General features: G+C 39.5%; 1 pseudogene; it reads left to right on the top strand.

Annotated features, from left to right (window-relative positions):
• The first annotated feature begins 18,070 nt into the window (after window positions 1–18,070).
• LOC149239823 (uncharacterized) lies at window positions 18,071–45,042 on the top strand (annotated as a pseudogene).
• Window positions 45,043–72,089: the final 27,047 nt, after the last annotated feature.

Here is a 72,089-nt window from a genome sequence, read left to right as displayed (position 1 = left end):
TATGCAATGAAAGCTGTCGTATCGACACTCTTTCGCGTGATGTCTTTCCCTCACAATGGACATATTGTGACTGTAGACCAGCTTTCGTTCCCTAGTCTTGTCTCAACTGCCAATAATATGACAGCCCCAAATGTTCATGATTCTCAAGTGGTATCTACCCCGCCACGGGTAAATTATGTGGCAACCGGTCCCATGTTTTCAGTTACCGAAGTAAGTGAGCCTCTCACTGTTTGCTCATCTTCCTTTGATTTAGATCCGGTAATTGACATGGAAAACTCTATGGGATTACTTGAACACGATGTTCTTATCCCTTTTGAGTCCCTTGACATGTGTTCCTTCCCAAGAAGTATTCTTCCTTCGGATGAAGACCTCTTGGAAGCCATGATCAAGGTGTGTCCATTGACATGTCTTTCCTCCAGTTGGAAGCCATGATCAATGTTACGAGGATAGTTTTTTCTTGTATCAACCTCGTTAAAAAATGAAACAGGCTGTCATGAGGACAGTTCCTGTTACTGAGTCAACCTCATTAAAACATGAATCAGGTAGATTTTAGGATATGTAGATAGTTAGAAAGTAGGATTGTGAGGAAAGTTCCTTTTACTGTGTCAACCTCATTAAAAAATGAATCAGTGTGTGCGAGGAAAGTTCCTTTTACTGTGTCAACCTCGTTAAAAAATGAATCAGTGTATGAGGATAGTTCTTTTACTGAGTCAACCTCATTAAAACATGAATCAGGTAGATTTTAGGATATGTAGATAGTTAGAAAGTAGGATTGTGAGGAAAGTTCCTTTTACTGTGTCAACCTCATTAAAAAATGAATCAGTGTGTGCGAGGAAAGTTCCTTTTACTGTGTCAACCTCGTTAAAAAATGAATCAGTGTATGAGGATAGTTCTTTTACTGAGTCAACCTCATTAAAACATGAATCAGGTAGATTTTAGGATATGTAGGTAGACTGTAGAAAGTAGGATTGTGAGGAAAGTTCCTTTTACTGTGTCAACCTCATTAAAAAATGAATCAGTGTGTGTGAGGAAAGCTCCTTTTACTGAGTCAACCTCATTAAAAAATGAATCAGTGTGTGTGAGGAAAGTTCCTTTTACTGTGTCAACCTCGTTAAAAAATGAATCAGTGTATGAGGATAGTTCTTTTCTTGTGTCAACCTCCTTAAAAATGAAACAACTCCCTTTTCCAGTTAAATATTGAAAGTAAACCTTCATTTCATCCAGCCGGTTGAATGCAATGAAGCCTGGGGGGCATGTACCTCTCTTTGCGTCATTATGCTGGGGGCATGCGAACTTTTTGAGCATAGTTCCTTGTCTTGTGTCAAGCTCGTTAAAAAATGAAACAAGGGTAGGTTTTTGTTAGGTAGATTGTAGAGAGTAGTTATGAGCATAGTTCCTTGTCTTGTGTCAAGCTCACTAAAAAATGAAACAACTCCCACAATTCTTTCCAAGATCTTGAAAGTAAAGCTTCATTCCATCCACCTCATTGAATGCAATGAAGCTTGGGGGGCATGTACCTTGGTTTGCATCTTTATGCTGGGGGCATGTGAACTTATAACAAGCATAGTTTTTCGTTTCAAGCTTGCATAAACATGAAACTGAATCCGAGCATAGTTCTTTTCCTGTGTCAAGCTCGTTAAAAAATGAAACAAATCCTCCTCTAATTGAGTCGAGAGTTTGACTAGACCTCATAGATGTTAGGTTGTACGTTTAGGTTAGTTATTTCAGTTTTTGCATAATTTTCTTACAGTTTTAGGTCGAGTCTTTCAAATGATCTCGTTCATGAACCTTCATTTCATCCAACTGGTTGAATGAAATGAAGCTGGGGGGCATGCGCTCTAACAATCATGCTTAGGGGGCATCAAGCACAGTTTTCTCTCTGTTTCGAGCTTGTGAAAAAATGAAACTACTCTGAAGCATAGTTTTTCTTTGTTTCAAGCTTTTGTAAAAATGAAACCTATCTCGAGTCAATTTCAGTTATTTTCAAGACTCGTTAAACTCATGAAAATACCGAGATTATTTTTCTATCTTTCATTCTCGTAAAACAAATGAAAAATGTCGAGTTCTTTCCGTCTTTTCCTGCTCGTAAATTAAATTGAAAGTCGGCCATATGAGTACATTTTTATCCCTTTTTCGAACTCATTAAAACCTACGAAAAAGTGAAAACCATGAGTACATTTTTATCCCTTTTTCGAACTCGTTAAAACTTACGAAAAAGTGAAACCTTAGAGTCATCTTTTAAGCCCTTTTCTGACTCCTAAAACATGAAAAGATCGCCGAGCGTTTCTTTTACACTCGTTAAAACGGAATTAAAAGACGGTCCCCTTTTAGCTCTTTTCTGACCGCAAAATCAGGAAAAGATTGCCGGGTTTTTGTCGTTTCAAACTCGATAAGGAAATAAAACGATGTGTCCTTGATCGCTTTTTACTTTTCAGGTCAACGACACTATTATGAAAGTACTCCTTGGTCGCAAGATCAAGCGGTTCCCCCAGGTATTATTTTATACTTTTTCGGGCCTGAGGGACACAAATGTTCGAAAAAGTTCAACGTGGAGTCTCCTTTAGTTTTTTCAGACTCTCTAAAATTGAAAAACGCCGAGTTTCTCCTATACTGGGCTCGTTAAACTTTTACAGTAGAGGACCTGTTCAATTACAAACAGGAACGAACCACTCCTTCCTAGGGTTCGAATTTAAACTAGGTTGGACTCGTCCGAAGGATGAGCTTATAATCAAGCATATGTTATCCTCCTCAAGCTTGTTAAAAATAAAGAGGTACTTGCCAGAAATGGTGGGGGAAAAGAGAGAAGAATGAACCTGTTTGTCACCTTTTGTCTCAGAAGAAACTTTATTACCACTCTTGAACACGACACTTTTCATTCACCTGGGTTGGGAAATCTTTTACCTCACAGTTGACCAAATCACTTTGAAAGTCTTTAATCGGGTTCCAGGGGTTAACTTTGAGTTATACGTCACCAAGCCATCTGTTGTGTCGTTATGTGTTCAAGAGGTCTGCAAGCAAAAACTTTCATCTGCAAAATACTTGTCATCCATTTGACCATCCTTGAGTCAGTCCTTACAGCAACATTTCTTCAACTTGAACAATGATTTCGTGTTGCGGGCTTGCCTGCAACGGGTCACTTTCTATCGACATCGACACATTATCTAGAAAAATGACTTAGGAATCGACAGTACCTTGAAGTCTGCATGCATCAATGGCAGGTTTCTCGCCTTTGACGTCAGTTTACATCATTGACTTTCGATCAAAGGATTCCGTGAAGTGTTCGACATCAAAACATCTATTCACATTTCACGGGTTGTGCTTGGTACTTTGAGAACCATTGACATTACTGGTGGTTTCTCTCACGCTTGTTAACAGTTTACATCATTGACTGGTAATCAAGTGGTTTCTACCATGTTCGACATCGAATCATTTAATCACATGGCTAGAATCGTACCAATTCGGGAAGTAGAAGTGAAGACCCTGGATCTAGTTTCTACCATCCAGGCTGCGAGGAGTTTTGTATTCATTATCTATGTAGACTAATCATAAACAGATGGCTGCGTCCATACTGTGTCTACAAAAGTCTATTAAAATGATGTACTGCAAGATCATTCCTGTATCAGAATAGTTAGTCCATTAGTTAAAGTTTTGAATCTGAGTATGGGAATGCCTACCTCAGTGATGATATAATCTTATCCATGTATTTTGTGTTGAAAATTGCAGGTTCCAACCAGGCCATCCACAAGGCAATCCTTGAAATGATAAAGCGCTTCACCCTTCCTAGAATTACAAAACCCTATTCTATTCCAGGCTTCGCACTTTAGGGGGCAATCTGTTACACTAAAAAATGTCACCTTGACTACTTACAGTTAGTATGGCTCAAATCAACAGTCATGCTACCCTCTTAGGCAAGTCTTATGCCTCTGTTATCCATCTCAAACTCAAAGAAGAGAGAAAGCCTTGTAAAAACTATGTTTATCTCTGGGGTCGCAGGTTCTCTCTAGCCTTACCTGCGGGGACGCTGCCCATGTTCACAAAATCTGCGTCCATGGACGCTCTGTATGTTAAGGGACAGGTGCGTCCCTCTATAAAAGGAAAAATGCGCGAGTTTTATCTTGAAAAAGTTACTTGTGGTTACTTCTAGAACATTCTAGAGGTCGGTTTGATGAAATGGATGCGCCTCCAGTTGGTTCATGTATCTCTATTAAGGGGGAACTTATCCCATCAATAAGGGAGCTATCCCACCCATAGAGGGGGATGATCCCATTGATAGTGGACCTGAATAACCTCTTTACAGCACTATAAATAAAGGCATTGAGCCAGAAGGAGAAGAGGTTGGAGCTATACATTTTCTTTGGGTAAATGCTGCAGGATTTAGGTCTTCCATTAGAGCCTTTGTGAGGAGAGATTGTCTTCACTTGATTCTACTTGGGAGAGGGTGAGCTTTGTCAAAGTAAAGGAAAACCCTTGATGGACCCTGGGAGGAACTTGAACAACACCAAGGCCAGGTTGTAAGAGTTTCTTTGTTTCGTTATTAATACAAACTGGTTTATTTTTCTCAATAGCTTGTGTTAATGAGTTATTTCATGTGTTCCTTGGTCTGCATGTTGAATATATGTTTTATTATATGAAATGCAAGTGCTTGGTAATTGTTTGATTGTTTGTGGTTGCAGGAATTGACTTGAAGGAGGAGCTCATCCGGATCGTCAAGAACGGACTTCAACAACAGCGTTTTGGAATAAGGTAAGCCTAAACACTTGTAGTTTTCATGTTGTAAAAGGTGTATTTAGAGAAAGATCACTCCATTTTGTCTTGTTTGTCATTAGAACGTCTTAGACTTCTAGGAAGGTCAGTCGTGTCCGCACCCTTGACCAATTCCGTGTGACAGGCTAACTGCACAACAAATCCTAGGTCTGATAGAGTCTCGCATGCTAGCAAATGGTTCCATTGTCAGGACCTAGAATCATTGTATGATGGGATTTCCCGTCGACAGACGTGGAACTTGCATAGAAAATTTTAGGGGCGAATGTTCGCCCTTTGGCGAAATTAAGGGGTTTTAAATTTTTAGTGGGCAAATATTTTGTATCATAGTACATTTTTACAAATCACCTCAAATAGCTCACCTTATTTTAAGGGAGAGGGTAAAAAAGGTAAATTTAGCCCTTGAAATTAGGAGTTACAACCTTTCATTCGCCCATTTTCAAGAATAGATTTTATTTAAGTGAATCCATTCGCCCATTTTCAAGAATAGGTTTTATTTAAGTGAATCCTATGGGCCAAATACCATATTTATAAAAGAGGTATGGTAAATTAATAAAAATATAAATAAATGAGAGGTATGGTAAATAAATAAAACATTTTTTATATTTACTCCATAAGTCACCTTATATACATGCAAGGGTGTAAACAAATAAAAATATAAGTAAAGTCGAGGTATGGTAAATAAATAAAACGTCTTTTTATACTTACTCAAAAGGTATGGTAAATAAATAAAAATATAAATAAACTAGATGTATGGTAAATAAATAAAACATCTTTTTATATTTAGTCCATAACCCTCATTCTATTTATGAAGGCTCAAGAAAGAGGTTTTATTTAAGTGAATCCTATGGGCCAAATACCATATTTGTAAAAGAGGTATGGTAAATTAATAAAAATATAAATAAACTAAAGGTATGGTAAACAAATAAAACATTTTTTTTATTTACTTCACCTGGAATGTAGCCTATTTAAATGGGGGAATTAAACCAGCATAGATCCATCTTTACTCTGGATCTACTAACCCCTGAGAGGTATCAAATATCGTGATATGCAAACTAGCATAGAGTGAAAAAATATTTGATCCCTCTCGGGGGTGGATCAAGAGTAAAAATGGATGTTGTAATTTAATGTATGTTAAACATTTTAGCTTGGTTAAAATAAAAAATAAAATAAAAATCAACTATTAATTTTATTAATTTTTATAAATTACTAATAGTAACTTTTAAGCTCCAGGTTTATAATAACCCATGGTATTGACCCATGGTAATACCAAGATCTTACAAGATTTTATAATTGAGTAAAATATTCGCCATGCCTGGTGAGAGATTCGCCAAAAAATTATATATACATATTATATTATTGATAAAATCGCCTTCCATTTTTCCTATATACCATGGAGATTCACCCATTTATTATATATATAAATTTAGGGGGGGTTCTTAAAATTTTCCCTATGTGGAAGCCATGGAATTGCACCAAGGAAGAGATTACTTAGTGTCTTAAGAAAAAAGAGCACAAGTTTACAACAAAATAAATTAGGAATAAAAGACAGAGCACGGAGAAATGGTTATAGAAGTACATGTTTACTGAAGTGCATGAAACCTTATGTGGAGAATTTTTTAATATCCTAACAGAGTGGGTTCATTAGTTTAACGAAAATAATATTATGTGCCATCATGAGTGACCAAGGACATGGTCTCCTTATGAGGTACAATAGTTGAAGGAAATAAGTAAAAAGGTTTCATGTGTTGTAGATTTTTGGTTTAAAAGTGCGTTGGAAGGGTACATTGTTGAATTTATGGTAGAAGTGACAATGTATTATAGTGCAGTGCAAAGGAAATTTTTGAAGGGACCACGAGGCAGGTTTATACAACCATCACCATGGAATTCTTCCCCTATAATCAAACAACATGAGACACTAAACCAGTTGTGTGCTAGGTGAAACAGGGAAGAATTAGAAGGTATTCTAAAGGAGAGGACAAAAAAAAGGTGGGAAGACTATAGTGAAGTCTAACAAAGAGTCCATGACTGTGTAGGTGAAGATGAAGATGCAGTATGGAGATAGAGAATTTCGAGGATGGAACCTTGAGGAGTGGATGGAGGTTTGGATAGGTTGATGTGAAAGGAGGTTGATCAACGTCGATGCATGCTGAAAGGAGAAGCCTTAGGGAGAGAGGAGAGAAAACACTAGCAAATGATTAGGAGTAGTGTGAGTGACCAAAGTTATGAGGGAATGCATCCCGGTATAGAATGCACCAGCATAAAGGGAGAAGAGAAGCTAATTCCACACAACATGGAGTTTCTACATCTTGGACAACATAATAAGACTATGCCAAGTGTAAAAACCATGACTCCTTGTGCTTCTACAAATATACAAGTAAGTAATCAACATATTGTCACAAATAATGTAGAAGGTAATTACAATCAAGGGGTGGACATACTAGTATAAGTGGAAATTATCAAGTAGTAGGAGGAGAATTGCAAGGTTCTCAAGTTTAGTTTAGTGCAAAAACAACTGCACGATTTTATAGTTTTTCAATCAGAACCTCAGGTATTACTTCATCAGGAACTCCTACAAACAGTTCAATGGTGGTTGTAGAGGTAAGGATACCAATGTTCCATGGTGTTGGGAATGAGGACTCAAAACAACATTTAATTGTTTGTGAGGCCATCTGGACGACCAGGCAAGTCCAAGATGAGGCAACGGAGAATGCATAGTTGGAAGCTACTTTTAGAGATTGCATATTGACATGGTACATGAAATTTAAGGGCATGGCCCCAACTGCTAAAAAAAGAACACTAAATGATATTAAGTAGGCTTTGATTAGGGAATTTCATAAGCCAATGTATGAATATCAGTGTATTACTGAGCTAAAGGAGATCAACCAAGGGTCAAGTGAATTTATGTGGCATTTTGACCAATGATTTAATATTTTGAAGGATAGGTTGATGTTTGAAATCTTAAACACACAACACAAGGAGTGTTTCATTGTTAAAATACTACCCCATATCAGGATACCATTAATGCAACAACAAATCAGTTCATAGTCAGAGGCATTGGAGCTTACTCTAAATCTGGAAGCCTTGCCAATAGGAAATGGGGAGAGCTACGGTATGGCTTAAGTACAGTCACAATTAACTGTGCTAACATTGTAGCTACAAGATTTGACCAAGGGAAAAGGGAAGCAAGACGACGTGTGGTGCACCCTCTATCGAATAGAGGGTCACCACCAAAATGAATGCAAGTTGCTAACAGTTTACATGGAAATTGGTGTAGCGAATCCACTTATGTAGAGAATATGGTTATGGTGTGAAGTTTTCTGAGTGTGGGGCCACACCCCACAAAACTGCTTGATGATGCAGAAGTATGAAGTGACTGCTCAAACCCTATTTTGTGATTTTTGTAAATCAGTATGACATGCTATTTACTACTGTCACATGGGTGAACACATGGAGCTGAGCTATACTTTTTTCAAAGAGGGTGCATTTTGGTGAAAAATTAATGTTGGATAGAACAATTTTAAGAATTCAATTTATCAATTTTTATGCGCTCTAATGTGCAACTTAAGCACTTAAACATAGCTCGATCAAGAATTTAAACAAAACATTGGTTGATATCCTTTCTTACGTGACTTAGAAGTTCAATCGAGAGTTAAGGATTGATCAAGCTATATGGCTTGATAAAGCTATATGGTTTGATCAAGGTCTATGGCCCAATCAAGTGTTATGGGTTGATCAAGCACTCTTTCTTATTAAAAAACCTAGGTTTCAACCTACGCAAGCCATTTTGCGTAGACTATGAGGAAAAAGGATTTAAATGGAATATTTCTAGGCTCAACCGAGATGGAGGAACTCAATCCAATTTCCCATCAACCCCACCAATGACCCATAGGCTCAAGACAAGATAGGTTTCCTATATTTTTTGCCTCTTTTATTTATTTTTTATTGTAAAATAAAATAAATTAATTCAAAAAAAACTACCATACGAAAACCACATAAAACAACCAAGAAAGTGACCATGAAAACCACAAATGACCACCAAGAAAACCCTTCAAAACAACCATGAATATTTTCTATGGTAAAAAACATATTTTTTAATTATTTTAGGTTTTAAAGTTTTTTATTAGGAATTTTGTGAAACAAATTTTCAAAAAAATATGTTTTTCCATTTTAAATTTCGAACAAATTTGACTAGAAATATGCCCACCAAAATTCCCAGAAAGAAAAAAACTAAATTATAACCAATAAATAAATAAATTAGGAACTTTAGATTGACATGATGAATATGGTTGTTCATGATGAACCTCTGTTAAATCAAATAAGAAATTATTTCATTTTTTATTTTTTATTTTTGTAAGCTTGGCAATACTTTTCTATTAATCATATCTAAAAAAGGTTATAGAATATATGTCTGGTGGCCTCAACCTACTTGAAGGAAACCAGGTACGCTGGCCACTGATCAGCATAAGTCATCCAAAACATAAACATTATGAGTATGTCCATCCAAGCTTTATAAGCTACCATATCTATCACCCATCTATATTTACTACTGATAATGTAAATGCCATCTAACCAGATCAAAACAAAAAAAAAACATCAGACAGTACTACCAGGGCAGAGTCCTTTATGCTCAACCCTGGTATTTCATTTTGTTGCAAACTTGTAGCTATTTTCGATGTGGCCAAGGTAGACATTCTGATGCTACAGATGGACCTGTACTGACTATGTTTCCTGTGGAATGTCCTTGGGACTCGGCTCAGCTTGCTGGATTTGTTGGGGGCCTTCCAAGTTCTGGGTTTCCAACATGGCTCTCTTCAGTAAGCTCTTCATTACCCAATATAGTTGGACTAATTGTTTGAATAGAGTCAGCCTTCTACGAGTGTGTCCAGGGTCCATTACCAAAGGTGCCTAGTCCTCTATTGGAATTGATTCTACTGTCACCTTGGCATTCAATTCTGCCTCCCATTTCAAAATTTCAGACTTCACTTGTGCCGGGGATCCAACACTGTAAGCATGAAAGATATTTTGCATGTTCTCCTCCCCTATTTTCCTACCTCTTCTATGCTAGGGCTTACTGGATGAAGCCAACAATGCTTTCCCTTTTCTATTGTTTTGATTTTTGTCCCAGTAGCGCCCACGCTTCCCTGCGCCAAGTTATGCCTTCACCATGCTACTGTAGACTAGGTCTCCCAACAAATGTAGTAACTCTCATGCCCTCACCGTAGAGAGAACCAATAGTGCAGGAGCCGGAGGAGTTTGCAGTTTAGGCAGACCTGAAAGGGTGGTGCACACAGATGGTTGATTAAAATATTTTAGCCAAATGCAGACTTTACCGTCCATCTCTTTCCTGTGGGTGAAAATTTTGGTTCCACATTTCTTGTTCTGAGGAATGAAAACACAGAGAACCCTGACACCCTCGGCCTTTGCCTTTGGGTTGGCAGAAGACCTGACTTTCACCATATCATTGAAATGGCTCGAATACATTACACCACCCAGACATTTCATTTTTTATTTTAAATTAATTTATTCAATATTTTTTTAATAATAAATATAGTAATTTGTTTAAAATAAATTAGTTTTACTTAAATAAAATATGAACTAAATTAAAATTCCAAAACAATTGTTGGGCACGGGATCCCCCAAGGCAAGTTTTGGGGTTTAAATCACAAGTTTTGACTAAGTCTGATGTAAAGAATCTGCAATTTGTGGGCATGGAGCGTGAAGTTGTAATTGAGTCATAGGGTTGTTTGCCTTACTTTTGTAATGTAATGTCAGCTTGAAAGATCTACCCATGGTTCGTGGACCATGGGATTGTATAAATAGAGCGAGGATCTAAGTGTAAAGAGAGAATCTAAGATGGAACAATATAAGAGAATATGAATTGAGTCTTAGTTGAAGCTTCGAGTCATTTCTGTGGGTAGTAGAGTAGGAGAAGGCTCTGCAGCTGAGTGCACAGAGGCCTAGTAGTCTGCAGCTGAGTGCGCGGACCCCTGCAGTTGAGTGCACAGGGCAGGTTGAGTCTGTAACCGATTGAAGAATTAATAAAGAGAATTTTTACATTATTTCTATGTATATTTTCCTGTTTTATGCATTGAAGAATATTGGGTATGAATTGCAAGTTTACTGTTTATTTGCTGCACGAACTTATATGAATTTGTTGAATAAGTAAATATAAGATAAAGTATTTGTTTACACGAAGATAACTAATAGTTATAACAAGATAAGTAATATCTACGATGTAACTTGGGGAAATAGCGTAGATCGTTGCTTTAGCAGCGCGAAAGCTCCTCAGCCTATGGTTAGGGTTGTGTGAAGGTGAGTATAACAGAGTGCAAAGGCCTCGCAGGTCAGGAAAGTGCACGAAGTGACCTGCAAGAAGGTATTCACAGTTGGACTAAATCGACCGCTCAAAGATCTCAAGGGTGTGGAAAATTCGTTCCAGCATCCCCCATACTACTTCATGTGAGACCTCAGTTAGCGCCCCGTGGGATGTTGTTGAAAGGGCCAGTAGTATAGGGATTTATTTAGCTAAATAACTTCGAACCTGGGTCAGGCCCCCTCCAGCCAACAAATGGTTCCGTTGCCGGGACTGGAATTTGCATAGAGATGTTTGATTTCATATCCTTGGAATCTAACTAAGAAAGAAATTGAAGGTTGGTTGGACAAGGAAATCACGATTTTGTGGCACAGGAGAACAAAAGTCCGTGACTATCAAAGGAAGAGTGGTTAGACTACTACCTGTACACAAAGATCCACAAAATTTTCTTCACATCTTTCCCTACTGAGTTGTATGAGTGGATCGCAAAGCTAGCAGATAGCCAAGGAAGGTGGAAGCTCGACAATCCTATTGTGTGGACCCCAGAGTTGGTGCATAGATTGGAAGCATCAGAGGATAAGATTGCTCGCGCTATCGATCACTGGCTCGGTTGGATTATAGGAGGATTCATTACTGAGTTCGTGGTAGATACTTTAGTTAGCTATAGCGAGGTAGAGCGACGCTTTCTCAAAGGACCACGAGGTAAGTACGTAAAGTCTCTGAATACTTGGATTAAAATGTTATTGTGTGAAAATAGGGTTATGCAATTACCTTGATGTCCGGAGCTACGTGAAGTGGAAAAACCTACAGAAACGAAGGAAGTAAGGGACCAAAGAATAGTCCTTTGATTTCACCTCCATGAGGGGACGAGGAAGAGCTCGTGAAGGTCTCACCACGAAGTGCGATCAATTTGATAAGGAAGAGGATTCCACGCATACTACCCCCACCACACCACCACTAGCTTCACCGCCTTCACCTCCATCTTCACCTGTACCACCTCTGCCACCACCGTGAGTCAATATGGCAAGCGCGATAAAGTTGCCTTTGTTCAAGGGAGTAGGAAATGAAAATCCAGACTAGTTTTGGTTCGTGATAAGAGTCATATGGGAAGTGCAAGGTGATGAGCCCCAAAAGTGGACAATTATTTGGGCTCATTCACCCTCCTAATTTGACTTAATCCACCATTCTCATTAGTTTATTGCATGTTTTTTATTACATTTATGTTAATAGAGTGAATTTGGTTAGTCATTATGCCAACAAGTCTAATGGGTGCTTTGTGTAGCCTTTTTGGCCAATTTGGAGACAAAATTGAAGGTCTTAATGAGCACTTGGCAGCCAAATTCGTGGGAAGACAAGGGAGAGGATTTGTAGGAAGGTGTCCCCTTCATTTATGGGCCCTTACCTCGAATTCTCCACCATCAGCTCGGAGTTCAAGGGCCACCGAATCAATCAGCACAAGGGCAGCCAAGCAAGTCAAGTAGGACTGCTGTTAACTCCAAGTTTTGGGCAGCCGAGTCCCTAAATTTTAGGAGGACTGTTGGGTCCTCAAATTGTATAAATAAGAAGGCTTAGGGCCTCATTTGGGTTAGCCAGTGTAGCCAGTGGATGTTAGCTAGTTAGCCAGTAGACAGTAGCTAGTAGTTAGTCATTTCATAGCCTTGTTGTAGTCATTTTGTAATTCGATTTGTAGGCAATAGATTAGCTTTGCTTTCAGCTCATTCTCAAGCTCTCCTTGTGGACAGTTTTGATGTAACTCTTCATTTCTTGGTCAATAAAGATGAATCCAGCTTTGCACCAGCTCTAAATCTCTCTTCGGAGGCTGTAGCTCTTGGGGTTGGGCCCATCTCAAGCGCCCAGGACCTCCTTTGTTTACTATCATGTGTCTTTGCTGCGTTCATAAAATAAAATCTGCTCTTTAAATTTAGATATTTCTTTGTTACTTAGATTTCTTTTGATGGTTAAAGTAGCCTTTTATGTTTAGAATAGAGTGTTTGGATTTAGTCATGCGTTTATATCTCTTTGATAATGTTCTGTTCACATGCTGTACGTGATTCTTGTCATGAATAAAGTTGTTGTTCACTGATTTCATTAAACTGTTAGATAGATCATCTGATATTTTGCTTGTATGCAAGACGTAGTTGGTTTTATCAGGTAAACACTATGCAGGGCACCTTCATCACCTCCTCGTTCATCTGAGCCTCGTCCAGATCAGCTCCTCCATTACCAAGTCTGTTTCCTCATCTCCCATCTGCTCTTTTGCCAAGTAACCCTACCTTCTTGCCTTTCCATTGCCTAAACCTTCTTTGATGCAAGCTAGACTTCCACACCCTCTCATCACCTCATCCCTCAGTCATTGGGTCATTCCAGGCCCCTACCCTACCTCCCTACCCATTCATGCATTCTCTCCCACTCACCTATCAGTCAAAAACCCAATCATGAAACATCCTGTAGAAGAATTACAGAACTTCCTGTAGAAACCCCTGCAGACTTCCTGTAGAAGTTCATAAACACGGTTGCATGGCATCCTGACTTTGTGAAACTCTCTGAAAGGATGATAGGGATCCCTTAGACCCTCTCCGAGTCTTCCCAACCTTTTCCAAGCATTTCTCCTCCTTGATCCACCCCTGCACAGTGAAAAGCCAGTTAAAAGCACATGCATGATAATTCTAATAACTTAAACAAAAATACAAAAAGATGTTTTCTTCAGATAGTGATAACTTAGACACATGCATTTTACCTTCTTAGAAGTAATGGCATCTCTTTCAGTAGTTTGCATGCTCTCCTTTGCGTCAGTAGGACTAGCTGGCAGAATTAGGGTTTGCTAGGGTTTGCGTTTCTTTTTGGCTTTCAGTTTCTTTTCGCAATTAGATTAGCTTCCTTTGAGTTAGCTTTCATCCATCAATTAAAAAGCTTCTTCTAAGAGCTCATAGAAGTTGGCTTAAGCTCCTAGTGGACTTGTGCCAGCTGACCAAGTGACAGCTGCGGCAAGAGTTAGTACTTGTGCATACAGCACCGTATCTTCCAAGTTTGTTACGAACTACCGGGTTGATAAAATTAAAGAAGGGAGTTCCAGGAGTTGTAGCATTATTGCTACAATACTAGGGCCCACCATCTTTTTGGCGCCGTTGCCGGGGAAGCGTCAGAGTATTAGTAATTGTTGCTTTTCTTCTATTTTCTTACTCTTGCCTTCTGCTAAGTAGTTTATTTCATTTCCATTCTACAAAAGTAGCATAGACATTTCATGCTTTCATAGATTAGCATTTCCTGATTTCATAGATTAGCATTTCCTACTTTCATAGATTAGCATTTCCTGCTTTCATAGATTAGCATTTCAATTTTGCCATTTCATTTCTGCAAGCGTAGATTAGTGTTTCAATTCTGCAAGCGTAGACTAGCATTTCCATTCCTGCAATTTCATTTGAGCAAAGTAGATTAGTTCTTTCCTACTTTCAATTTAATTCTGCATCTTTATTTCAGTAAGATAGTTAGTTGTAGATCAATCTGTTTCAGTTTTGCAGGTACCAAAGAAAAAACAAAAGCAATCAAAAGTCTTTCCATTTCATGCCTTGTAGGAGTAGAGATAAGTTAGAAAAATGATTGCACAACACCCCCACTGCTTCACACAGCCAACCTTCTCTCTCTTCTTCGATGGCTGTGACTAAGAAGAACCCCTGGGTGGACATCAAGGCATATTTAAAGAACCTCTAGGGGAGAAGAAGAAGAAAACATTCCTCTAAGCGAATGGCTACAAGCAGAAATGTTGGGAGCAACATCTTGTCCAAAGATGAATTTGAAAATCAGATCAAAGATTTCAAGAGTGATATGAGGCAGTTTCTTGCCATGCAACTGGATACCTTGCGGATCCAACAGAAGCAAGAGGAAGCCAAGAGGGCTTTGGTCATTTTTTGTCCTAGGTGCACTAGAAAGCATCCTGGGAATGAATGTCCATTGTACTCCATAGAAGTGTGTTTTGTCTGTGAAGAATACCATCCTACAGATCAGTGCCCTTCCTTACCCAGATTCAAAGCTGCATATTAGAGAGCCAAAGGAGCCACTGAATCACTCTATTACATGAACCAAAGTTGGCCGCATGGACCTAGATCTTACCAGCAGGAACTGCAAGGGACACCCGAGACCTATTATGACCCCTATCAAGCCACTTTCATGCCTTCTTGGGGTCCCCCTGCTCATCCTTCCTGGTTCACACCTCCTCCTTGTTCCTTCACAGATCCATATTATGCCCAACCAGTTGCTCATTCATTTCACTCTTATGCTCAGCCACAGCCTCAGTGGAATGCACCTTATCAGGAGTGGAGGCCCCAGTACAACTCTCATCCCGCTCATTTTCCTCCACCACCTGCTCATCCACAACCATCGCCTCCTCCACCAAGGCAACCCCAAATGCCTACCCAACCACAATGCCATCCATCTCCATCTCAATTTCACACCTCCACTCAACTACTCGTACCATTTCCAAAGCCATACCATGGAGTAGCTCAACCCAATTGCAAAGCTGAGGCACAACATGTGCAAATGACTCCTTTTGAGCTCAATGATGTTCACCAAAGCTCAGGAAGAGTGTTGCAAAACAGAGATTATATTAACACCATTGAAGGACCAAAGGAAAATGAAGATTCCAAAGAGGAGATCAAAGAACCATGGGCTGCACTTGATGAAGAGAAGAGATCAGAATCAGAGATCGAGAGAGTTCCTTCATGGTTACCATCAAATCCTCCATGTACTCAAGAGAAAGATCAGCAAAAAGAGGAAGATGAGAAGGTCATGATAGAAGGTGACATGAAGAATGATCCAGATCAGCAAAAGGACCAAGGATATCAAAGCTATATTGAGACATGGTTCCAGACAGTCACTAAGTTGCAGCAGTACTCTCTTCCTCAGCTATGTTTGATCCCTTCAAAGTCAAATCATTTTGTCTCTAAAATATGGATACCTGTCAAAGCATGCATTTCGAGCCTTCACATCATCTTGTCTCTAATCTCGATGTGCACATGGCTCCATTGGAAGTATTCGTATACTTGAAAATGATTTTGTTTTTCAAGTAGGGTAGGGTAGAGAAAAAAAAAAAAGAGACAAAAAATGAAAAAAGAGGAAAATAGAAATCTAAGGTGAAAACCTCCTCGGAGGCGCCTTAGATTGGCTCATTGATTGAAAACCTCCATGAGGCGGTCAATGGGTTGGAAAAAAGAGAAAATAAAAATGGAATAAGATCCCTGGGTGAAAACCTTCCTTGGAGGCGCCCAGGGCAGGCAATTAGGGTGAAAACCTCCATGAGGCGCCCTAGTTGTTTTTCAAAAAAAAAAAAGAGAAAAAGAAAAGAAAAATAAAGCTAATCTCCATTGAATAATTTCATGTTGCAGAAATGACATTGCAGGTTGCAAGAAGGACGTTTCATGACAGGAGGAGCACTCAAATCAAGGTTAAAGGAATCTTTTTTGTGCCTTCTACAGGAAGCTCTGTATTTCTACAGGAAACATCCTGTAGAACCTTTGGACGAGCCAAATCCAATTTCAAAAGTGAATCTAATGGTGGGAATCTGTTGATTAGACCTGCAAGCACTTGTGTGGCCATCCCTTGCCTTTCTCCATCATTTTTTCCACCTCATTGCGCTTCTCATTGTGCTTCTACAGGAACTTCCTGTAGAAATTCTGGGAAACTAGACATGGATTTCAAAAAGTGGTTTGGCAAACATGGTAGCTTCCTCAAGGGTTCAAAAGTCCTCATGCAATCTTCCAACTCCTCCTCCATCATCTCCATACCTGCATCACAGCCCAAGCTCAGTTTTCCCTTCCATGCAAACACATGCAAAGTGCCTTGAAGCAAAAACACATAGAACAGAATTTGTTTTTGCCATAACTTGAAAACCATGCATCCATTTGACAAACCATTTTATGGGGAATTGTACAAGGGAGATGGCAACATCCCTGAGCAGTTTCAGCCAATTCCGGTTCACGGTTTCCAAGAAATCAGCCTCCATCACCATCAGCCATTTTTGCATTTTCTCCATATCTGTGCATCCATTTCAAAACATGTTTCATGGGGATATGCATATGGGTGATAGTAGCGTACCCAAGCAGTTTCAGCCGATTCCGATGCACGGTTTCTGAGAAATCGAGCTCTGAAATCTTCAGCCATTTTCCATTTTTCTTGAAATCTGTGCATCCATTGATCACGATTTTGCTATGGGAGATGCATAATGATGATAGGAACATGCTCATCGAGTTTCAGATCAATCCGGTTTACCGTTTGAGAGAAATGGCGAAAACAAGTTCTGGTTTTGTGACCATGCAGCAGCAGCAGCTTGAAGGTGCAGATCTGAACGTGGGAACAATTGCATGCAGCTCAGATCCAGCCAGAGGGCACCTGCACAAGGGAAAGCAATCAAAAATCATCAGCCAAGCCCTCATGCAATCAAAGGATCCAAGCATGCCGCAGCAGAATCAGAGCATGCAACAGCAAAAAGCTTCACAAGCAGTCGTTTGACTTCAGGTACGTGACTAAACCTTGTTCATCTATTACATGAATCTAGTCTAAGCATTGCATGAACGAATGGAATGGTGAAATTAAGCCATGAATGTAGCAAGACACCCAGTTCTCTAGCACTCACGAGAAAGTCACGCAGCATGCACGGGTCAGTCATGCACGTGAAATTTAAAAAAAACAGACAGTGTGGGCAGTCTAACTCCAGTGCAATTGATGGATGAGATTACGGGCAGAGCACAAATAGTTAACCACTGCAGTTCATGATAGCACCACAGTTGCATGGGCCAGCACACGTCGTTGCCACCTCACTCCACCAACAATCACGCAGACATCAATGAGCGCTCAGCTGTTAGTCAACTTGCACACAACTGGAAGTGTGGATTTTGTTGGTAATTTTTATTAGCACAAGAGCAGCCGCCATCAAGATTGCTATAGAAAGCTCTGATGCCATTGCAGAACTATAGTTTGCAAAAACACACAAATGAGGGGGCTATGGAGCATATACAGTGGAAGATTGCCAGACCAGTAAATGCAGATCCATCTGCAAAGTTTTGTTCAATAGCAATGGAAAGTTCATCTGGAACAGAAGCAAGAGAAGCTAGAGCCGTTGATTTTGCAAACAAAAATGTGATGGCTATGACTGGTGCAAAGGTTGAGGAAGAACTTTCTGTGAAACAAGGGCCGGTACTTATTTGACTGTTGAAGAAAAGAAGAAATTGAGATCCGGTGTTAAAGTGAATTTTGACTTTCTTTCTAACCACAAAAAGCTGCAGTTTACACTGACTTAGGCATTCAACCTTCTTCCTCATCACTTGAAAGCAGTAAAAGTCAGATGGATTTGATTAAAGCAGAGAGCCTCCCTGATTTGAGTACTTTATCTATTATTCAGGCAGATTATAATGTCATATCAAGTATCTGGTGGTTCTATTCTTTCATTTCTTCATAAAAGTCTCTTTGAAGTATCAACACAAAAGGATGAACCCGCTAGAAAAGACAGTACAAGCATAAAGAAGCATCCAAAATAACTGTGAAGGATTTCCACAGAGATGGTGCAAAACATGCCATGAAAGATCAGGCTGATGACAGATGTTAAGAAAGAAGTCAACAAGGATGCTGCAAGGATACCTTGAAACAAGCCAAGTTTGAGCGCTTTGACAGAGAGCATTCAAAGGAAATGAAAGGGAAATGAACAGAAAGCTTGTCAAAATCTAATTTTAAGAAAAGAAAAAATGCCTCTGAGCAAAGACTGCGTTTCAAATATTGTTGATACACAGCTTTTTCAAGACCAAACTGCAGGAGTATTATGTCGGTTTACAGTATCCACAGACCCCGATTTACAAATCAAAGCTGCTGGAGCTGATGTTATATCAATTCTTGTAAGGGTTCTTCAATCTGATACTCCTTTAGCAAAGTGCAGGGCAGCCATTTCACTTGAGCAATTTTCACAGAATTCAGGAAATTTGAGCCCACCAGTCAAGAAAAAGCAAGGTTTTTTATGTTTCTCACCTTCTTCTGTTAGGCGGTGTAGAGTTCATAGAGGTGTCTGTTTAGATTAGAACTTCTTTCTGTCTTGTTGAGGCAGAGAAACCAGTTAAAGGCCTGGAAACACTTTTTCCCATCCAGCTTTGGCATGCAATATCTATTCTCAGGCAGTTCATTGTACTTGTGTGCTTTTATAATACATTAGACTTGCCATTTGTGTTGGATTCGTCAGCTTTCAGGCAGCACAGTTCAAGGAGAAAGCACCCTCAGCCAAGCAGGCTAAGACAGTGTCGACTGTTTCTACAGGAAGACAGAGAACTGTTAGCAGACTGTTTCTACAGGAAGTTAGCAGACTGTTTCTATAGGAAGCTAGAAGACTGTATCTACAGGAAGTTTGAAAAGAGGGAAGCCAAAGGAGAAATTGGCCGAGATGTTAGCCAAAGAAGTCACCAGGGCCATCAAAGATGAGGAGAGAGATTGGTTGCTCAGAGGATGAGCAACACTTTCAGTAGGCGGGTGATGATGAGCCCCAAAAATGGACAATTATTTGGGCTCATTCAACCTCCTAATTTGACTTAATCCACCATTCTCATTAGTTTATTGCATGTTTTTTATTACATTTATGTTAATAGAGTGAATTTGGTTAGTCATTATGCGAACAAGTCTAATGGGTGCTTTGTGTAGCCTTTTTGGTCAATTTGGAGACAAAATTGAAGGTCTTAATGAGCACTTGGCAGCCAAATTTGTGGGAAGACAAGGGAGAGGATTTGTAGGAAGGTGTCCCCTTCATTTATGGGTCCTTACCTCAAATTCTCCACCATCAGCTCGGAGTTCAAGGGCCACCGAATCAATCAGCACAAGGGCAGCCAAGCAAGTCAAGTAGGACTGCTGTTAACTCCAAGTTTTGGGCAGCCGAGTCCCTAAATTTTAGGAGGACTGTTGGGTCCTCAAATTGTATAAATAAGAAGGCTTAGGGCCTCATTTGGGTTAGCCAGTGTAGCCAGTGGATGTTAGCTAGTTAGCCAGTAGATAGTAGCTAGTAGTTAGTCATTTCATAGCCTTGTTGTAGTCATTTTGTAATTCGATTTGTAGGCAATAGATTAGCTTTGCCTTCAGCTCATTCTCAAGCTCTCCTTGTGGACAGTTTTGATGTAACTCTTCATTTCTTGGTCAATAAAGATGAATCCAGCTTTGCACCAGCTCTAAATCTCTCTTAGGAGGCTGTAGCTCTTGGGGTTGGGCCCATCTCAAGCGCCCAGGACCTCCTTTGTTTACTATCATGTGTCTTTGCTGCGTTCTTAAAATAAAATCTGCTCTTTAAATTTAGATATTTCTTTGTTACTTAGATTTCTTTTGATGGTTAAAGTAGCCTTTTATGTTTAGAATAGAGTGTTTGGATTTAGTCATGTGTTTATATCTCTTTGATAATGTTCTGTTCACATGCTGTACGTGATTCTTGTCATGAATAAAGTTGTTGTTCATTGATTTCATTAAACTGTTAGATAGATCATCTGATATTTTGCTTGTATGCAAGACGTAGTTGGTTTGATCAGGTAAACACTATGCAGGGCACCTTCATCACCTCCTTGTTCATCTGAGCCTCGCCCAGATCAGCTCCTCCATCACCAAGTCTGTTTCCTCATCTCCCATCTGCTCTTTTGCCAAGTAACCCTACCTTCTTGCCTTTCCATTGCCTAAACCTTCTTTGATGCAAGCTAGACTTCCACACCCTCTCATCACCTCATCCCTCAGTCATTGGGTCATTCCAGGCCCCTACCCTACCTCCCTACCCATTCATGCATTCTCTCCCACTCACCTATCAGTCAAAAACCCAATCACGAAACATCCTGTAGAAGAATTACAGAACTTCCTGTAGAAACCCCTGCAGACTTCCTGTAGAAGTTCATAAACACGGTTGCATGGCATCCTGACTTTGTGAAACTCTCTGAAAGGATGACAGGGATCCCTTAGACCCTCTCCGAGTCTTCCCAACCTTTTCCAAGCATTTCTCCTCCTTGATCAACCCCTGCACAGTGAAAAGCCAGTTAAAAGCACATGCATGATAATTCTAATAACTTAAACAAAAATACAAAAAAATGTTTTCTTCAGATAGTGATAACTTAGACACATGCATTTTACCTTCTTAGAAGTAATGGAATCTCTTTCAGTAGTTTGCATGCTCTCCTTTGCGTCAGTAGGACTAGCTGGCAGAATTAGGGTTTGCTAGGGTTTGCGTTTCTTTTTGGCTTTCAGTTTCTTTTCGCAATTAGATTAGCTTCCTTCGAGTTAGCTTTCATCCATCAATTAAAAAGCTTCTTCTAAGAGCTCATAGAAGTTGGCTTAAGCTCCTAGTGGACTTGTGCCAGCTGACCAAGTGACAGCTGCAGCAAGAGCTAGTACTTGTGCATACAGCACCGTCGCTTCCAAGTTTGTTACGAACTACCGGGTTGATAAAATTAAAGAAGGGAGTTCCAGGAGTTGTAGCATTATTGCTACAATACTGGGGCCCACCACAAGGAGTTACAAATGATAATATAAAGAAAGTGACATTGGTCAGTGCTCTGCAAGATCGCATGCTGACCTAGTATATTAAGCATTTTATTGACAATATGAAAGCAAGGATCATAGATATCCAGATTGCTTTGAATAGAGAATTTAGCAGGCCAAAGTCAGAGGCGCAGTCGATCATTGGATTCAAATAGATCACAATGATACCAGGTGAGACTCATTGGGAGTTGGATTAGATACTGAAGTGCACAATTCACGAAGCTAATATGACTTTGACGGATGGAAAACACCGTGAATGTTTTGTAGCATCGCTAACGCTGCATTTGAGGAACGCGTTGTCACAACAGAGATTAACAACTCAGGCAGAGGCCTTGGAGATCGCAATGAGGCTGCATGAGACCCCGATACAGGATCCTAACCTAGGAGTTTAGTAGATCCACGTGTAGTTGAAAAACTTATGCCTTGAGATGCAGAGTCTAAAACAGGACAAGACAACCCGACTAGAAGTGCGCGAAGAGGTATCCTGTGTTAAATGTAAGGGTTGGGGTCATGAAAAGGACCATTGTTCGGTGTTCACGAATTACCTCGCGAGAGGAGGACCGATTCCATTAAGACCGGAGGCACAAGCAGGACCTAGCATGGCGCTTGTTTTGTGGTGCTCGATTTATCCAATAGGAGGAAAGCATGCTATGGACAGCTGCCATTTGTTACAGAAGTACACACAAAAATTCACAACAGTTGTTCTGTAATTTTTGTAGATCGCTTGGACACGATGAGCGCACTTGTAGAAGTTATGAGCTGATGATGAATAGAATGCCCACCTACAAGGTTCAGGTCGAAACACGGCCCCTCGACTAGAATGCAGGAGTGGCACAAACCATATTTCAGGGGCGCGGGCGAGGCCAAGCTAGAGGAGGACCTGGAAGAGGTTGTGGACAGTTGATATGTTAAAATTGCAGAGGGCTAGGACATTATGCATGTGATTGTATGAATCCAATGCATCAATCATGTCTATATTGTACCTTGTTTGATAATGAGACTTAGGATTGTCCTACACTGATAGCTAAGATGCGCAACAATGGAGTGCTACAACCTCCCCCGACTCACAACCTGTAGATGATGAGGTCTGAGCCACACGAGGAAGATCCAAATGTGAACATTGTGCTCCGTAGTGGAATTACGATGGGAGATGATAAAGGCAAACAACCCGAAGATAGTACTTGGGTTCGCAAGGCCCCGACAAAAGAACCATATTTTGATTTGGAGCATGCTAAGGAAACCTTCATGGAAGCTAAGAAGAGCTTCACTGATGCCTCCACTTTAGGAAGCAAGGATAGATTGGAGCCAGAAATGGACCCATCTATGCTTATGACATTCCTGGAAACATGCATGAAGCTACTACGCGACATTAAGGCTATAAAAGGATTGAAGAAATTCATTAACAGATGCGTTGGGATCGCACCAAGAGAGTCGCACATAGTTTGGAAGATTAGAAAGCATGTGACGAGGACAGGAAGAGAAATGAGGTTGACCACGCAGATTGGAGAACATGAGATGGACCAAGTAATTCTAGACCTAGGATCAGACATGAACATTCTATCAAAGCAAACATGGGAGTGCATGGGAAGACCTATGCTGCAATGGTCTCTTATCCAGCTGTGAATGGCAAACCAACAAAATATAATACCTATGGGTAGATTGCAGGGAATCATCGTGGATATTAAAGGAGTGAGCGTAGCAGACTTTGAAGTGATAGATATTATTGATGGTAGCAATCCCTACCCCGCACTCTTAGGAATTGATTGGGCCAGTCACATGAATGGGGTGATTAATTTGAAGAAGCATCATATGATTTTTGAGAAGAAGTCTATGCGTTTAGTTATACCTTTGGACCCTGCAGAAGGATCACGCTGCACAGAACTAGTGTGTGACTATGAAAGCGACGATGATTTGGACTGCCTCTACAAGATAACTACACGAGAGCAAGACTAGGTAAATCCCATCGTGGATGGACGAATCTCATGCGAGCGCGAAAGCTCCTGTACATTGGATTTAGATGAAGACATAGAGCGATGGAAGAACCGGTTACACGAGGTAACCATGGTGAACTGTAACATGATGACAAGATCACTACGCTAGCTATCAATAGAAGTGATATATTTGGTTACTTATGATGGATTAGGTGAGGCAGATTCTTTCTTCGACAGATTTGAAAAAGAGGTGCTAGAAAAGAAACATTTCTAGGCTTTGCAGTGGGTGTTGTGTGCTACACCCGTGAGGTGGTGGGGTACGCACCAGGGAAGCCTTGAGGACTAGCATGAATGCAAGAGAATGATGTGCATGCATTTTTGGAAGCCTAAGATGTGACTAACAGATAAATACAATGTATGGGATGGTCTGCACGCGCATCTGTCTAGGTGGGTATAGGCATATGGTAAAAAACCTGCGCAGACGTACATGGACTTCGCATTAGGGAACACGGTCAATAAGCATGTGTTGGGGGGGAATTGCATGAACAATCCCTCAAGTTGGAATGACAAAGTGTGGAAAGAATGAGTTTGTAGAAGGTTACCTACGCACAAGCATTTAATGAAGTGTGCGAAGCATTGAACAGGGTATATAATGTGTAGAAAAGTGATTGGGACCTGCGTGTACCAGCAGTTTTTTGGGCTTATAGGAAAATGTGCAAGAAACTGATGGGACAGGCGCCTTCTAGGTTGGCCTATGGAGCAAATGATGTAATACCGATGCAGTATGTTATGCCTAGTCTGCGCATAGCAGTGCCCGTGGATATGACAATTCACGGAGCCTTGGAAGAAGGGATCATGCAGTTGAACGAAGAAGAATGCCTGGTACCTGAGGAAGAGATCCAACAAGGTAATCTTAGGGTCTAAGAACTCATGAATGAAAGAGCTCAGTCAAGGGAGAAAAGCACTCTGGTGGAAGCAGAAGTCAAGAAGCTTGAGGAAGGAATAAAGAAGGATTTTCTCGATAAGAAAACTGTGGTAATAAAACAGGATGCGTGCAATTACAATGATAAATTTGGGGAATACCACTAAGATTTGATCATCTTGATGCCTTGGATTGGACTGTATATTACTAAAGGGATCACCAACGGTGGCACGATGGAGATGGTGAAGTGCATGACGTAGACAGTAAAATTAAAAGGTGGATTTTTCCCAGGAAAAGAGATTGATGGTCAGTTGAAGCCGTATACAGGTGGCCCGGCCACCTGACTATCCATGGGAAGCATAGTATTAGCGCTCCAGGTAGTTGAAAGGAGGCATGGGAATATAAACTACTCTGCTCGAGAGCTCTGCAATGTCACGACTGCATGTAGGAGCAAAGTGTCCCGAGGTCTGCGACAACACAACAGTAGTTGTGCTACTGCACGGGTTGGCTAGAAAGTGACCGTTATAGTCACTATTCACAATGTGATGCTTGGTTTGAGACCAAATGGAGAGGGCAGCAGGCAATTAAGGCGAAATTTATGGGAAAGATTTGGGAAAATCTATCGCCAAGGGAGCATTAATGGACTGGATTTGGGGGGAACAGTCGAATTTGAATTCAAAAGGTGCTATAAATTTCAAAGGACTTCCCGGAAAACAACACTTGGTCATTCGAGAATTGAGCTGTCATGCGCCCAAAGTATTCTGAACCGAGACCTATTTAACCTGTTAAGAGCATTGTTTGAGCACCCGGTTGAGCAGTTGAGAGATTTCTAGACAAACAAAATGGCAGCGTCTAAAGAAGCCAGAGAAATCGAAGAAATGACTGCCAAAGATGTTGCGCAGGCCATTACAGTCGAAGATGCCCCTGAGAGCATCGGGATAGTTGAGGAAATCCCTAAATCATCGTGCACGCCGAGGCCCAAGAAAGATAAGCAGCCCATGATTTGTGTGTCCCATCAAAACCCATTGTGAACTAAATTAACCATCGAAGAAAAGGGGAAAGTAGTTAATTTGGAAACCGATGAGGAGGAGGAAGACCTTGAGGAAATCTTGGTGGAAGAGGAGGAGGATGAAGAAATGGAGGAAGAAACCGAGGGTGCAGACCCTCCGACCAGACTGCCCGCTTATGTTCCACTGTGAAAGGGCAAGGCAAAGGTGCCTAAGGACCTATGTTGGATTTTATGAGCCTGACCTAGGTTCAGAGGTGATTTAGCCAAGAAAATCCCGGTACTACTGGCCCTTTCGGCAACAGTCCGCAGAGCGCGGACTGAGGTCTCACCCGAAGTAGTATGGGAGGGTGCTAGAACTAGGTTTCCACACCCTGGGGATGTTTGATGGGCTTTTGGAGGTTCGCAGTTTGACCCTTTGTGCACGTTGCTATGCGCACTTGTTATTCTTTCGCAACCTGTGTTGTTGTTTCTGCACAACCCTACTCGGGGTGCAACCTGTATAAAACCCAAGTTCCTTTGCTAATTACCCGATTACTTAACTTGTGTGTGTAAGATTAATGGTTATTACAGCACATTCAGCAATCATATCAGTGTGCGCAATACATAAACCAATATAAACATAAAGAAGGAAATGTACAACAAATAAACAGAAATAAGAATCAACTTCTCTTTATTAATCTTCAATCCCGATTACAGACTCAACACCGCCATGTGCACTCAGCTGCAAGGGTCTGTGCACTTAGCTGCGGACTCTACTAGGCTTCTGCGCACTCAGCTACAGAGCATCTTCCTACTACTACGACCCAATACACTTAGAATCCTACTCTAAGCTCGAACCATTCGTACTCTTCTCTCTTATTCCTTAGCTATCAACTATATCTTCCTACTACTATGACCCAATACACTAGAATCCTATTCTAAGCTCGAACCATTCATACTCTTCTCTCTTATTCCTTAGCTATCAACTATCTTTACAACTTAGAGCCTCACTCTACTTATACAATCCCATGATCCATGGACCATGGGTAGGCCAACATGACTTTACATTACATTACATTACTTTAGGGTGGACAACCCTATGACTAGACCTCTACTTCGTGCTCCGTGCCCACAATTCGTGGAGTCTTACAAAACCTTTGACCAAAACATGGGCTTTGAGCCCCAAAACATGCTATGGGGGGATTCCATGCCCAATAGGCCAAACAATCATTGTGACTCATCCCGATTCACTCCGCTGGTGAAGAGATCTTGGCACAGAGCCCCTCCAACTGTTCTCGTACTGCCCGGAGGTCTGCGATGCACTTTCTATAGTTTTCTGGACTTGCTGCATGCATTCCTTCGATGCTTCTTTGTGAGGATCTGCTACCTACCTTAGCACATATATCTAATGCATCTGTGTGAGCTTTCCCTCAATCTCGGTCATAGTGGTGAAGGCCTCATCAATCCAAGGCTGGACACGTGCTTTGAGAAGTGCCTCTTTCTATCTTGCAGCATCCATCTGTTCCTTTAGTGCCCTCACTTGTTGCATCTTTACTAGTCATTGGTTGAGGACAACTGTCTGCGTAATTCCCCTTACACTTTCATACTGCTTCTGCAATTTGTGCACCTCTGTTTCTAGGTGCTGTATGTTGGTGTCCTCCTGCAAGGATGCGAGGACGTCAAAAGCTTGATCTAACATACTGTTACAGTCCTGCACTACCCACCCAATTTCTTCCAACCCTGTTGGAATTACGCTAATGCATTGCTATCTAACTTCTGAGGGAGTGGAAAGTTGTGCCTTCATCCGCAACTTAGCAATCTGGAGGTTCAATTCCAGCTGTACTCGCATTGTTTCCTCACGCATGCTTCGGACTCCACTTGATAGACAGTGGATCCGCATCTCTGTGGATAGGTCTGTGGCGATGGACAATTCTGGAACGCGCCGACATGCTTCATCAACTGTTTGTGCGATCTGCTGATTCTATGATACTAGCTCATCACGCTGTAGGCTGAGCTGTTCGATGTTAGTCTTCTTCTCACTCAATATCTGGATCATGCGGCCCTCCCTGGCATAGAGCTCTACTGTGATGCCATCCTACAGTTGATACAATGTATCTCATGGAAGGGCAGCCAAATTTAGGCCAAGTCCCTTGATTTTTCCTACTGCGGCTCTGTCATCCTCGTTCTCCATTGTTAGCGCTCCTTCCAGTAGCACTATGGCATTGGCCATCTTTGCGCGTAGCAGCTACTCCGCAACTGATGTACCTGTGGCATCGTAGGCGACTACTGCTCCTTCCTGTGGGGGCCACACCTAAAGTTCCTACAACTGTGCCCTTAGGGCCCCAAACACAATTTGTTGCTTTGTCATGGCTTCCTGGAGCGCTTCCCTAGTGACCTCACAAACCATGTCGCCGATGTCGTAGAGGTTGCCTTCTGTTAGTGTAATTGGTTCAATGTCTAGTTTGGATGCCTTGAACTTTTTTAGTGGACCTGATCTCTCCGTGATGCGCGGTTGTTTCAGCTGGGTGGATGTTATGCTCGGGTCCATGCCTTCTGCTATGCCTACTACTCCCTGTCCTATGGACAAGTTCTGGCCCCCTTCCTCCTGCGTGGTGGTGGTGCCTGTTGCCTGCACTATTACTAATTTTTTGGTGGCCTTTTCCTACTCTGCAGCTGCTTTCACTACCTCACGGAAAACCCTTACCTCCACGGCCACTTGTTCATTGCACTTTTGCTGGGCCAATTGGGTGATACGCAACTTGGTTATAGCCTTCTACCTTTTTGCTGTTGTTCTATCCTTCTCCACCAGATTCGGGGCGCACCATTCGGGAGGCCATGATTCTAGCACTGAGAAGATCTCATCATCAATGGCGATGAAGGGGAGCTTGGTCTAATTCTGCGCTGGATCTTTACGCGCCTTGATATACACATTATGCATATCTGCCTTAAAGTCTGCAAAGCTCCGTAGACTATTGTACACTGTGGGGGACAGACACGGCATCCTGTTGATCCACATCCGGATGCTTGCCTCCATGAGCACCCAGAAGAGCATCCTTAGTAGCCCAGAGTGACGCACACTTTGCAGCCTCTGGTAAGTGCTATTCAATATTAGGGAACTGACTATCCTTAGGTAGTTCCCCTGTTACCAGTAAAATCGACAAGAGCAACCACGCGTAGTGGAAGGTCTTGCCCTACTCCTTGGCTTCTTTGCAGCTAGTTCGGAACTCCTCACAACGGAACTTGGCCCAGTTGAATTGGACCCCCTCCACGCATTGGTTAGTGCAACTACCAGTGTTGGTACCTCATCTCCACAACATTTTCACATTACCTTCCCGCCCAGGAGTTGGGTGGCTACACACACCCCTTTATCTTTAATGCTGCTGATTGTGTAACCCCTCTTCTTCTTTTCCAATTTGTATTTCTTCTTCATGGCCTCTACGAGCACCAAATCTTTTCTTTTTCCGGCTATCTCTGAGGGTTCCTTTCCCTTACAAGGGAGCCCAGAAATCCTGTGGATAAGATCCGCCATGATGGGAATAGGCTCCTCCAGCTACAAGTACCCATCATGCACTACGCAAAACAGCTACCTGATGATGAAATTTGTGATAGGCATGTGGTGAAAGTGTGGAATCCATAGTAGCTGAATTAGTTTGGCCTTCTCTACACTTTGCATCCATTTCTGTGGCTCTAGTGTCATAACTGACCACTCTGTGCTCTGCTTCATGAGGTTCTCAATCTCTAAATGTGGGAACTTCTCTCTGTCCGCGAGGTCCCAATCTTCAAACTTCATTCTAGGCATGTGGCCCAGGGCTGAGCCCTCAAACACAATTCCATTGGGGAGGAGCGGGGTTTGGAGTGTGCTCTTAGTGGCATCCAAATCTTTGGGTATGTCAGCTTTCCCTTTCCTTGGAGGGACGTACTTGGGCAATTTCACTATAGCACGCACTATCTGGATGTCTTCCTCCATGTCTTCGGCTGCCTCTATCTCATCGACAAGAGCCTGTACGTCCTCCTCCTCATCATCTGTCTCAATGGTGAAAACCTTGCCCTTTTCTTCCATGGAGAGTTTACAGAACCACGGATTCCATGGGGACATGCAAACTGGTCCCGCTGCCTACTTATCTTTCTTGGGCCTTGGCATCCAAGGCGATTTCAGAATTTCCGGCACATCCCCAGCATCTTTGGGGACATCCTACACTGTGGGGCTCTACGCGGCTTCGTTGGTGGTACTTTCTACAAAACCCATCCCTCTCTTGGTAGCCGTCATCCTGTTTGAGCTGTCTGTGGTCGTTCGCGAACTTCAGGTCTCAAATATCACTTAACGCTCAACACTCCGTGCTCGATGTAATTTCTCAAATCTCAAATGAACAAGTGTTGTCTCAAGGTTAGACCTTGGAGTTTTATAGCACCTTTTGAATTCAAATCCAACCATTCCCCCCAATTCTGAGCCATCAATGCTTTCTTGGCGATAAATTTCCCTACATCTAGCTCTTAATTCGTGTCTTAAATGCCCGTCGCCCACTCCCTTTTGCCTTAAATTGGACATCTCATCATGAACAGTGACACCAATGGTTACTTCCCAGCCTACCCGCATGGCAGCACAGCCCCCTGTGCACGGGCGCGAACCTTGTGTCCTGCTGATTCTACGCACACCTCCTTCATCGTGCACCTCCCAAACAAACTCTTTTAGAGTCCCGCACTCTCTTTCAACTGTTTAGAGTGCTGAGACTGTGCTCCCTATGGCTAGTTAGGTGGTCGCACCACCTATGCGAGACTTCAACTCGCCTTCCATCATAGTCCGTGAAAACTCCTCAATTGCCTGCGCGACCGCCGGTGCCGCGTGTTCTACTGTATGTAGTGCACTCCCCTGGTTATTGCATTTGGTGAGGTGCAGTCATAGCCATGGCAGCGAAGTCATAATCTCTCGGCGACAATATTCTACTACAATGGTACGATCATCTGTATCTTTCCTAGTTATCCTTGGTTTATCGATGAGACATGCCTGCGTGATCTCGTTTTCCAGCCTCTTGATCTCAGCATCCATCAAAATGGTTTTCTTCCTCAATCGTACCCGATCCTTTTCAAGTTCATGAAGTCTAAGGTTCCCTCACTAGATGGCTTCCTGAATCCTTATATGTTCGACCTCGCGTAGATGTGTGATTTCTTCCTCTTGGTCATCATGCACTGTCACTACTACAGGGTCCAGTACATGAGGATTCCTTTTGTGTTCAGGGTTTCACACATGGTCTGGTAGGCCCATCAAACTACTAGCACACACAGGTCCCAGTCATTTTGTCTTACCTGGTGAACCTTTTCCAATACTCCGCACACCCTATCGAAGGCTTCGATGTGGAGAATTGGTAGTGCGCGTCACCTTTCCTACTGTTGTGGTTTGTTCTAATTCTCTATTTTGGGGGTCGTGTGTACTTGTGTAGGCTTTACAGCATATGTTTGTACCCATCGAGAAAGGTGGGTGCGGAAGTTATTCTATCCCTATTGACTGACTTGCATTCGAACCTGGGGATTTCCAAAACGTAGGTGCATCATCCTTCTGCATCTGTGCCAATCCTCAAAATTTCCTTGATGCGTACACCACCATCATGCGGGTGTTGCATGTAGTGCCCACTTCAGTGCATTGAACCGCTGTGGTTTTGGTACTGCGCTTTCAGACTTGCTCAGAAATTCATCCATTGCTGACAATCCATCATATGTCAGCAGTCCCATTGCCTCCGTTGTCACACAATGTAGTGATCTAACCATCAAGTTGCAATTAAGTGTTGTTACTTCGTACAACCGATTTTGCCATCACTCTATCTCTTCGTCTGAATCCAAAGCGCAGGAGCTTTCGCACTCCCATGAAATCCTTCCATCTGAAGTTGGATTCACCCAATCTTCTTCTCGCACAGTTATCTTGTAAATACAATCGAGATTGTCATCACTATCGTCATTGTGCACCGTTCAGTGTATCGCGCTCCTTCGCCTGGATCTAGCGGTACTACCACACGTAGTGACTTTTTCTCAAAGATCATTTTGCGCTTCTTCAGATTTATGACTCCATTCATATCGGTAGCCCAGTCTATTCCTAGTAGTGCGGGATAGGGATTATTGTCATCGACAATCTCTATCACTTCAAAATCCACCTGCACGCTCACACCTTCAATATCAACTGTTACCCCTTGCAATATTCCCAAGGGAAAAATCTTCTGTTGGCTCGCCATTTGCAACTGAATAGGGGACCATTGTAGTGTGGGTCTGCCCATGCGTTCCAATGTTTGCTTTGGTAGTACATTCGTGTCTGAACCCAGATCTAGGATTACCTAATCCATTTCATACTCACCAATCTACGCAGTCAACCTCATTTCCCTTTTGGTGCTCAATGCATGCTTCCCCAGTTTCCGGACCACGCTCGGTTCTCCTGACTCCGCGCATCTAGTGATAAGTTCTATAGTCCTTTGACTGCCTTTCTGTTACGCCGCATTTTCATGCATGTCTCCAGAAAGGTAGTGAGCATTGAAGGATCCATCCCTGGTTCTAGTTGATCCTTACTACCTAAAGTGGAGGCCTCATGAAACTCTTCTTAGCTTCCATGAATGTCTCCTTCGCACATTCTAAATCAAATTCAGGTTCCTTTGTAGGAGCCTTATGAGCCCATGCACTTTCTTCTATATGCTTCCCTTTATCATCTCCTATGGTTATACCACTCCTGAGCATCATGTTTACATTTGGGTCTTCTTTGCACGGCTCAAACCTCATCATTTGTAAATTCTGGGTTGGAGCGAGCTAGAGTACACCCTTTTCGTGCATTCTCACTATCAGAGAAGGGCAATCTTCTACCTTATGATCAAACTGATTACAATACCAACATGATATTCTTGTCAAGTTTGTGCAATCACGGGCATAATGCCCTGGCCCTCCATAACTGTAACAAATTACTTGTCTGCAACCCCTTCCTGGCCCCATTCTGCCTAGACCCATACCATGCCCCTAAAAACCAGCTCACGCCATCCTTCCATTTGGGTCGAGGGCTCGCTTTTCGATGTGCACCCTGTAGGCAAGATTCTGGTCCATCATTAGTTCGTAGCTTCAGCAGGTGCATTCGTCATGGCCTACTGGCCTACAGAAATTACAAAACAATTGCTGAGACGTCTACGCATGCTTCTGCAACAGATGACAATTATTTGTGGTGTGTATTCTTCCTATCTGGCACATCGCGCACCATAATGTAGACGCTGCGATTAGCCCTACCTATGCCTCAGGTCTTACTGGCATCAGCCCTCCTCCTACCAAGAACTTCACGAACACTGGACAGTGGTCCTTGTCGTGCCCTTGGCCTTTGCATTTTAAACACCATACTTCCTCGTGCACCTCAGGCCAAGGTGTCATGTCCTGTTTCAAACTTTGCATTTCCAAACATAGATTCTACAGTTGCACATGGATTTTTTGGACTCCCAACCCAGGGTCTTGTACAGGGATCTCATGCAATCTCATTTCCATCTCCAATGCTTTGGCCTGGGTGGAAATTTTTTGATGTGACAGTGCCATCCTTAAGTGTGGCGTAAGTGAGGCCACAAACCATGTGCAATGTTGTGCATATGTTAACATCATATTGGCATCATGGATCGTACTCTTCAACCTTTGGTCCAGATCCCAGGGGGTCTCTCCTAGGAGCATCGTGATCTCCTTAAACCTGACGATTGATTGTGTTTCTGATTTTGGCCTGCTAAATTCGCTGTTCAGTGTGGCTTGGATCTCTACAATTCCTGCATTTGGGTGGTCATTAGAATGCTTAATATACCATGTTAATGCGCAATCCTGCAGTGTGCTCACCAGGGTAGCCTTTTTAATATTATCATACACAACGCCCTGTGCTTCCCATACTACTCTTACCATGAACCAGAATTGGTCCGGATCTTCATTCCCTACTCCTCTCAACACCGGTAGTTTGATCGCACTTGCCATACTGAACCATGGTGGTGGCAGAGGTGGGGTGGCTGGAGATGGAGGTGAGGAGGGTGAAATGGGTGGCGGTGTGGGTGGAGGTGGTAAATGCAGAATACACTGCCTTATTAGACTAACCACACTTCTTGGGGAAACTTTCGCGAGCTCTTCCTCACTTTCCCACGAGGGTGAAATTAAGGGATTGTTTTCCAACTCTTCACTACTTCCACTTCTATAGATCTTCCCGCTTCGCATAGTTCCAAACATTAATTTATTCACAGAACCCACTTTTCACACAATAACATCTTAATCCAAGTGTTCAAAGACTTAACATACTTACCTCACGGTCCACCTCACTGTAGCTCACGATTGTGTCGATTGTGAACTCAGTGATAAATCCTCCTATTATTCGGTCGAGCCAATGGTCCACAACTTGCGTTATCTTATCTTCTGATGCTTCTAGTTTGTGCACTAATTTCAGAGTCCACACTATTGGTTTGTCGAGCCTACACCTTCCCTGGTTGTCTACTAACTTCGCAATCCACTTATACAGCTCAGAAGGAAAGGATGCAAAGAAAATTTTGTGGATTCCCATATACAAGTAGCACTCCAACAATTGTTCAATTTCTTTCTTTGTTAGATTCCAATGGCATGAAATCATACATCCTTTATGCAGATCCCGGTCTTGGCAATGGAACCATTTGTTGGCTTGTATGGGCCTAACCCAGGTTCAGAGGTGATTTAGCCAAGCAAATCCCGGTACTACTGACCCTTTCAGCAATAGTTTGTGGAGTGTGGACTGAGGTCTCACCCGAAGTAGTATGGGAGGGTACTAGAACCAGGTTTCCGCACCCTAGGATGTCTGATGGGCTTCTGGACATTCACGGTTTTACCCTGTGCGCATGTCGCTACACGCACTTGTTATTCCTTCGCAACATGTATTGTTGTTTCCATGTACCCCTACTCGAGGCATGACCCATATAATACCCAAGTTCCTTTGCTAATTACCCGATTGCTTAACTTGTGTGTGTAATATTAATGGTTATTATAGCATATTCAGCAATCATATCAGTGCGCATGATACATAAACGAATATAAACATAAAGAAGGCAATGTACAACAAATACACAGAAATAAGAATAAACTTCTCCTTATTAATCATCAATCCCAATTACACACTCAACATCGCCCTACACACTCAGCTGCAGGGGTTCGTGCACTCAACTGCAGACTCTACTAGGCCTCTACGCACTCAGCTACAGAGCCTCTTCATACTACTATGACCCAATACACTTAGAATCATACTCTAAGCTTGAACCATTTGTACTCTTCTCTCTTATTCCTTAACTATCAACTATCTTTACAACTTAGAGCCTCGCTTTATTTATACAATCCCATGGTCCACGGACCATGGGTAGGCCAACATGACTTTACATTACATTACATTACTTTAGGGCAGACAACGCTATGACTTGACCTCTACCTCGCGCTTCGCGCCCGCATTTCACAGAGTCTTACAAAACCTTTGACCAAAACTTGGGTTTTGAGCCCCAAAACATGCTATAGGGGGATTCCATGCCCAACAACCTAGATGAGAGCAAGAGCTCTCTGTAGACTCCGCTGCTACCTGACGATATCATTTTTGAAGGAGCGCACTTGGGATGGGTGCTGAGTCTAAAGCTTGAAGATAGGCATCTCATGAACCATGAAAATTTCCCACACTTGGAAACCACACAGCTCATGAGGGCAAAGAAAAACACTGCAGTGGGAGTTGTAGAGTTAGAGCTGCATAAGTGATTGTGAGGAGTAGAGAAAGTGAGGTTGTTGAACCTGCTCTGTGTTCTGCATTACCATCATGCCCCAATAACTGTCTTTGTCATCATGCAACTACTTTTCCTGGTGCATGATAGGTGTTTGTGGCTAGAGGAGCCCATCCCCATCATGGACCACATAATTCATAGAAATTATTGCAGGGGAGGACCCCGCGGATATTTTGGAGGGGAAGAGCACCGATTTGAAAATCGCGAAGGCCATGAAGGAAAAATTCAAGATAGAAAAGAAGAAGAGGGGGTACGCGATCTCCAGTATCAACAATAAGGCAGTCAAAGTTGTGATCCAGATATTGGCCGGCAAGGTGATGCGGAAGTGTCGTGCAGATGAGGTGCCTGTGCCAGTGATAGCACTTGCCACGCAGTGTGTAGAGGGAATCCAATTTAACTAGTCAGAGTACTTGTGCAAGGAATTCCTGGAGAATTACCACGAGGCACAGGAACAGGGGAAGACCTTCCACTATGCATGGCTTTTGCTGTCCATAGTGCTGGTGGCTGGGGAATTGCCTAAGGACAGCCAGTTCCCCCCAATTGAGAGGGATCTCCCGGAGGCTGTGAAGTACGCTTCATTGTGGGCCACTAAAGACATCTGTAGGATTTAAGATAGTAAAATATTCTATGTGTTCATGGAGATGAACATCAGAATGGGGATTAATCGCAAGCCGCGATTATCACCCACTGTCTATTATAGCTTACAAAGCTTCACGAAGTTTAAGGCAGACTTCCATCACGTCTACATCAGGGCGTGCAAGGACCCCATGAAGAAATGGAATGAACTACCATACCTAGCCATGGATGATGTTATCTTTGATGTACTTAAGGCGTGGCTGCTAGAGTGGCATGCTCTAGCCATCGCCGCGACAGAAACGGAAAAGCCTGTTGTGCAGAAAAAGGAGGAGACCAAACTGTGGATGGCGTAGTTGGAAGAGAAGAGAAGAAAAGAGGCCATGACAAAAGTAGAGAAGGAGTGCGAGGGTCGGAAGTCGCCTTTGCTTGACTGGGAACAAGAGATAGAGACAGAGACAGAGGAGGGTGGCGCAGACCTACAAATAGTGATGACACAAATATAGTACCAGTGCCCAAGAGAGTAGGTGGGGCCGCGAAAGAAGTCGAAAGTGTCTAAGACTTCTTTCGACCCGATCACCCTCAAGGAGGTCTGCATGATATAGGGGAGATGGTGCACAAAGTCACCGTGGAGGCCCTCCAGTAGTTGGCAGAGGAGAATAAGATTGTGTTGTGGGCCCTCCGGGCATAGATTCAAGAGTTGCAGGTGCGCACTCCCCAGGCTGGCACTCTCTCAACTAGCCTCGCAGTAGGAACAACCGCAGATGACGAAATGCTGTGCACCCGCATGACCAACAAAATAGTACTACCAGAGGAGCCACTAGTTATAGAAAATGAGGTTGATAGGCTTATAGTCAGTGCATTGAAAGGAGTAGGAATCAACATGGTTGCGCTCCCTCGGGAGACACTCTATGTGCTGCAGCATGGAGTGACTACAGAACTGCAGGCCAGGGAAGGCCACGCACTACAGATGTTAAGTGAACAAAGAATCAACATAGAGCAACTGAGCCTACAACATGATGAGGTGGTTGCATAAAACCGACAGATGGTGCAGGTGGTTGAGGAAGTTTGCTAGATGGTCCTTGAGTTGGCCATCCTCGCAGAGACCCGCATCGAGAGGAGAGCAGTAGGAGTACACGAGGCGTGAGAAGAGATGGCCAAGGTTTAGCTAGAGCTGAACCTTCAGATAGTAGAGTTGTGGTTGAAGGTGCAGCCTTCAACTCCTCTAGAGGTAAGGGAACAATGCTCCAGTGCCATTACATCGAGGATGGAGGAGATCAGAAGTGCATTGAAGGACAACATCAAAATGTTGAAAGAGTCATTCGAGGTCCTCACCACTCTACAAGACGACCTGAACATACAACGCTTAGAAACAAAGGCATGTGAGCTACAACAATAGTATGATGACGTTAAAGGGACTGCGCAGACGGTGGCCATCACACATAGGCTCGCGCAAATGTAATAGGAAAAAGTGCTTAAGGATCAAGCAGACACAGCGCGACACAAAGAAGCATTTTGAAGGCACATGTCCAACCATGGATCAACAAGGCCTTCATAATCACAGCAATAATTGAGGGCAAGCTTGCGCAGATGTAGGGGATGTAGGAGAAGATACAGGGAAGCAGTTCAGATATCGTGGTCTCTAAATAGCGCATCTAGGAGATACAACAAGCAGTTGCTCAGTGAGCTGCCGACCTTACAGTAGTCCGAGCAGAGTTGGGAGGTCTCCGTACAAAGATCTCCACACTGACAGAGTGACTCAAGCGTAAGTCATGATGTTTGTCTTGGGGGCCTGTTGGGCACGAGATCCCCCAAGGGAAGTTTTGGGGTTTAAAGCCTAAGTTTTGACTAAGTCCGATGTAAAGACTCCATGATTTGTGGGCACAGAGTGCAAAGTTGTAATTGAGTCATAGGGTTGTCCACCCTTACTTTTGTAATGTAATGTTGGCTTGAAAGATCTACCCATGGTTTACAGACCATGGGATTTTATAAATAGAGTGAGGCTCTAAGTGTAAATAGAGAATCTAAGATCGAACAATCTAAGAGAAGATGAATTGAGTCTTATTTGAAGCGTCGAGTCATGTATATGGGTAGTAAAGTAGGAGAAGGCTCTGCAGTTGAGTGTGCACAGGCCTAGTAGTTTGCAGCTAAGTGAGCGGACCCCTGCAGCTAAATGTGCAAGGCAGGTTGAGTCTGTAACTGATTGAAGCATTAATAAAGAGAAGTTTTACATTATTTTTGTGTATCTTTTCCTATTTTATTCATTGAAGTATATTGGGTATGAATTGCAAGTTTACTATTTATTTGTTGCGCGAACTTATATGAATGTTTTGAATAAGTGAATATAAGATAAATTATCTATTTATGCGAAGATAACTAACTGTTATGAGAAGATAAGTAAGATCCACAGTGTAACTTGGGGAAATAGCAGAAATCGCTACTTTAGCAGCGCAAAATCTCCTCAGCCCCTGGTTAGGGATGTACGAAGGTGAGTATAACAGAGCGCGAAGACCTCATATGTCAGGAAAGTGCGTGAAGTGACCTACACGAATGCCTCGCGGGTCAAGAAAGTACGCGAAGTGACCTGCACAAAGGTATTCACAGTTGGACTAAATTGACCCCTTTGACATCTCAAGGGTGCAGAAACTTGGTTCCAGCATCCCCCCATACTGCTTCAGGTGAGACCTCAGTCTGCGCTCCATGGGTTGTTTCCGAAAGGGCCAGTAGTACAGGGATTTGTTTGGCTAAATAATTCTGAACCTGGGTGAGGCCCCCTCAAGCCAACAACGATGTTGTTTTTGATATATATATATATATATATATATATATATATATCACATAGTTGTATAACTATTTAACACAATGTTCTCTTCATAATAACAGAGGATGGTTGATGCTCAACAACTTTTTAAGACTCTGGTTTATCTATAAATGGAATTTCTCCTTAAAATTTCCACTACTCATATTTGTAAAAAAATAATCATTTAATGATATGACAACTATACATCTCTTAGTTCCCACACTTATTAAATTGATTAGTTGAGTAATGTTTTTGTAACTCACGCTTCCTTTATTTTTATTTAATTATATAACATAACATAGCATAACTATATATGTGTGTGTGTGTGTGTTCAATTTTCAACAATGCATAATTAATACATATATTAAATCTATGATGAAAAGCGAATTTAAAGTGAATATAATCATTTTGAGCCTTTTCTAATTTGTACCAGATTGTTTCATTATGTAGTTCGTTGTACCAAAAACATTGTCTTCATGTGCTTGCACCTAGTACATGTGATGTGTCAAAGTCAAATATTATAAAAAAATGTCTTATGGAGTATTTGGTTTTCATGAATTTTTATTAGTTTTTCAAATAGATTTATTTCAATTTTTTTACATAAATTTACATATTTATGCTCTATGAATAAAATGCATTATTTAGAAATTGAAAAATGTGTAAGTTATATTTGATCACTTCTTTCGATTGTGTTTACATGGAACTTAATACTTTGGCTGATAATTTATCAAAAAAGAGACTCTAAAGTTTAGGACTTCAACCTAGATTATTCTACTTGAGTTTATAAATGGTTTTCTTGTAAACATTATTTCTATGTCAACATTTTTTCTTGGATTAGTTTATATGTATTATATGTAATTTGCAAAGCCATCTCCCATACACCATCCAATTGCAGTGCATTAGAGCGTTGGGGGATCTACTATACATGGTCAAGCTCATGGTAGATCATCTAGCCCAACTAAAATGTGCGTTCCACTCATAGATCCTCCCTCTGACACTAGTTGGAGTTCCAGAGGAGGTGTTTCTATCTCTATTGATGATCTTTCTATCAATTGTTGACTTTCTTCTCCTATTGCAGGTATACTTGTTGTAGGTACACCTCTTGAATTTTAAATCCTCTTTAAACTTTATGTATTTATGTCTTGAAATTGTCTTAAATTTTTAAATCTTCTTCATTTGATGTGTTTGAAGCTAATGTATATGTTATTATGCTTCTAGTTTATTATATATGTTAAATTATGTTTATGATTTGCAAACTAGGGAGAAAATGAGGATCATAGTGCAAGTTCAATCCCTCAATGGGACAACGTTATAGCTAGTATCATAGTTAAGGATGTTAGTGCCCAACATACGTGTATCACACAATAGCTGCATAAATATAATTGCTAGTTTACCTACTTGGTGTAGTTTGTCTTTGATGTTGAATAACATCAATCGGTTGACTGAGACATACTAGAAGGTGAGCCCATAGATCCACCTCCTATATTTCATACATAAGATTAAGAGGTTGGAGGTTAGAGGCCCACATACTTGGAAGGCAGTGAAAGATGCTTCCAAGAACACTGATGTTCGTGGGGAGTTGTTTGACATCACTCCAAACTATTGTGCCAGAAATGCTAGTCTTATTCCACTAAAATATTTTAAGAATGTTGATACAAGCCCTTTTGTTTATGATAGATTCATTATATCTTGGGGCCAATTCCCCCACCATGACCATGTCCCCATTTACTTTGCAAAGAATATATAAGTGAATTTTGTGCTACATATGAGGTTAGATTACACCAGCACCAAATATAAGTTTTATGGACCTGACGTGGGATGTAGTTATCATGGTGTCACAAATCGTATGGGACCCTACACATGTAGCACCAGTTCTGATAATTTTCCACGACCATCTTGGAGCATGGTATTTCTGATGGAGCTAGAGCAGTCCTTGTAGCTCAATGCTTAGACTAGACATACCATTATAGATAAACCCAAAGGACATTGACCATTGCACATGTCACATTGTGTGAAGAGATGAGCATACCACCTTCATTGCCTTGTGATCCACCAAATCCATTACATTATGATTCATATATCGAGAGTCTAAGGGATGAATATTTTTTTTTCATGTGCATGTATGAGTTGTGATACCATCCATGACACTTGGAACATGCATAGACCACATGACACAGACTAAGTACATATATACATAAATTTTGACTATCACCGTCAAATTATACATTATTGATATTAACAATTTCGTATCAGATTGCATTTATATTAATAAGTTCATGATAACATGCATACACATCCCAACTACATAGATGCACTTCTCAAGTCATCTAATGGGGCAGTTGACTAGCCAAACTAGCCTCCTCTAGTGCATGCTTCCATGGCTCAATATCCTACAACTCCACCTCATAACACTTATGTGGAGGAGATTCACTATGTATAGCAACATGGACCAGCAGTTGAAGTAAAAAAACTTATTCCTAAGATTTGAACTTTTTTTTTTTAAGTTACATGTATGCATGCTAATTAATTCATAAACTAATTATAATTTGTCTTTTCCATTGTTTACACATGCCTAGATGCAGATTGGTATCGATGTCATAACTATGTGGGCCCATAAGTGGGATGTTGGTTATGGGTGCATTTGAGGCATAGAAAGGGGAGCAACAAATCTAGATTGATCAGAACCCTATCCCACTTGACTTCCATTTGCACTCGATGGAGCCTTAGGTAGGGGACTAATTAGATGAATACTTAAAAATCATTTATTTCCAAATTGTTTATTTTGTACAAATAATGTTCTAATAATTTGAATTTGAATGTGTTATATTGGATTATTGGATTATGGACACTTATTCTATTCAACATAACACATATAATAGTTCTAGAAGTGACACTTTATAGAGTGGGTCATAGATAGTTTGTATATTTTCAACCCAATTTTATAGGGCACATTCACATGTGATGTACATACATTATATGTTTTCATAAATGGACAATTTATGGATGCAAGAACATTATTTCAGTCTATGTATTCTTATTATCTAAGTTTATGGATGTTCATGTACAATTTAATTTGTCAAACCCATGCATGGCAGCAACAAAATATGAAATATAAGCATGAGAGTGTATCTATTATTAACAAATGATATACATTTATAGTACACCCACATGAACTTTTGTTTTGTATTCCAAGGTCTCTTGGACTTCCTTAGACTATTCGGCTTCCACACCAACCCTTAGAGGAATAGGTGTCCAACATTCCCCCCCTTAATCTGAAGGGGTATGTATGAGTCTAAGAAGAGAGTTGTAATACAAAATGTGCAAAAATGCATGGCACCACTAGGTTGAATGTCCTCTTTTAAATGTTGGTATAAGGGGGGTGGTTTAAGGATGACCACCAACACTGAAATGCTTAGTGCAGTTCCCAGAACTCTTCCAAGGCTAGCATGAAGCTCACGTCTTCTACTAGAGGAAGTGATCCTAATGTTTTGAAGAGGGAAACCTTCAACCAATAAAGGGATGTCTCATCCTATGATGGTTTAAGGATGACCAACAACTCTGGAATGCTTGACGTAATTCCTAGAACTCTTCTAAAACTGGCAAGAAGTTGAAGTCTTCTTCTAGAGGAAGTGTCCCCAATTCTTTGAAGAGGCATCACCGACTAAAGGCATGTTCAAGGGAATCTTTGTCTCTAGCTACAACTCTGAATCTGGTATGGCGGGTTGTGGCTCAGGCTCACTTGATGTGGCTTTGAAGCTTGTATATGACCATCATTTCCCCACTTGTTAGATACAAGGTGAGATGATGGAGAAAAATCAACTACAAGATTGTTCAATACTCTAGAACAAGTTCTAACATATGACTCGAATATCTTCTTGGTTGTTGATGCCCATTGCAAAGAAGCGACATCCAAGATGAATCTTTGTTCTTGCAGGAGGTTTGTTTCTTAAGCATCTGTTTGAAGAATGATTGGTTTTCTGATAGTGCTTACATGGATGAATATCAAAAAAGTGATCTTTCATATGGCCAACTCGGTCACAGTGTTGGCATTTCACAGTTTGTTGTTGTTGCTGTGGAAGAGGAGCGGAATCTGGAATAGCTGAACGTGAATTGTCATGAAGTAATCCATCACTCTAAAACTAAATGGGCTTTGAGCAATCTGGAATATGAAAGGACACATCCTTGTCATATCCTAGACTAGTTTTGTTCTTGTTGTGGACAAGCTTTTCCCAAGGTCTGATGATGGGTGGGAAGTGCAAACTGAACTTCTGCTTGTGCATGCAAATATGTTACCTCATTGGGAAATGGATCTGAATCAACCCCAAAATTATTGATTTACTGCATAAGGGTGTCTGTTTCAACATTCTGAATGGAGACAAGTTGAGAATGATGACTCCACCATTGTAATTCTACTTGCTGAAGCTAATATTCAAGCTCCAAAAAGTCTATTTTTTCTGGTATATTCTGCAGACATGTTTAATATCACAAAGAGTGTTCTTTCTGATTTTAACTGTGTCTTCGATAGTAGATTGTATCAAAGTTTTGAGAAACTCTAATACACCACCAATTAGAGCCATAACAAGTGCACCACTATTAAAATCAAAGTGTAATAGTTCTAATGGCAAGAAATGACTGAACTCTCCTCCAGAAAATATTGCTTTTAATTTTCAACTTTCTACCTTCATGATTAGATAAAAAACTGATTAAAAAAAACTTCAATACCAACTTCAATATACTATGTCGATACTTCAATCTGAGCATATAAGCCAATGGCAGTGAAATTTAAGGGACTGCAAAGGTTTCTCAAAATAATTAGTGAAAATTTTAAATTGCTTTAAAGAATGACCTCAACAGCAAGATTTCAATGACCTTGCTTCTAACAATCCAACTGCAACCAGAATTGCAAGAAATCTTCAGAAGTACTCATCAAAATAGAGATCCCTAAAAATCACGGATTTGAGCTCGAAATTTAAAGGAAAAGCTTAAATGTTGAGAATTATCGGCTTTCAATAGCTCAAAAGCTTTGCAAACACAAATTTCACTCAAAATAAACAACTAAGACTCAATTTCTCGTAAAGAAGCCACTCAGTAGACGAGATTTTCACCAAATCTCTTTCTTCCACCACGATGAACTGCAATATATCTCGTCAAGAAAAGTAATTGTATGCTTTCTTCTTCCTCTTGTGCTGGAAATCCTGAGAAGCAAAGTACACCATAATAACCCTACAGCATGCAATGTTGTTGACAAATGTAAACCTCAGGAATTTGGTTTTTGCAAATTCTAGCGCATTTAGCAAGTTCACATCTTTAGTCCCGATTTTATGTAAATGGCAAGGACGCAACCTCTATCCATAAATCAGAGATGGGCAGTCTCAAACTTTCAGGTGAATCAAACATCAGTCTATCCTGATGACAACCACCCTTCCTGCAAAAGAAAATATACACGGGCAGTAATAATACACGCAGGTTACTAGAGAAACCTATGTAAGGTTATCCTCCTCAACCTCAACTTTCAAAGTGTTCTCAAAAGGCAATGCGGTTCTGTGAAGATCTGAATCAAGGTCACAGACTCTAGAAAATTGTCCTCAGTAAAACAATTATGTCACCGAATTTGAACCACAAAGCACTTTAACTCAAACAAATAAATTGAAATATGTCTTTTGCAGTTTTTACGTTATACTCTCAACTAAAGCCCTTTCACTAAGCTCCTTGATCCTACCAATACCTTGTTGCCCGATTCTCTTGACCTTGAGCTGGAAGGATTTCAAGCCTCAACAAAGTATCAATTCTGCCTGTTCAACTTCCTGGCCCGCTTAAGGCTCCCACTACTTTTCAGTCATCGAATATCCTAACATTCCATAGTAATAAGAACAAACTGGACATGCCTTATACTAGCGCAAGCCCTAAACCTGTTGTCGTCCAACAACAGAAGTCCGGAGGCAGCCCCTCCAGTTCTCCTTCCACATCTTCGAGCAACAATAATTTGCAAAAGAATGTTGTTGATGAAGGTGGAGAGTGTACTACTGAACAAGAGAAGCAGCGATCAAGCAGGGCTTTCCAACGCGGCTTTCAAGAAACCTAGAATAGAAGCTTCTGCAGGCACTCCAATGAAGGTGTGCAAAGAGAAGCTAGGTGAACGCATTAAGGCATTGCAACATCTCGTCTCGCCGTTTGGAAATACCGATACGACATCCGTTCTTCTTGAAGCTATTGAGCTCACATTAAATTGCTACAATATCAGGTTCATGTATTGAGCTCACCTTACCTCAAAGGTATTCCCTCCAAACAAAAGAATAGGTGAGGAGATCAGGCGAAATACGACCTTCGGAGCAGAGGATTATGCCTAGTTCTTATATTGTGTACTCTCCATGTAGTCAACAACAATGGGGTAGATTTCTGGACAAAGATTAAAACAGGTATCACTCTCAATCCACATCAATGCACTTCAATTCCACAGACTTGACTTCAATAGACAGGATGTTGCTCCTTCAACACATAAGACATATAGACTCACTCCATTTTATGTACAAAGAATACATAGCTGCCTCAATGCAGAGCTCTGTCCATAAGCTTCACCATACAATTCAAATTCCAACCAACGCTCACGACATTCAATGAATTTTAAGGCAGATCTTTAATCATATTTTAGCACAAACAACCAATATATGCCATCCATAGCCAACGCACAGACTATGACATTCAATGTGCATAGTAGGTCACAACCTTCAGAAAGGTGACAGAGAGACGTTATGTCAGATTTGACTGGCTAGTCAGAAAAAACATTCTTGAATTTACCAAATTCCTCCAACATATTTTTGGCAAAGGGGCGCCTAGGTTTTCAGGCAGATGGATAATAAACTATCCATATTTTCATATGGGTAGTTTATTATCATGTATTTGTTATTGCAATTTATGGAAGTTTTTTAATATTGTTCATGTATTTTCATTAAACTTTTGTTTATTTGTTTGTTAATTATTTCTCTAGTTTAAAGAATTTTCTATAATATAACTTTTATTAAAAAAGATAACAATTTTGACTTCTCAGGAAATAAGCTAAGAAAATAAGTACAATCTTATACTATGATGCAAGTCACTTTGATACTTAAAATGAACTAAAATATATCCTATTTCAATTCAAAAATACAAATAGGATTGAAATAAGTTTTAAATTCAATTTTAAAATATATCTTCAACCAGTAAACAATCAATAAGTTTTATTAAATTTTATTTCTTTTGAGGCCATCTACAAGAGCATAGTCATAATATGATATAAGTCATATGTGTTTGGATTTAATATACCAAGAAATAATTAATGATATGTTTTTAGATAATTTTATATTGTTTTATGAAATTTCCTAAATTTACTTGTCTATCTAAACATTTCAATCAATTCCTTATCTTAAGACCTTCAATTAAGAACATTCAAGAAGTAAAATTTTACAAAATAACAACTTTGATTTCTAGTTTCATAGACTAAGGAAATAAGTACTTGATCTTACTATGATGCCAGTTTCTTTGATACTTGAAATGAACTAAAATATGATCATGTACATCATTTTAATATTGAACTTGTAAAATGTGTCTTTTAGTGCAATCAATTCATGTTAATTTAAACAATTAATGATATCTTTCTATAATTTTATGCACTTTCCTAAATTTACATGCCTATTCAATTACTTCAATAAATTCCTTATCTTAAGACCTTCAATTTATAGCATATCATCAATATGTGCATGCTAATTTATTTATTTGTCATTTATTATTTATTAATCACATGATACTTTCATGGAGCATTATAGTGATATGCATTACTACATTTCTTTTTGTGGAAACACAAATCTACACTACACTTTTTATGTCCTTAAAAAACTTGTTCTCTTTAAAAAATCCTCATAAACTTCATGTGAAAGTTGAAAGAAGAAACTTATGAGGTCTTCAAAGGTAGGCATCCTAATTTAGGATTCAATAAATCATTAAATGTTATATATGATGATGTATGTCACGAAAATTTATTGTTGTTATGTATGTCTAGCAAAGAATGTCTTCTTAACATGCACATTGGGAGGAGGGATATTCTTGCTCCAAGATCTTAACACATTTTCTCTCTTTTAACTCCTACAAAGATATCAAGCATGAATCAAGCTAATGTTTATAGGTTTGGGAGCACCTATGTGACAACCATTTTTGCTAATTCCCCTTATAAATAAATTGTCATGAATTGTAATTCATGGAAATAATATGGAAATTATGTTACAATGGTTTTCTTTGGTTAATTCACATCTTCAATTTTTCTAGGTTATCTGAAAGCATTATAAGTCAAAGGTGGTTCATAATATGCATGAATTCAAGTGGTTCAAAAAATTCTAATAAACCATGGTTTCAAGTGGTTTTCAATAATTTGCATCGTTTCAAGTGGTTTTATTTAGTTGTTGTTGCATCTCAATTTTTAACTACATGGTGTTACTTTTAATGCTTATTTTATCTTAGTTTTATCATTTCATTATCCATTTGTTTCTTGTTTTCAATCATATTTCCTAATGCATACAATATGGAGCAAGTAATATGAAAATTGAGACAACCTGAATTACCTATATTTGCATGAATTTCTTGAATTGCATAATCTTCTTGTTCTCCGAATGTCGGTCATATTTTTCTCATTCTTTCTCTAGATTTTTCTCACATTTACAAAAGACATGGGAAATTTATTCCCTTTTCTAGATCCAAATATCCAATTTCCCATGTTTTTTGTAAATTCTTATGTAATTTTCACATAAGAATCCACAAGAATTCTGGTGTGAATTCTTATTGTGATATTTCTATATGAATGAATCTTTGTTGTTATTTTTTCTACATTCAAATTTAGAATTTCTTTTTTGGGTTGTCAGCAGTTTCTCTATTGGGTTATAAGCTTGATCAAGCTTATAATCCATAGCATTTAACATAAATGGCATTAATAAAGGTTGGCGAACAATTGGTGTGCGATTAGCTTTTTAATGGATTGATCGAGCCACTGGTTAACCACCTTCATGGCTTGATTAAGGATTTCTTTAACACTCGATCGAGCTATCGAAATTTTTAAATCAAGCACTCGATCAAATTTTTTAAGTACTCAATCAAGCACACAAGGTCCTAAAAATCACAGTTTAAGCACCTCTTCTCCAGATTTCTTTGCAACCCAATTTTGTACCCTAGCCAATTTGGGGCAGAATTTGTCCTCAAGTGATGGAGTTGATCATGTTGGATCGTGAAAGAATCCTTTATTGATCAAATTCATATGATATTTTTCATCTATTGTTTTTTAAACATAATGCTTAAATTCTTTTTGGACAATTTCAAAGGGGATGAATAAAAAATCAATGACAAAAAATATACACAACAAAAATATTTCAAAAAATACCACTAGCTTCATTTATGAGTAGTCTTCAGAAGGGTACTCTTGGTTTTCCAATTTATTAAAGAGTTGAAAAATCTTATGCGAGCACATGTGTCTACAAAATGCAATTGAAATATTACTTTGCCAACTTCGAAAAATAATAAAAAAATATAATTTTGCATAAAAAAAATTAAATTTTACTATGAAAAACTTATTTCGCTTTGTGTAGATCATGATTATATATATATATATATATATATATATATATATATATATATATTAGAAATTACACAGTTTAGACTAAGTTATGCTATGTCAACACACAGATACCTCTTAAGATGTGTGAAAATTTGCAAGGACAAGTATTTCATTTAATGGAAAATTGAGAGATTATACGACACTAATTTTTTTTGAAAAAAATATCATTAGGAAAAAATACATTTATCCACATATATTTTTTTTTATTATGAATCAAAATTCACAATGCTTATTGTTACAGGGAAAAGTGTCTATTTAGAACTGCTCTATCCCACTAAGGTGTGACAGCTGCCTTAGAAACAAACAGAGAAAAACTACTTTTGTTTTTCCTTTATGAATTATAGATAGAGAGGAACAGAAAGACCAACCTCTGTCTTGCGCTTATCCTTCGATTTGATCCCTCTCTTCTTTGATAGTCCTCAACTACCTGCTCCCTTGTACGCCCAGCTTCACAAAGTGCCTATAAGATCACAGAAGCATAGCACTATACAAAGACATGGATCTATAATCATAAACAATCTAGGATCATATGTAAATTGGCCATACAAATGTAACAAGCATCAATGATACAAAAGCATGGAGGAAAACTCAAATAGCTTTTATTGATAAACAAGAAAAGAGCCAGGAGGAGTTACAACTAGTTGTTCCGACCTAGCATCAACCTCCCAGCAAAGAAGCCCCTCTTCACCTCAAACAAAACTTAGATCACCCAACAATCTGATGTTTGTCTCAGAAAACCAACAACAATTCCTTACAATATGCAAAATTCCAGCCTCTGGATCTCTGGGATGAGGGATCCATATATAGATATCTGTAAGGGGAATGAGTCAGCTTGTGATTTGATTAGTGTCTTCTCTCTGATAGTTCTTGCTTCCACTTGGAGACTGATGGCCTCTTACTCATCCTTGGTCGAATTCAGTGAGGCAAGTGTCACAGGAGAAGATTCTGGAAGCTTCCATTGCCTCTCACCTCGCGGAATGACACTGCCATTTGTCATTTCTCACCCATCGCACCCCACAGAAGGGACTTTTGAAATGCAACGCACCCTCACAGTGTATTTAGGTGAGATGCAGTGCACTTAGCTAGTGGAGCAGCTGCAATGATCCCGTTTTGACCAATTTTGAGTAGTTTCTCATGGAGAACTTCTGGGAGAAGCTGTAATCTGTTGACCTTGTTCCTTTAGGGGTTAGAACAACACTTTTAGGGACTTAGGAGCCCTTGATTTATGGACATTTAATGCTTGGGGTTGCAGGGCCCAAAAATGTCTATAACAGTTGCCCCCTAAAGTATGAGGCCGTTAATCTTTTGGTGTCGGGTGAAATGCTTTATTATGAGGATCCGAAGTTCTTTCAATGCTGGGAGGAGACCTGTAATAAGATACAATACAATACATTATCTTCATACTATTTTCATGATCTAGCTAAGGCGGGCATTCCCATGCTCAACTTTATAAATTCATTGTCATGTACATAGGACAGATAATCGTCTGAGTGTAGACTGATGATTCTGATAGAGCCATCATCCTTTTAAGTGGATGATTATCTGTGCAGCAATGATGTACATTTAATGTCTTTATTTCCCTGAATATGTATATCGCAGCCCGGATGGATGAAACTAGATCCGGGGTCTTCAATCTCGTCCGATCTTCACTCGAAGTACAAGTCAATCCATGTGAGAAATGTTCTGAAGTTGAACATGGAAAGACATTGCTTGATTACCAGTCAATGATGTAAACTGTTAACAAGCGCGAGAGGAATCACCGATAATGATAATGACCCTCAAGGTACTGCAGTACAATTCAAGTGGTGTGAATAAAGGACTTGGCGTCGAACACCACGCAAAATCTTTCGGTCGAAGGCCATTGATGTGAACCTATCGCCGGAAGTGAGAAACTTCCCATTGAGGCATGCAAGCTTCAAAGTACTGAATGGGGTGTTCCTAGATCAACTTCTTGGATAATGAGTTGATGTCGACAAGAAGTGATCTGTCACAGGAGGGCCTTAATGAATCCCACATCAATGACACGGAATGGAGCAAATGATTTTAATGGAGGTGAAAATGATCTGGTGATATAAGGTTCAGGGTGGTGGTCATGAAAGAATGGAGTATAATGTATGGTAGTGGGTGAGACACAGGTGAATTCTCTGAATGACTTCTCTTGAACATATCGGCGACACTGATGTGATGGATTGGTAGCATTAACCCCAAATGTGGATGGTATGGCGTGACCATGGTGATGTGACCGGTGAATGAAACAACCCAACCCGACTCGGACATGGAGCAGAAGTGTCATGTTCAAGAGCGACTTGCTACCAACAAAGTTTCTTTAAGTTTTCTTCCCAATTTTTCCCCAGTCATTCTTGACCAGTACCTCTTTATTTTTTTCAAGCTTGAGGAGGATAACATATGCTTTTTCTATAATTTTCCCTTCGGGCAAACCCATCTCTATGTTTTAACAAGCCTAGCGATAGTGAAACTCGTTCTCGTCTATAGACAAGTTTGTCGCTATTAATTTTTTTTAACGAGTTTAACAACAAAGATAACTCAGTCCTTTTCAATTTTAGAGAGTATGAAAAGGAACATAAAGGTAACTCCAAAATTCCTTTTTCGTCATCTAATCCCTTAAGTCCGAAAAAGTATAAAACAATACAGAAGGGATGAATTTTCGATACTTTTAACGAGCCGAACAAAACAAGCGCTCGATCTTTTTGTGTAATAATCCCTCAGGTCCAAAAAGATTAAAATCTAGAGGAGGGATAGCACTTCCTGTCCCTTTAACGAGCTGGAGAGGCCAATGGCTCGGCAATCTTTTCATATTTTACGAGTCAGTTGAAAAGAGCTTAAAGGAGACTCATCTTTTGAGGAACGAGTGATAAAACGGGTAATAGCTGATTCCAGGTAAGGTTTGGAATTTTCCAATCACGGCAGTGTCACAAGGATGGCTAGTGAAATCACTCTTCGCAACTATTCCTCAAAATGGGTAAACAATCAAATGGAGGTGAATGATCGGCCAATGAAAAATTGGAGGTGACGGTGCAAACACGAACAAGGCTTTAATGGCTGAAGTACTACATTCACGATGGTTATTTATCGGGGAATAGTTCATTTTTTAATGAGCTTAAACGCGGGTGGAAACATTTGCTCATGTCTTATGTTTATTTTTTAATGAGCTTGAACTATGTGCTAAAACTGCTCGATTAATCCAGTCGTGTGATAAGAATGTCTCATATAAAACGGAAACTTTTAGAGTTTTGCCCCACATCCTTTCTTTATGCAAGTTAGGAGACGACCAATTCTACGAGTTTAAAGGGTTAGAGGTCCTAAAAATTTAAAAAAATAAATAGTCGTTCTTCGCTTGCACGCCAAAAGGTTGGCATGCCCCCAGGTATAAAACAGAGTTTCAAGGTTACCCCTTCTTTAGTCCGTTAAAACATTTGTTTTACTGAGAGAGGCCTACCTCTTACAGGTTACCAAAGATTGCTCCATTTACAGCGCAAACAAAACACTTCTTCAGCGATGTCTACTGAAATAGACAAAGGTGAGTGAAGGAGGCTACTCCACTCACATAACTTTGACAAGAGAATCTTGTTCTAGAATAACCCCCTCTTCCAATCACGGACGGGGGTACAGACTAGTCATCTTCTTTCGCGGAAACCTACTCTATACCCGAAGTTTTCCTGCTGAAGCAGACCAGGGTGCATGCCCCCTGGGTTTCAGTCATTTCCCCTCGAATCACTCGTGCTCATTGGGAGGACGGACTGGAGATTGAGACATTTCTTGCATGAAAAGACCATTCAGGGATGGTATATGACTATTTGCTCTGTATGATCTGGGAAATGAAAGCTGGTCTACGAGCTTGACCACTATTCCTTCGTGTGGAAAACACATTACTCTAAAGAGTGAGGAGACAATTGCTCCCATGCAATAAATATAGTCTCATCCAAGGAGTAGATTGTAATCCAGGGGTCCTTGGACTACCATTACGTTCATGTGAACGGTTTTCCCTCTCAATGTTATGGGCACATTGGGAAGGATCCCTAACGGTCGGCTGGTTCCTTTATCAAAGCCTGTTAGATTTCTCATCTCAGGCAAAAGCGATGGCGAACCAAGCGCTTTCCAAGCAGTTGAGGAAAGGATACTCACAGAATCCCCTTCATCTATGATGGTACCAACCATAACCATTCTATATATTTGAACGATGATTTGGAATGGTACACTAGCCAGTAAGCGGGGTCTGCCTAGTTGATTCCAGTCGAAGGAGACAACTAGGTTTCTTGGAGGTGGGACTGAATAGACGGCCGGGTACGACTCTGACGAACTTCCTTCCTACGGTAAAGGAATGGGTAAATTGCCCCCATGTTCGTTGGAGTCTGTGCTTATGAAAAGAATTTGGACGGTGTCATCCTTGTTCTCTTCAGTGATTGTATCATCTGAAGATGGAACCTCTGAAGGCAAGACCGGGTCAACTGCCGCCTCGACCTTTTGACTCTCGTCTGGTATGGATTCAGATGGTTTATCTTCAATGATAGATGCTTTAGCCGACCACCTGAGCAGGCCAGCCAGGTTTTCAACTAGTGACGGACTCGACAAGAGTTTTTTATATCCAGGAGGAAGTCGTAACGGTGAAACCGGACGATCATCCAAAACTCTTTTAGCTTCGTCTAAGAAGGGACAACAGTGGATGGCATGATCGCCTTCACACAGTTTACAAGGAAATCTATATTTTCCTTTTTGTCCTGGGGCTTCACTTTCACTAGTTGACGGTGTGTTTTCAACATGATCATCAGAGGTTGACGACACTGGGTTGTGCAAACGAGGAGACCAGTCCCTTAAGATCTGAGGGATGTAAGGACAATATCTGTGATAGTGGTCTCCTTTTCAAATGACACATGGCGATTTAGGCCTGGTCGGTGCAGTGTGTGTATTTTCGTTAGACGACACTCGTTTGCCCCCATTCGCTTTTGGCTCCTTCTTCTTCTTTTCCTTCTTCTCCTTAGGTACTTGATTTTTGGCTTTACCAGCCCCATCAAGCGAAAAGGAAGGAGGGGAGGAAGAATTAGAGGAAGTAGAAGGTTGGTGGGTAACTCTGGACTCGTCTAATTGCTGATTCGATTGTTCAGGAATTGTGGTGTTCTGAACGACGGAGGTTGAGAAGAGCCATACAGGCAAACCAATTGTCAGTCCTGGAAGCAAAAATGTGGCCATATCGGGTGCACCAACATCTCCCCAAGAGGAGAAGGGACTAGGATTTCCTCCAAGGGGAATTCCTTGGTCGGTGGATTCCATTTTCTCAACTCAAGATCAACGTAGGAAAGGGCAATGAATATTCCGTTTAAAATAAATTTTAGACGCTTTGACACAACTTGTTTTTTCAATTTTTAAGAGTTGAGAAAAAACAAAAGATGACTCTAGTCTCCTTCGATTTTTAATGAGCCTGAAGTGACAAGCGCTCAGATGGACCTTTTTTGTTAAGGAGTCTGAAAAGGAACGAAAGGGACTGCTCTGTAAATCTAGGTAGAGGGAGTACCAAACCAATCGCAAAACTGCAGAATACTTTTTACGGTACGGCAGTCAATCTTCTCGAATGATGTGTTCAGTGCATTGCGATCGATAGGGCGGTAGACATGGCTTCCTATGGATAAAGGATTAATCCTATTGGGGTCTCTCAAAATATACTCGACGGTACGTGGGAGCACAAGTCCATACTGACACTTATCGTCTCAAAGTGGAGGAATCACCCAACCATCAGTGAGAACAACAGTTACCAGGATTTACGACGCCGGAATACGTCTCTAGCCTAGACTTCTAAATGTTGTGCGTTAAGTTCCAAAGCGTTGTTAGATTCATTGAATTTATTTTAAGTTGATCTTGTTTATGAAGTTTTCCTTTTGGGTTCACCACGAGATGTAGATGTAATTCCTAAAATGCAATCTAAGATGATAAACAAACTTTTTATCTTCTTTATGCAATGAAAATCCTAGCTACTAGGGAAAAGAAAGACAGAATATTTTCACAAAGAGCAAAGAGCACACTCTAAATGCACTTTCCTAAATCAAGCCAATCAGACTGTCTATATGTAAATGCACATGCATGTATTTGTTTTCGACTTTCTTAATATATGAATGCTAAAAATAAAGTTGATGTACAACTCTGAATTTCTTCTCAAGCGACAAATATCAACAAGCTTCTTTCAAAATAAAAAAATGGAGACGATTACAACACCTTATGATTTTGAAACGAATACTTGTTCTCGACACTAGAAAATTACAAATTCAAACCAAAAGCAATAGTAACAGGATAATCGACCATCAACAGCAATCAAACTCTTTCCTACGATTGAAGTCGACACTTGCGACAGATTCAAATCAAAGGACGACAGTACAATTATGCTACTTTTGCAAAGGAAAACTGTAAACGACTCAACAAACACACAAAAACATCTATAGTTATTTTGTACAAAGGAGGTGGAATAACAGTAAGGAAAAGGGGTTTCAAACAGACATATATTGATCACATGCAACAAAATTCAGGAATAGAACTGGAAAGAATGAACCACAGAAGCCACAGCTGCACGGAGCTAGTCTGATCAGCGCACCTGTAACACAGAGAATCTGAAATGCAGCGCAGGTTGCCCACTCGGGAAGTGCGCTGAAATTCAGAATCTCTGAATAGTACCTGCGCTGGGCCAGAAACGAGACTCTGTTCGGGTTCTGGGTCACAGTTTACAGTTCAGTTCTTGGGTTTTGGCCGAGCAAAAAGCAATTAGTAATGCAACAATCAGGGGTAGATCTAAGGAGGATCTAAGAGCTATCACAAGGGCAATCAGATAGTTTGTGAATCAGTTGTTTAAATCATAAACAGATCCAGTAGATGGATTGAAGTAGCAGCTATCTACTTTTCATTTGTTATGGCAAATGCAGTTTGAATGCTACTTGTAAGTTTATGAAATAGACAACAAAGAATGATAAACAAACAAACTAATTAGCTCCCCAGCGGAGTCGCCATTTTGTTACAGGGAAAAGTGTCTATTTAGAACTACTCTATCCCACTAAGGTGTGACAGATGCCTTAGAAACAAACAGAGAAAAACTACTTTTGTTTTTCCTTTATGAATTATAGATAGAGAGGAACAGAAAGACCAACCTCTGTCTTGCGCTTATCCTTCGATTCGATCCCTCTCTTCTTTGATAGTCCTCAACTACCTGCTCCCTTGCACGCCCAACTTCACAAAGTACCTGTAAGATCACAGAAGCATAGCACTATACAAAGACATGGATCTATAATCATAAACAATCTAGGATCAGATATAAATTGACCATACAAATGTAACAAGCATCAATGATACAAAAGCATGGTGGAAAATTCAAATAGCTTTTATTGATAAACAAGAAAAGAGCCAGGAGGAGTTACAACCAGTTGTTCCGACCCAGCATCAACCTCCCAGCAAAGAAGCCCCTCTTCACCTCAAACAAAACTTAGATCACCCAACAATCTGATGTTTGTCTCAGAAAACCAACAGCAATTCCTTACAATATGAAAAATTCCAGCCTCTGGATCTCTGGGATGAGGGATCCATATATAGATATCTGTAAGGGGAATGAGTCAGCTTGTGATTTGATTAGTGTCTTCTCTCTGATAGTTCTTGCTTCCACTTGGAGACTAATGGCCTCTTACTCATCCTTGGTCGAATTCAGTGAGGCAAGTGTCACAGGAGAAGATTCTGGAAGCTTCCATTGCCTCTCCACCTCGCGGAATGACACTGCCATTTGTCATTTCTCACCCATCGCACCCCACAGAAGGGATTTTTGAAATGCAACGCACCCTCACAGTGTATTTAGGTGAGATGCAACGCACTTAGCCAGTGGAGCAGCTGCAATGATCCTGTTTTGACCAATTCTGAGTAGTTTCTCATGGAGAACTTCTGGGAGAAGCTGTAATCTGTTGACCTTGTTCCTTTAGGGGTTAGAACAACACTTTTAGGGACTTAGGAGCCCTTGATTTATGGACATTTCATGCTTGGGGTTGTAGGGCCCAAAAATGTCTATAACACTCATATGAATTTTGAGGGCTTCAATTCAATAAAAGAGGAAAATTATGAAATTTCATTACCAAATTTGGCCCAAAAGTGTAACCCATCTTCATGCATTCAGACACATGCTAGAACTAATGCATGAGTTTACCTTTAGTTCATTTTGGATGTAGAGACCCAAAGGAAGTGAAGCAATGCTAGCTGGTTTCAATCAATCGAGATATAATCAGACTTAACAATACAACCAACCTAGTCAAGGAAAAGTAATGGTGGCTAGAGGTTAGGGGGACTAGCCAAAGGAAGAGGAGGATTTGGAAGAGGTCAGGGAACATCTTTTTTCTACAGTTTTGGTTAGCACAAACATATTGTGCGAGATTTTCCTAACCCCTATTGTACATGTACATATTGTTTGGAATTGGATCATTCAACTAAGAATTTCCTACAATTTATTCCTAAATGTCAAGAGAAGAAGGGGCCAAATGCGTAGATGATATCTATCGAGCCCCATAGAGACCAAAAACAGGTTGGCATGAAAACTTTGGGAGGTTTCAGAACTAGATTGGATGTTGCTAAGCCTATAACTCAATAGTCGCAATGGGTTAGAAGGACGCTTGAAACCCCTCCAAAGTTTTATCCTATTCGAGGAAAATCAACGTACAAGGAATTGAGAAGGGAGATAGTTGCCAGAGAATGGGACAAAATAGATATTGTTTGAGAAGTTGAAATGCCAAATATCTATTAGCACTATTTTTTGCATTTCCAAAATCTAAAAATTTCTTTGAAAAATTCAGCTCTATCTTGGCTTGGTTCAATTACTTTTGAAGTCTAAGAGGAAATTCATGTTAAAACACCTTTAAATTAGTTTGGGTTACAAGTCAATAAATTTTTTATGGATAGAGAAGTATCTTAAGATTTTGTGTAAATTAATGACCAATGCAAATTTTAAATGTAATCCAAACTAAGTTTCATTTTATAAGCCAATATAAGTTTCATTTTGTAGGGGCGCTACGAAATGATTTTCTAGCGCTGACAACACTCTATTTTTTCCATGTTTTGGACATTGTCTTCAAGAGCAGCGTTTGAACAATTCAAAATGAATGTTTGAAAAATAACAGAGGCTATTGTTTGGAACTGGATTATTTACAAAAAACTCTTTCAATTTGTACACAAGTGACATGGCTTGGAATATATGAAGGAATCTTTGCAACCCATTTTTCTAGATTTAAATATTTAATGATTTCTTGTTTTATTCATTAAATTTGGGCGTAGTTTTTGAGAAGGTGGTGATTAATTTCAAAAACCCAAAAGAGGTTTTTTTTAGGAACGGGATAATTTACAAAAATGGCTTTGAGGTTTTGCACATCTATTATCGTTTGAGTGATTTGAATGGATATTTGAAGCCTATTTTTCAAAAATTCGCTAGATTTAATTTTTCTATTTTTAGAAAAACATCCAATCAAATTTTAGTTGGAGAGCCACCTCGTCAGTTCAACTTGAAAAAAAACTAAAGATGGATTAGGAGGTTTTAAGATCCAATTTTTTTGGATCTTTTTATGATATGTATATATTTTTATTATTTCGTATTAAAAACTTTCTAGAAATTACGAATCTCAAAACTTATGTAATTTTTGTATAAATTAGAGGAATTGTAATAGATCAGGGTTGGTTCTTGGTAGAAGAAAAGACTATATTGTGTATATTTGGTTTCTTGATGTTAATGGAAAATCCAAGATAGAATTTCTTGATGTGCTTATCAGAGATTCTATTGGTAATGTCTACCAGTCAGTCCTCCTAGTGCTATTCATTTTCTTTGTAATTCTCATGATTATTAGCTCTTCATATTTGAAAAAGATCTATAAATAAGTAGAATTCATATACTTAGATTCTCTCTTGTTTTTTGTTTCAAATATTTCATTTTTATCCTCTAAAGTTTCACAAAATTCAATTGTTGCTTTGTGTAATGGATTGTTTCCTCCTTCTACTCACTAGCTAGATATTTTGAAAGTCTAAAGTGGACATTGTCTTATGCCTTTGATCCCTATATATCTTTCCACCAGTTCTTGGAAATTTCATTGAGATCAACCTTATGACTCCATGCCCAATGGTCCAATTTTCCATTCTCCAACCAATTTGTTATTAATCATACTTGATTTGGCCACTAAGCATATTTAAGACCTATTACTATTGTGACCTAGAGTAGTAGAGTCAAAGGGAGATCCCTCTCTAGATTCCAAGGGCCAGAATCCAACCTTAAAGTGGTTAGAGGTTACCTTAGGGGTTTTCTCCCTCAACCAGAGAAATTTTAAGTGATAGCACTATCCATGATGACGTTTTTTATAGGGAGTCAATGACAGAATAAGACCTATCCTGAACCTGCTTTGAACATGTCTTGATTTGGTGAAGGATGCACAGGCATTGGAGAAATTTAGGAAAATTGTAGACCAGAGTGAAAGGAGCTTGAAGCAACTACCACAAAATAATCATTGAAGATAGTAAATCAGGTAGCTTGTGGGAAAAGGATTATCAAGGAATTATGGTTTAGTGCAGAGGTGGGAAAATATGAAATGGACAATATCATATGGGACCTTTGGTCATACGTAAATATATTTCCAAAAAGTACCTGGGAAATGATGAGAAAAAAAAATTTAACCTAGTCTCCCATTCAATTAAGATTGGTTGATCAACAATGTATATTTCCTATTGTTAGACTAACAAGAGTACCAGTGGAGATTAATGGAGTTATGAGTATTTTTTATTTTGAATTTATAGAGATCATCAATGAAATTGATCCACACCCAACTTTGTTGGGGATTGATTGGTAATTTGATAATCAAGTGACCATTAATTTGAAGAAGAGGCAAATTATTTTTGAAGTTGGGGACATTTGAGTTATAGCACCTTTTTTCCAGGGGAAGGAGACTGATATATTAAACTGGTTAAAGGTGACTTGAGTAGGTAAGAGTTGGACAACATCTACGATGTGATAGATTCTCAAGGCCACTATGTGAACCAAACCTCAAATGGAGTGCTTAGTTGGCATAATGTCAATTCATGTACTTTTGATTCAAAAGAGGCGTTGGAGAATTACCAGAACAAACTACATGAGGCCAACACTTGGAGGTGTTCCCACATCACTAGAGTAGTGTACTAGATAAGGACTGAGGTGCATAATTTTTCTTGATTCAAAGGACTATCAAAGGTCACTATTTTTGTGTAGGAGTTCAAGGATCAAATACTTGAGAACATGAGGATTCCTAGGTTGGATGTTGCATTGTGTGCAACCCCATCCAGACGGTGGACTATGCACAAGGTTCAAGTTATAGGATGGTAGCAAGGTAGAAAATTAATGTGCCTCAGGTTTGGGACCAATTTTGGGGTCCCTCAGGAGACGTATTTAGGCATGGAGTACCCAAGGATGTACATAAAATGGTGCATTGCGACAGGACTAGAGAATGGGTGCCACAATAGGAATGGGTATATAGGTTTGTACATATAGTGGACATTGTTCCTATGAATTGGTACATTGAGATGGAGGTGCGATGAGGAACAAAGGGCTAAAATGAGATGTCACAGAGCTCTAAAGCTACCTTCATTATTTAGGTGGAAGAGCCAACACTCGATGAGGCTTTAAAGGTGATGTGACAAAAAAAATTCACCATCAAAGAATCAATAATGTTGGAAAGTACATCGTAGTGTCCTGCACATAAGCACTCACAATATATATGAGAGTTCATTCAATTTGTAATATAGAAAAAGAGGGTGAAGATGATGATGATCCCAGGAATATAAAAATTCTAGAGGTTGAATGGTAATACATAGTAGGTGGACTAGAGATACAATCCGCCAAGTATGTGCAACCTATCAAAACCTAGAAAGTAAACATTGGGATAGAAAAATGTCCCAAGATGGCTTCCATAGGGGATTACCAGGATGATGAAATAATAGAGAAAGTTGTAGACCTATTACACGAATACCAAGACATGTTCCCCAACACGATCAAGAAAATGAAAGGGATTGTGAGGGAGTTTGGTGAGATGAAAATTCCTTTGAAGCCTAACGCCAAGCTTGTGAAGCAATGGCCCTATTGAATCAATTCAATCTATAAAGAGAAGGTCAAGTGGGACTTGAACATGATGCTACAAGAAGGAATTATTAAACCCATGGAAGAGTCTGAGTGGATAAATTCGATAGTGGTCCAAAAGAAGAAGATGGGGGAAATTAGAAATTTCCTAGACTTCCAACAGGGAAATGGTGTAGGCACAAAATTATTAAAGGAGCTTTATTCTGATTTATATACATAAATTATGTTGCTTGTTTCTTAAAGTTAAATCTTTTTCATTTGCTAGAAGTAGTGGTTAACAATGGCTATTATTGAATATGTTAGTTAGATGGTTGTAGAATAAAATCCAACAGCATTCTCAAGTAGAATAACGTGCTTAAGAGGGAATTCCACACAAGGATGGTGTTAGAATAGACAACATGTGTTGGGGGAAGTTTAGTCAAAGAAGAATTGTGTGAAGAGATTGAATGGTCTAGTGGGAATTAATATTTTAACCATGGATGCATTATTAATGGAATATGATAGAATTATTTGGCTAAGGTAAGAGTCAGCGCGATAGTCGGTAATGTAATCAAAAATGCATGAGGAGATGTCGAAATGACCATCCATGGTATGGAAATGATGAATAATTAGAAGAAAGCAGTTGAGGCTATCATTAAATTATATTTGGGTGGTAGGAAAAATCATTTGAACCATTAATTTGACACAATCGGTATTAGGATAACATTATCGGAAAAGGATAACACTAAGGTAGGAAGGATAAAGTAGGCAAGAAATAGTATGAATTTGAGAGGTGGCATGTGTATGCTATCCCTTTGAGCTAAACTAAAGAAGAATTTCACATATGTTCCACATAGAGGTGCATCGATCAAAATCTGCAAGTAATAATGAAGAAGTCAGTGTAATGATCATTGATGGGAAGGAGCTAAGGATGTGAGGGTTATAAAACAAAACCTAGGAGATGAGAGCCAGTAGAAGAATCAATATAAGAGATTTTATAGCTTCAGAGAGTGCAATGGATTATTATAGTTCATGTTTAAGAGTATAGGCATATCATAAGAATGACATAAGGGATGGATGATGCTATGCTGACACCAAAGGGAGGAGCTAAAGGAATGAGAATAACATAGGACATGCATAGAGGAAGTGTCCATGTTTCCTTCCATTATAAGATGACATGGATGTGGAAGAACATATTACGTTGGAAGATAAAAACATGGATAAAAGTGCATAAAATTATGATGTATATTTGCAGTTGCTTATGAAGTTTTAATCAAAATCACAAGATACAAACCTACTTGATTTCTCTATGGAATTCAATTCACAATTTAGAACATCAATCAAAAACATGAAATGATAAATAACACACATGCACACAATATTTTTTTTCAAGGGAAAGCAATCTGCTAAAACCCCCTTTGTTCATCTTCCATTAATCTGATGAATAGAGATGCATTAAAATTGTTATCTCAATCTGAGATCAACCTCCAAGTGAATAAATTACCTCTCTACTCACTGAGAATATATGACCCAGACCTACTCAATTTATTCCTATTCTCGAGCCGCTATTTCCTTGTGCAATTCCTGATGAAATTAGACCTCTATTATTTACGAATTTCCTCCAAAATTCTTACTCAATTCCCAAGGTTGATCATTTGAGTGCATGCAAAACTTGGACACTCAAGGCTAGTCTACAAGTGATGTTACACTGCCTTGGAATCTCCACCACAATTGGGAAACTCAAATTATTTGCATGCACTAGCTCTTTGGGGTTGATTGATTATTTAACTTAGAATGAAGTCCCACTGCACAACTAACCTTCCACTAGTTCATCCAACAGTTAGAACTATTTTAACTGAAAACAACTTGAAATAACTAAGCTTGATTGCTACAAATTATAAATCACACATGCTTAACTTAAATCTAACTCCTCTAACTCCTCTAACTTGAATTTACTAAGCTATTAGAGTGACAAGATCCATGTCACCTTAGTTAACTACATCCAAGTTGTCTTTTGATGTAGAAATTTTATTTTTTCTCAATTTAATCAAGGCTAAATAAAATTGAGAATTTCTTGTTGCATTTTTCAACACTCTCTCTTAGTAAGAAATGGATTATCAACCACCCCTATGTTGGCATTATGGTGTGCATAAATCTAGCTAGTTGATGTTGGCATTTGTTCATGATGGCAGCTAGCTCTTGTTGGCATTGATGTCAACCCGTTGCAGCCTAACTTATCTCTAGATACTATTCATTGTAGCATGGCTACAACTGGTTATGTTGGCATTGATGTCAACTCTTGACGATAACCTTCACCTTATAGATTAATTGTTACATGATGGTCATGGGGGAGTTTTCATGTGTTGGAATGTGCTTTGATATACATTTCATGGTTGTTTTTTGATGTTGCAAGATAGATGGATGTTGCTGTTATAGTTGGATATTGATGCTACAAATATTGGAGATGATTTCTCAAATGATCTAATGATGGTTTGTTGGCACACTAGCTGGATTGCAAACTAGGTATTCATGCTTATGCTCATGGATATGACTTTTTTCATGAGGGTTTTCCATCATGGTGATGTTGATGTTGCAAAGGTTCTATAGAGGACTAATATAGCTATTCCAGCTTGTTTAGAGTTTTGATGGAGAGTGGAGGACTTGTTGGAACTCTTTCCAACCTTGTTGTTGGCATTCTAGGTTAACTTGGTAGTGACACTTGGGAGGAATGTTTGATATACTTGCACATGTGGAAGGTGATCCAATCGGTGGAAAAGGTCTTGAGGTGAAGGATTGATGATTTCCTCAACCTTAGCCATAGTCACATGGTGCCAAGCCTATGAGAGCAACTAAAAGGCTCTAGTCCCTAGCAGACAAGCTTCTGAGAGAGACTACAGGTCCCAATCGAGTTCAACCTGTATTATGGGAGCGACTGAAGGATTTCATGAGATCTTATTTATATTCCTTTATTTGGTTGGAAAAAAATTAGCAAGGAAATTAATAAAGGCTTCAAGAATTAGTAGAAAAGGACAAAAATGTTTTGAAAATTTCCTCCAATTTTGATAAAACCTTTAGTGCAAAAGTAGTGGTGTTAGTGGATTGATTTGGTCCAATTTTTGCACCCTTAATCCAAGCCCCAAGCTCAATTTCTCACTACACATTTTATATTCATCATTTGGAGATTGTTGTTGATAGAGTTCGGTGTGTGAGTGAATGAGTGAAGGTTGCATTAAGACCTAGTTGTGAGATAAATTATTTCAATGTATGAGTGTTAATGGTTGAATAGTGAGTAGAACTGAAGCATGCCAGAGAATAGATCAGATTTGAAGCTGTTGGAGTAGAGATTGATTGGAAATATTTTGTATGTTGTTGGATATTTTTTTATTGGTGACTCTCAAATATGTTTTCACAAGAGCTACTAATGAACTTGGCACATATCCATAGTGTCTTACGTTGTTGAGCCTATTATAAAACATATATTTTGCAGTCAGGGTTTGATATTATGATGATGATTTAGTATTCAGTTTGATGCATATATTTGAGCCACTATTTTTCTTGTGTTGAGAGAATACTATTGGTGGTGTTTTTCTATTATGATTTGTATAGTCTTTTTACCAAGAGCACGTTTGTAGAGCAGATTTCCTGTTGAGAAGAGTGTCTTGGATACAATGTGAAAATATATGAAATGAGGTCCACATAGTGTTCGAGGAGTAGAGACTTCATGAGTGAGGAGAATTGATATCGAAGCTTCAACGAAAGGAACAATTTCTCAATCCAATGGTAGTTGGATATTCCAATAGGATTTGGGCAAGGATTGATTGATCATGGTGGATTTTAGTGGATGGTAGTTTGTAGATCTGTGGAGAACATAGTCTTCCGATATTATCAGTAGAATAAAGTCTCTCTGCTATAGGGATTAATGCATGGTTGGTTGTGGATGAAAGACCCTCTTTGATCTTCTTGAGATCCAAGGCAGACTATTTAATATTAGTCACAACTGTCACAAAGAAACAGAGATATATTTATATTAATGCATGATTGACAAAGTGAAAGGAGAAGGATTACCTCAATCCTTGGTGTAGTCCTGCTGGAAAGCTCAATGTGTCAAAGTCAAAGACCTATCTTCCAACTCCTAGATCATAAACTGCACATAGACAAGAGAAAGTGTAATCCTACAATATCGACACCATCAACATGTAAAGGAATACAATATCGACACCATCAAGTATACAACACAAAAACAAATATTATTATTAGATAGAAGAAGAATGATTACAATCATCTTGGCTAGATCAAGCCTCCTCTAGTCCTTCAGCTCCTCTCTCTCTCTCTCTCAACTTCTTGGCATCATAAAAATACTAAATCTCTTGCAAATTTTTGACAACCATTCGATCTCTTTCACAATGACCAAGGCTTCAATATATAGATGTTGAGAGGCTCACCCTTTCCAATTCTTTAATGAGTTCCATTTAGGAAAAATCTTGGATGTTGCCTCACTTTATTTCTCTTTCCATTCCCATGAGACTCTATTACGAATAACAATGTCCTTAGTTAGATCAGAGGTGGATGATTCCTGATTTTGAGCTAATATTTGATTCAAAAGTGGAGTGTCATTCAGTCAACTCGCACTTTGACCTCCAGAATCTCACAAATATCTAGTAACATTGCCCTTTAGGAAAAACAAATCATTAACCTAGGGACTAACCCCTTTGGTTGAGAGATGGAAAGCGTTATAAGTTTCCTTGTCTATTTATGGGGTGTGTTACCTTCGAAAATAGGTTTGTGATTTAGGTCTTGTCTTCAACCAATGTGTTCTTCTCCTCTGAGCTGATGAGGAGGTCATTTTCCTATATAACAAATTCCCCCTAAAGTGTGATGTCCGAGACAAAGATGATGGTCAAAATACCTTATAGATATTGTAATAATAAAGAGAGAGAATCGGAGCTTCGAGACTGCAAGAGACCTAAAACATACCACATATGTCAAAAAAGTATAAGATCATATCCTATGTAGGGAATTCCTATGCTCAGTAGTTGTGTCAGAGTGATTTCTTAGAAAGAGTGATCCCAGAGGATCTCTAGACACCAGTGGCATGGAAAAGGCTCAAAATTCAAAGTTTTGGAAAGGCGATGAACTTGACATCAGATCGAAATGCTCATTGCCCTTATTCCAATGGTGTGAACGACACTCCAATCCGAGTTCGGATGAAGGAGATAGAGGCAGTCAAAGTTGGGTTGACTTTTGATGACTTGGCAGGATTAATGAAGGTACAATATAAACTTTTCTGGCAGAGGGAATCTGGCCAACTTCAGCCAAATTCTGGGCAAAATTGTGGCCTCATTAAAAAGACTCCTTCGTTCAAAAACCAAATTCCCAAAAATGTACTTCTTTTGTTTTTATTAATATATATATATATATATATATATATATATATGTATATATATATAGATATATAGATATATAGATATATATATATATATATATATATATATATATATATATATATATATATATATATATATATATATATATATATATATATATATATATATATATATATATATATATAAGGGGGTGGTGGGCCACCAACTGTTATGAAACTAGCTCACAAAAAGATAGAAAAGATAGATCAACGCCTTAGAATTAAACCTCTTCGAGAAGGCAACCTCCTTTACATTACATAAATGAACAATTCTTGGATGATTCAAATGACAAAACCTCCTTTATATATATAGGAGTCTAAGGAGTCACAATATAACCCAGCCGACCTAACAATAATAATATAAAGCCACAAAAATAACAATAGAGGGATTCTATGGGGCACAGTAATAGCAATATGGGGACAATAAGGGCACAACAATATTAATAAGGGATACAACTACAATAGTAATGGGGTAATCACTAGTATTATAGCGAACTAACATGCCCCTCTCCTTCAAAAAAAGTGTTGTCCTCAATGCTTGAGTAGTTCTGGATGCTTCTGTATAAAATTATCATCCTCCCATGTGGAATCTTCAGTGGATAAGTTCTTCCACTTGATGAGATACTCTGAAATTGATAGATTTCATAGTTGTCGAGTTCTTGTTTCTGTGACTGCTTCTGGTTCCAATATAATTTTTCCTTCCTCGTCAAGTTCTGGCAATATTGTTTGAACTGGTGTTAGGTCCCTATAATACTAGTGATTACCCCATTACTATTGTAGTTGTATCCCTTATTAATATTGTTGTGCCCCTGTTGTCCCCATATTGTTATTACTATTCCCGTAGAATCCCTCTATTATTATTTTTGTGCCTTTATATTATTATTGTTAGGCCGGCTGGGTTATATTGTGACTCCTTAGACTCCTATATATAGGAAGGAGGTTTTGTCATTTGAATCATCAAAGAATCATTCATTTGTGTAATGTAAAGGAGGTTTCCCCCTCGAAGAGGCTGAATTATAAGGCGTTGATCTATCTTTTCTATCTTTTTGTGAGCTGGTTTCATAACACTTGGTATTAGAGCTAGGTTGAATTATACCAGCCTCTAACATTTCTACAACCATACGTTCAATTTCACTCTTTCCATCAGATTTGGGTAAACCTATGATAAAATCCATTGAAACCTCCTCCCAACATTAAAATTCTAGAACTACTCAAGCGTTGAGGACAACACTTTTTTGAAGGAGAGGGGCATGTTAGGTCCCTATAATACTAGTGATTACCCCATTACTATTGTAGTTGTATCCCTTATTAATATTGTTGTGCCCCTGTTGTCCCCATATTGTTATTACTGTGCCCATAGAATCCCTCTATTATTATTTTTGTGCCTTTATATTATTATTGTTAGGTTGGTTGGGTTATATGTGACTCCTTAGACTCCTATATATAGGAAGGAGGTTTTGTCATTTGAATCATCAAAGAATCATTCATTTGTGTAATGTAAAGGAGGTTTCCCCCTTGAAGAGGCTGAATTCTAAGGCGTTGATCTATCTTTTCTATCTTTTTTTGAGCTGGTTTCATAACAACTAGTAGCTTGTCGCCTATAACCTTCTTTAAACATGAAACATGGAAAACTGGGTGCACTCAAGAAGCTGCAGGAAGCTCCAATTTGTATGCCATAGTACCAATCTTTTGCAACACCTTGTACAGACCATAATACTTTGGTGATAATTTATTATCCTTCTTAGCTTGCTTGAGGGACATTTGTTTATATGGTTGTAGCTGTAGGAATACCCAATCACCTACATCAAAACTTCTTTCGCTGCGATGTTGATCTGCCTGTTGTTTCATTCTATTTTGTGCCAACACGAGGTTATCCTTTAAGAGTTGGAGGACTTGTTGTTGATGTTCGATGTGATGCTCCATTGCTTGAACCTTAGAATTTTCTCTTAAATATGATGTGATGGATGGTGGTTGATATCCATAAAATGCTATAAATGGGGTCATTTTTGATGCTGTATGGAAGGAAGTGTTATACCACCATTCAGCCAGAGGCAACCATTTGACCCATTATGTCTGTTTATCAGATACAAAGCAACAAATATATCCTTCCAAACATTTGTTTTCTATCGCAGTTTGCCCATCAAATTGAGGATGATAAGATGAGCTATGAGTTAACTGAGTACCAAGACAAGAAAATAATTCTGTCCAAAAATTTCCAGTGAAAATGGGATCTTTTTCACTTACAATAATCTTTGGGTTTCCGTGTAGCTTTTGAATTGTTTCCATAAATGCAGTAGAAACTGCATTGGCTTTAAATGGATGTTATAACGCACAAAAGTGTGCATACTTGGTAAGTCTATCAACTACCACCATGATGACACTCTTTCCCTCAGACTTGGGTAAACCTGTGATAAAATCCATCGAAACCTCCTCCCAACATTGGCTTGGAATGGATAAAGGTAGTAATAGACCTGGGGTCTTAACTTTTTCAACTTTATTTTGTTGGAAAACCAAACATTCTGCCACAAAATTTTGAGTATCTGATTTAAGGCCATCCCAAAAAAAATCCTTCTTAACCCTGTGGTAAGTTTTTAAAAATCCTGAGTGCCCTCCTAAGGGAGAAGTGTGCAATCCCATTAGAATCTTTTGTTTGAGTTGGGAATTCTTACAGAGGTATAAGCAATCTTTGTCCCATGACGAATCATTTTGCCAGCTTAATGTATCAAACATACTGGAATCTTGTTGTAACTTTCGAATAAGTGCCCACACTTCTTCATAATTCTTCCATTCCTCCCTTGCTTCGTTTATCCAATCTGGTTGGATAATAGAAATGGCGCATAACAATGCTTCCACATCCTCATCTTTTCTTGAGAGTGCATCTGCCACCACATTTTGCTTCCCTTTTTTATAGATGATTTCAAAGTCATAACCCAACATCTTTGTGACCCACTTTTGTTTCTATTCAGAGGATAATATTTGTTCTAAAAAGTATTTAAGGCTATCATGATCCATTTTTATATTGAAGTGTCTTCCCATTAGGTAGGGTTGCCATTTCTTAAGTGCATGTAGTATTGCCAACATTTCCTTCTCATAAATAGCTTTTTGTAAAAACTTTCTCTTGATTGGACAACTTTCAAAAGAAATGGGTCTTTCATCTTGCATTAAAACAACACCAATTCCTTTTCTTGAAGCATCACATTCCACAATAAAGGTTTTTGTGAAGTCCGGTGTAGCTAAGACCAGTGCTTGGCAAATTGCCTCTTTAAGATGTTAGAAGGCCTTTGTTGCTTCTAGAGTCCATGAAAATGCATCTTTCTTCAATAATGTTGTTAGAGGTGCTACTATTCTCCCATAATTCTTAACAAACTTGTGATAATACCTTGTCAACCTGAGAAATCCTTGTAGATGCTTTATGGATGTGGGGATTTTCCATTCCTTAATGGCTTTAATTTTGCTAGGGTCTACCTTAACTCCTTCATGAGATACAATATGACCCAGATATTCCACCTCTTGTACACTAAAGAAACATTTGGATCTTTTTGCATATAACTGTTTTTCCTCCAATAGTTGTAGCACCCTATCAACATGTTCAACATCATCCTTCCAAGACTTGTTGTAGATTAGTATATCATCAAAAAATACTAACACAAATTTTCTAAGGAAGGGTTTGAAAATGGAATTCATCAAACCTTGAAATGTAGAAGTTGCACTGGTAAGGCCAAAAGGCATGAACAAAAATTCATAATGACCCTCATGAGTTCTAAATGCCACTTTGGAATGTCTTCAGTCTTCATTATGATTTGATGATATCCTGAACGAAGATCCAACTTGGTGAAGTAAATTGATCCATGTAATTCATCAAGTAATTCATCAGTGACAGGAATGGGAAACTTATATTTAATAGTGAGCTTGTTGAGCTCCCTATAATCCAGACACATGCGCATGATCCATCATTCTTGTGCACCAATACTACCAAAGCAGAGAAAGAACTTTGACTAGGTTGAATTATACCAATCTCTATCATTTCTGAAACCATATGTTCGATTTCACTCTTTTGGGCATAAGGATATCTATACGACCTAATGTTTGGAGGAACACTTCCTCGAATCAGATGGATAGCATGATCATGATCATGAATATGTGGGAGACCTTTGGGAGTCTCAAATACCTTGGAATGATTGTCCAAGACTTTTTGGAGATCTAGAGAAATAGATGATTCCGATGTGAAAACATTTGGCGAACATAATTGTGCAATTACACCTCTTTGTTCCTTTTTCAGAACCTTTGTCATACTATTAGAGCTGATTATCTTTCTCGGTTTCCCTGCAATACCCCTTAATTCAACTTCCTTTCCTTCCATAGAAAATTTCATGAAAAGTTCTTGAAAATTAAAAGATATTGTACCCAAGGATTGTAGCCATTGGACTCCTAGTACAACATCAGCACCTCCCATTGGAATGGAAATCATTGGGCTAGTCAATACATATTCTCCCATGGATAGCTTGATATTATAGCACTTTCTAGAGCAATTTATCGTTCCTCCATTTACAACCATCACTTGACACTCTAGTGCTGGATATAGGAAGCAATTCAATTCTTTTGCTATCTTACAATGAATAAAATTGTGGGTACTTCCTGAATCAATCAACACTATTACCTTTTTCTTCTTGATTTGTCCTTCTATCTTGATGGTTTGAGGAGTGGTAATTCCAACCAATGCATTACAAGATATGGTTGGATTCATTTCTTCTTTATCTAGGCTTTGTTCCTGGAGTATATCCTCTTCTTTTGACCTTTATTGCTCCTTTTCTTCTTCCTCTTCACAATCTATGTAGAATAATTTCTTCTCAGCACACTTATGACCTTTTGTGTATTTGTTATCACAACTCTAACAAAGCCCTTTTGCTCTTTTTTCTTCCAATTGTTGTGGTGTCAACCTTATAGGTTGTGGAAGACTAGGGGCAACAAAACTTCCATCTTTATAGTTGTGAGTGTTATACTTCCTGGTTGCCATAATTTTGCTTTTCATTTTTCTTGCTAACCTGAATGCCTTCTCTAATGAATCAGGTTCCCAAAGGCGAACATCATGTTGGATATTAACCTTTAAAGTCCCTATGAACACATCAATCCTATGCTCCTCTGGAATATTTTTTACCCTTATGTTCAATTTTTGGAACTCCTCAATGTGCTCCATTAGTGAACCCTTTTGTTTGAGACTTGTCAATTGGCTAAAAAAAGTGTTGCTTTTTGTATCCTCATAATGTGTTGTCAATTCTTCCGTAAAAATTTCCCAAGTGATAATTTGTTTACGAGAGCAAAGCCATTGATACCATACAAACTGATTTGGTTCCAAATATAAAGTTGCAATACGTACCTTTTGTGTGTTTTGCACATTATTAATATCAAAAAATTGCTCCATCTATAATATCCATGTTGTGGGATCCTTGCCATCAAACTTCCTCATATCGATTTTTGGAATATGGTGGTTCTTCGATCCAACATTAGAGTCTATGGAATCATGATTAACAATTATTTTGTTTTCATCATGGGTTTCATTTACTACCCTTTCACCATTAGTGACCATTTATTGTAGCAACTTATTCATATTTATCTTCAATTCTTCCATCTTATCATCCATGCCATCTATTTTAGCGTCCATGCCATTCATCTTAGCTTCCATGCCATCCATCTTAGCTTATATTCCTTTCATAAACAATCCATCTTAGCTTATACACCTTTCTTTAAACCATCCATCTTAGCTTCTACATCTTTCTTTAAACCATCCATCTTAGATTCTGTTACTTTTTGTGCAAGTGACACTTGTTGCACTTGGTCTCGTAATTTTGATATATCATGTTGCATGTCTTCCTCTTCTTCATGACTCATGCTAGAGCTTTCAAGTTGCTTACTAGGTGTTTGCATTTTCTTTCCTTGGGGCATCAATTGCCGATAATAATGCTTTACTATGCCCTGAATTCCTTCAAACTAATTTTTCAAACCAAGCTTATGCAAAAATTTAAAAAAACTACACACCTTTTTTCACTTTGTAGGAGCTTGATATTGAATCTGATGTATCTCTGTAATTTCGGATCATCCAGTTCTAAAATTGAGATCTGTAGTAGCCCTCTATGTCCTCTTTCCAATGCCACCAGTTTGATCCAAATTAGATTCTCCGAGGAAGAGTTATGCACAATCTCCCAAGATGACCTGATTATAGACCTTTCTAAAAGAGCGAACTTGTATGAAGTGCCACGTGTCACTGTTTCTACCTTTGGATCTGAAAAATATGTACAAGAAACTACAGTCCATCCTCTTTTTGTACCTTCTTACCAAATTTCAATCCTATGCTCAGAGAGAAATTTATGACGA

This window comes from Pinus tabuliformis, chromosome 8 (genome assembly GCF_031772625.1).
Source record: "Pinus tabuliformis cultivar Carrire ecotype Pingquan chromosome 8, CPIR1, whole genome shotgun sequence".
In the NCBI taxonomy this organism is placed as follows: Eukaryota; Viridiplantae; Streptophyta; class Pinopsida; order Pinales; family Pinaceae; genus Pinus; species Pinus tabuliformis.
Note: the sequence above shows the minus strand (reverse complement) of the source record. Positions and strands in the feature narration are given on the sequence as shown.